The sequence below is a fragment of the Sorghum bicolor genome, chromosome 5, assembly GCF_000003195.3.
Source record: "Sorghum bicolor cultivar BTx623 chromosome 5, Sorghum_bicolor_NCBIv3, whole genome shotgun sequence".
In the NCBI taxonomy this organism is placed as follows: domain Eukaryota; kingdom Viridiplantae; phylum Streptophyta; class Magnoliopsida; order Poales; family Poaceae; genus Sorghum; species Sorghum bicolor.
The window spans coordinates 63553445-63625533 of NC_012874.2; the positions used below are offsets into that span (position 1 = coordinate 63553445).

General features: G+C 42.9%; 1 protein-coding gene and 1 long non-coding RNA gene across 2 annotated transcripts; one reads left to right on the plus strand and one right to left on the minus strand.

Moving 5' to 3' along the window:
- Nucleotides 36342-38399, plus strand: LOC110435276. Its single transcript, XR_002452911.1, has 3 exons — nucleotides 36342-36522; nucleotides 36617-36684; nucleotides 38222-38399. It is a non-coding gene; the product is annotated as an uncharacterized LOC110435276 (long non-coding RNA).
- On the minus strand, nucleotides 46067-48246 carry LOC8062644 (obtusifoliol 14-alpha demethylase). Its single transcript, XM_021462119.1, has 3 exons — nucleotides 47866-48246; nucleotides 47752-47826; nucleotides 46067-47080 (listed from the first exon to the last, which is right to left on the minus strand). The coding sequence occupies exons 1-3, from the start codon at nucleotides 48244-48246 to the stop codon at nucleotides 46067-46069; spliced, it is 1470 nt and encodes a 489-aa protein (XP_021317794.1).

Consider the following 72089-nt stretch of genomic DNA (forward strand, 5'->3'; position numbering starts at 1 on the left):
GAGGGGCAAGTTCCATCTTGATCATCTATGTCTCATAGCATATTCCCCGACAAACCCGAAGACCACCTTTATAACTACCCTGTAACGGAGTAGCGTTTAATAGTCCCTAAGTAGGTTGTTTCACATCTTAGAACATACGACAATCTCAGGTCTATGGACATAACATACATGATGTATAAAGAGATAATATGAACATCTCAAGTTGGGTCAGTCTAGCCCCATGTCATACATATGCCCACATTATTAGTTTGACATCTCTATGTCTATGACTTGTGAAACAAAGTCATCAACTAATACATGTGCTAATCTAATGTTCATGTGTATCCTCACACGAACTCTGATCATGAACAACTTTAGAATAACCATACAAGTAAAAGAGTTTCACAAACAATTCACATAATTGTTAATCAATACAAGTTTGTCTATATTGGATATTCACTGAACTCATAATATATGTCATGAATACAATCATAATCATCTCTATGATTACCTCTAGGGCATATTCCCAACACCCGACACGTAAGTGTGCCTCCGTAGGTACAATATATATCTAGACACCACATCTAGATAATATGCACTATCTAACTCACTCGAGTACTGAATTAGGCGCTTTACAGTCAAATAACAATAATCATCATGAATTATAGGTATATCAAAGATGCAACTAGAATGAACTAAGTGCTGAATAAATAGCAATATATTGAAATAGAGCAAAGTTATATCACTACAAGAGATCTGGGTTTCTGGGACGATTACCGGATGACAGAACACCTATCTGTCATAAACAGAGGCTGTTTATGACGACTGTTTAGTGGATGACAACTGTTTATGACCAAACTGTGTCTTCGTCATAAACAACGTCATAGCATCTAGCTGCATGTGATTTATGACGATAGATTGTGACAATAGTTAATTGTCGTCAAATATAAATCTATTATAATTATTATTAAAATATCTTGTTATCCCACATGGCCATTGGTGCACACTATCATATGTCCTAGGTAAATTATTTCCGTCCTAGTTAACTCCTAGTCCCACGTAGGATTGGAGGAAGAAAATTTCAAAAGAACACACCAAAATGTTGGTATTTGTGATGATAGATTGTAACAATAATTGATCATTATAAATATAAATCTATTATAATTATTTTAAAAATATTATCTTATCCTATTTAGTCGTTGGTGCACACTACCATATGCCATAGTTATAGCCCCATGTATGATTAGATGAAAAAATTCAAAAAAACACCCTAGCTATAGCCTCATGTAGGATTGAATAAAAAAATTCAAAAAACACCAAAATGTCGCCTACCATAGTAGGGTTGGAACCTGAGACCTATGACCATCAAGTCTTCAGCCAACTGCGCTAACCACTAGAGACCAGTCCTATTTGTTACTAGTAGTGAGTGTCCGACGTTTTTTTGTACTCTGGAGTTTTGATGCTGGGAAAAAGAGATCCAAAATTTGGCATCTCAGTCTGTTGACCACATTCGCACGCATCAGGGTTGCAGGTCCACTGCTGGCTGCAGATCCACGCCCTTCTCCAGGACTCTGCGCCGGCCAAAATCGCATCCCTTTCTCCACGATGGACGTCGTCGGCTGGAGATCCATACCCCCAACTTTCTTTTGAGTTTTGGCTTTAGTTTTGTTTATTCATCTAATAGGTTTTCAATATGTATTCTTTGTTTATTCATGACTTATGTAGCTGGGACCATCTAGGGTCTAGTCAAAATGTTTTTTCTAAAAAATCCAATGTTTGACTTGGTCAAACTAGATCAAACTAGCCAATAAAAGACCTCAAATGAAAAACTTTTGAATACAAAGGAGTTAGACCTCACCAAGGTCTACCTTTGATATATAGTATATTTTTGTATTTGGAAAAGTTCTAGTAAACTCTAGTCACATTTTTCAAAAATCCAAAGCGTGACTTGGTCAAACCTGGTCAAACAAGGCACTAAATGACCTCAAATGAAAATCTTTTGAATACAAGGTAGTTAGAGCTCATTAAGATACACGTTCCATACATAGGACTTGCATTTGAGAAAGTGTTTGTAAACTCTAGCCACAGTCTTGAATCACACATAGACTTTATGAAACTATATGCGGGACTTGTGGATTTAGAACTGCACTTTCGTAATGCTTAGTCAAATGAGAAAATGTCCAATGTATCAAATGTGGATCTTGATGAGTTGAATAAATTTGCTATTCATGACTTTTCGAGTTGGGGCCGTCTAGGGTCCCGAAAACGTGCGTATAGCCATAAAAAATTGAAATTTTAAAATTTGAGTGGTCCAAATCCTCTGAGATGAAAAGTTGACCATTACACCAAATGTGTATCTTGATGATCTAAACAAACTTTGCATTCATAACTTTTGTAGCTGGGACCATCTAGGGTCCGGTCAAAGTGTTTTTTCTAAAAAAATCCAATGTTTGACTTGGTCAAACTAGGTCAAACTAGCCAATAAAAGACCTCAAATGAAAATTTTTTTAATACAAAGGAGTTGGACCTCACCAAGGTCTACCTTAGATACATAGTACATTTTTGCATTTGGAAAAGTTCCAGTAAACTCTAGTCATATTTTTTGAAAACCCAAGGCGTGACTTGGTCAAACCTGGTCAAACAAGGTACTAAATGACCTCAAATGAAAATCTTTTGAATACAAGATAGCTGGAGCTCATCAAGATACACATTCCATATATAGGACATTTTTGCATTTGAGAAAGCGTTTGTAAACTCTAGCCACAGTCTTGAATCACACATAGATTTTATAAAACTATATGCGGGACCTGTGGATTTAGAACTGCACTTTCATAACGCTTTGTCAAATGCAAAAATGTCCTTTGTATCAATTGTAGATCTTGATGATTGGAACAAACTTGCTATTCATGACTTTTCGAGTTGGGCCGTCTAGGGTCCCGAAAACGTGCGTATAGCCGTGAAAAATTGACATGGCTTTAGACATTGCAGTGTACAACTGACCATGAGAAACGACCACGAGAGATATATGTATTTTAAGATAAAATATTAATTTTTCCTAGTAAACAATTTGACATTTAAATAAAAAGTATATAAAATTTCTTGAAATATAATATGTGACTAAGTGAGAGATACTTTTATTTATAAAGGATGTTTAGTCTTAATTTGTTAAAATTGCTTGAAATTTCTATGGAATGCGTAAGGTCTCAAAATATATTGTTATGTCGATTTCAAGAATTTTCTGACTAAATTTAGTTATTATTATAATTATTTGTTGAATTACCATATAATAAATGTGATAATATCTAAAATTGTTTCAAAAAATATACATACTTGCATGTCAACGTGATTTTAGTGTTTAATAATCCCATAAAAAATTCAAATGATTTTAACAAAAGGGGTAAATTCATGTAAAAACTGTGATTTGTATAAGGATCATATATTATATTTTGTATTTTAGAACTAATTAAATCTATTTCTACAAAAAAATTTAAAAACAAACAACCCAACAATATAATGAGAGGTCGGCCCAATTGCGTTTGGCCCATGATCTTATGGCCGTTGATTTGCAATCGGACGGCAAGCAATACTCTCACGCTGTATAAAAATAGCATCCCTCCTGTTGACGGTCCTTAATGCTCATATTTAAACATCAACTAATCATGGAAAAGGATCCAAATGCAACGAACACCCAGACTTAGGGTTTTATCTGACAGAATTCCACGAGTTTTGGTGTTTGTCTATTTCTGCAGGGGGTTATCAGGAAATATGGAAGAAAGGCCCACACGTCGGGTTTACATAGAGATATTAACGTGCCGCGCAATTTTCTACCATCTAGAAGACTCCAGAAGCCACAGAAAGGAAGCGGAGGCCGAACGGGGCCACGCACTAGGCGCCCGCCCAGTTGACCTGGGCGCCCGCCTAGTTGACCTGGGCGCCCGCCCCCTCCTAGAGTCCAAAGAGGACTCTCTTTAGGGATCAATCTCCACCGACCTAAAGGATCAAGGATAACCGTTCAATCAATGTCGGTTTGATCCAACGGCCCATATTCACTTGAAGGGACTATAAAACCAGACCCCCCTGGCCCCTGGAGATCATACCTCTTCTACAGAATCAACGTTAGGGTTTCAATTCTTCATCCAAGTAGAGAGGATCCCTCTAGTTCTTCTAGTTCTACCCCTAGTTCATCTAGATCTAGTTCTAGTTCATCTAGTTCTAGTTCTAGTTCCTCTAGTTCTAGTTCTAGTTAGTTCTAGTTGTAATCTAGAAAATAGGGAGAGAGAAGAGGAGAGCGGAGGAGGAGCCGGATCTGTCGGATCTTCCTCAACATTGTACTTTTGCAGCAACTGGTTCGTTCTTCATCGTTCTCCAGGTTCTTCAACTCATAATTCCTGAGTTCTTTAATTACTTTTATTTACATTCAAGTTATTTATTGGATTCCCGCTTGCATCAAGTGCTCTAATCTTTGAAACATTAGAGTAGTAATTAATAGATTAGACGTGGTGTTTAGTCTTGCAATTACCTGGAATTGCACCCAATCCTGCGGATTGTTGTGGTAGCCCTAGGGTAGTGACAGCCCTAACGGTCGACGTATTCCACCTCGTTCGGATCGGTGTTTGTAGGACCGTAGTCAGACCTTCCTAGCCCCCTTCTCATTTTTTTCTGTGGTTAGTGCTCCGATGTCCCGATATAAATAATCTTTGAAGTAATTCTTGATTCTTAGATCAACTAGAGAACTCTCAGGAAACTTCCTCTCTTCCCACCAAAAAAATAATTATATAGTTATCCTTGGGCGATCTTGGATCTTAATTAGTACACTCACGTTCTCTGTGGAAAATCAATACTCTAGAATACTCCCGGGTGAAGGCTACATCGGTATCCGTGCGCTTGCGGATTTTTCTGTTTGCGTTTAAAATACCCAACAAGCTTTGGCGCCGTTGCCGGAGAACAGTAGCTGTGCTAGTTTCGAACCAAGTCGTCCGTGTATCCTTTTTCTTTTCCTTTTTTTACCACACTCACCTTATCATTTTCACCATACCACATGGATTTCACTCTAAGCATTAATGAGCATGGAATTTATTTCATAGCCACTTCATTTACTCCATGCTCATATGCAACATCTTTCCAATCCATTGGTTTTTCCAACATCACCACATTCGAGATCTCCAACCCCCTCATCCTTTCTATTTATAAAAACTTTAAAAGGGTGGTTGTCGATGCATATGTCTATATTAAATATTGCAGATCTCGTTGAGTTGATCTTGATATAGGTCAGCGTTGGAGGGGAAGCCACTTCGCCGACATAAATTGATGGTTTCCCAAGGACAAGCTTAGTGTCCTAAAATAAGTACTGATCAGATCATAACATGAGCTTTAAATTATTTGCAACATTACCTTGTGTATTGAGCATATAAGGATAATTGTAAAAAATTCCTTCGGGTATTCTTGTCACTAACCTTTCCAGGATGGGAACAAGAAGATCAGATGAATGACAAGCACAAGGTATGTCCAACCAATCATCATACAACATTGAATTAAATTCATCCAAACTTGAATTTTGCAAAATTCAAGTTTGGGGGAGTACTTTACATAAAAACATCCTTTGCCATGTTGCTATGTTGGTTGTCCCTACCTTTGAGACATGCTCAATTTGTTAAATACTAATCACACTACTTCATCCCCACTTGAGTAGATCTCTTTAAATGCTCTCGTGCTACCTTTATTTGCTTTAGTATATGTCTAGGTTTGGAGTAGTTTCATTTATCTCTTAATTAAGCACGGTGCTTTGTTTAGGGCTGATGATCTTACTTCCAAGGGAGTTTAAATTAAGCATAATGCTTAGGTTAAAATGCCCTCCTAAATCAAATTAGACATGGTGTCTAGGTTGATTTTTTGAGCCGATAGTACGCTATAACAGATATGGGATATTTTGTTGGACTAATCCCTGCAGGAAAACTTTCAATATCGACCTGGGAAGTCCCGAGATAAACTCACATTGGAGACAGAGAGAGACACATGAAGGTTAACAATTTACACAAGGAAGACATAGCTCACAAGAGATGATCCATGGAGGGTGCCACAAACACGATGCACAACCACTAAGAAAGGAAAGCTTCCACAAGGTGATACTGTACCATCACTCTTCAAGTAAGGTAACATCTTAAGGTACTTGACTATCACTTCTATAAGCTTCTCCTTGGTTCTGGCGTTCACATGAATAAAAGAGACAAACATGTATGATTTACATCTCTAGATTAACCAACCCAGTCGATTCAATATGTTTAGTCCTTCCACCTTTGTGATGCTACACTCCTAATCATATGAACTAAAGTGTTGCACACTCAATCTTTGGAAGATATATATAAAAAAAGAGAAAACACATAAGTATAGATAGATTATCTTTCCATTAGGTTGAGCGATCTGATCTGACAAATGTTTTAAAATGCTACACTCATGATCTTATTATCCATCACCTTTGTCTTGCTCACTATGCTTAAGGTTAGAGAAGAACAAATACACTTTTGGCTCTGTTGGTGTTTTCCACCAACAGAGCCCATGCACTTGATCTCTGCCTTGTCTCTATGAGCAGGTACACTTCGAGCAAAATATGAAGGACTTTTACAACTCCTACACTCCACCAAGTGAAGAACCTAGATCTACGAGCACAAACACACTGGAGTAACCCCGTTGTAGAAGTAATTGCTGACCTTCTGCGGGTCAAGAGAGGCGATCCAGGACGCCCCGTCATCCTGATCTCCATCGGCATGGTGGACTTCCCAGAAGCACTCTACGACTTTGGCTCCAACGTCAACATTATGCCCAGGGTACTCTATGAAAAATTCTTTACACATCCTTTATTAGAAACAACCATGTGTTTGCAGCTTGCAGATCGTACGCTAAGTTTTCCAAAGGGAATATTGAAGAACCTCTGCGTCCGAGTTGGTACCTTGTACGCCCCAGCAGACTTCTTGGTAATAGAGACTGGTACTGATGAGAGGGCACCCATCATCCTAGGGAGGCCATTCCTAAACACCTCGGGAGCTGTCATCTACGCTAGTGCTGCCAAGATCAGTTTCTACATCAAGGGGAGGAAGGAGACGTTTTTCTTCAAGAACAAGACTACACAAGTCTCAGAGCAATCTCGACATGAACCAAGAAAGAGGATCAACAGGAGGAACAGGAACAAGCAAATGTGGACCAAGTCAGCTAAGATGGTCACTGCAGTTCAAGGAGGTCAAGACCGTCGACTTAAGTCACCGTTCCTAACCAAAAAAGATGACCCCGCTCCAGATGACAGATCAGACATTCTGAAAGGTTATTGACAAGGGAGAAGACAAGTACGATTCACCCATCATCCTTGGGAGACTGTTCCTCAACATCGTTAAAGCAATAATCTACATTGGAACCAGAGAAGTCCACATACACTTCCCCTCTGACGAGGTACGCCGCTATTTTACTGTACCTAACTATATAGTTGAAGACTTTAAGCAGGTCAGGACAAGAAGAAGACGACGCAACCGCAACCAGAGGAGGCAAATTATCAAGGACGGATGGGCGGACTATGAAGGAGAAGTGGTAAGGTCTGAAGACATACAACTTGAACAGAACTATCCTGAGGAGACCGTAGCACCGAGTCAGGTGTGGAGAGAGAAGATAGTTATACATGAAGAGGAGGCGCCGCCGGAACCACCGACTACGCCATCCAGCGAATCCCAGGACGAATGAGAAAACGGAGAGTCCCGTTCGGAGGACGTAAAAACACCGAACGCCTTGCCAAGAGGTAAACTTGGTTGTTATCTTTTTCCTTTCAATTATTTAAAATAGTTTGCTTAGTTAATCAGGTTCATATCATCTCGAAAAGAAAATAAAAATGTTAAAAATAGTAAGCCCCATGTGAGTATGCTCATGGCATAAAACCCATAAGTACATTCACTGTGGTGGCATAAAAATAAAATAAATATATTCCTGTCCTATAAAATAAAATTATAAAAATAAATCTATGATCCTACTAAAGAGTGTTACATTTATTGAGGAGGCTCAACATGATAAATGCTAGATATTTATGCTAACTCTTAACTAGTTCCACAAAGCTTTGTTGTCTATTTGAGCTCCACAGTGTTGGGTATTCTTAACATCATTACCAAAAGTAGACTAAGTTCTCTAAATCTAGTAACGGTGCCAAAAATGCCAAACCTATCCCTCACACCACTTAAGCCAAGTTGTCATCCCCAGCATGATATAAGAGACGCGGTATTGAAATATGCAATTGCTCTTCTAAATAAATAATGAATGGGATCTGCAAGCGCACAGATTAATACCGATGCAGCATTTTAACCGGGAAGTATTCCAGGTATCGTTATTTATATTTTTACCACTGGGAAGGGATTAGCAATCATCACTATTGATTACAGAATAGAATATGAGATTGAGCATCTATCATTGCTTGTATAATTGAGAACATTATATCTAACTCTTCATACAGGGATAAGTGTCACATAAAAGATATATGAGATAATGAATAGTGACAAAGATAATTAGTCTGATCTAGCCACATAATAAATATGATAAGCACCTCAATTAGATACTCTAGAAAGTCATTAGCATGGTATTAGAACGAACCACAAGAATATTCCCTAAGTTATTCTCAACTATATAGCCTAGCATTATCATAGTTAGTGCAAGCATACTTAGCAATCATTGCGAGACAAGACTACGCCCATGCATAGTGATATTAGCAAGGTAAATGAGAAACATAGCAATCACTCCCCTGTAATAATATTGCTCTACCAGCCCAATACACGAGAGGGGGACTATATAAGAATCAATGAAGCTGTCACTATCATGAACCACCCCATGATTTGGCATATTGGGTACAATCGCAGATAAATACGGTATAAGCACCACGCCTACACAATATCTATCATTTACCCATGGATCCGATGGATAAACGCTATACGATCCTAAGCATGTATATAGATCCAATCTAACTAAGCCAAGTACATAACTATGATAAACTAAGAACAATATAATCTTGAATATAAGCAAGTAGAGCAAAGTCATAAGCAATATATTGAAGTAGAACAAAGTCATATTCATAATATTGAAGAACAAAGATAATTAGAAAACAATTAGAAGCACAATTAGAGAATTACCAAGAATCCTCTTGACAGATCCGGAAACCAATCGAAGATTGACTCCTTCTAGTTCTAATCCTATGTAGCTATGCTAATCTAGATATCTAATTGATGTGGTGGCTCTAATCTTGATCAGAGGCTTCTTCTCCCTTGAGGAACAATGAATTAGGGTTGAGAGGCTCTCTCCTCCAGGGGCCAGGGGGTCTGGTTTTATAGTCCCTTCAAGTGAATATGGGCCGTTGGATCAAACCGACATAGATTGTATGGTTTAGATTCATCCTTTAGGTCGCTGGAGATCTCCCACGAAGCAGAGTCCTGATTGGACTCAGGAGGTGGGCGGGCGCCCAGGGGAACAGGGCGGGCGCCCTGCCTCTGGCCCCATTTCGCCTCCGCTTCGGTCTCGTGGCTTCTGGAGTCTTCTAGATGTAAGATAATTGCGCGGCACGTTAATATCTCTATGTAATCCCGACGTGTGGGCCTTTTTTCCGTATTTCCTGATAACCCCCTGCAGAAATAGACAAACACCAAAACTCGTGGAATTCTGTCAGATAAAACCCTAAGTCTAGATGTTGATTTCATTTGGATCCTTTTCTTTGTTTATTTGATAATTAAATTTGATACTTAAGGACCGTCAACAAACTCCCCCAAGCTTACCTCTTGCTCGTTCCTGAGCAAGGATAGACTCAGCTATGGATCATAAGTTGTTGCAATATCTTTAAAAATTGACGGTACACATGCTTTTTAAATAAGATCTCATCTCTGAGTTAGAGTAAACTGTCAAGACTTAAAACTTACTTACTTTACCTTCACCATGGGACTTGTAACCGTCACTTCTGTCTTGAGTAGTTAAAAGATAGAACAGTCTAGCCAAGTGCCATGCCTCTTATTCTTGATTAGGTATAGCTCTGGGGTTTTTGCCGATTTTCAAATAAAACTCAGAGATTCCTTGTATGACTCTCTCAAATCTCTCTTTTGTGGTATTTCTGGATCCTTACCAAGGCAGTGATGGTATATGCCTTCTCTCAAAGATATGTAGTATTTGTAGTATAAGGCATAGTGACATTGCCTTCTCTCTTACCCTACTCTAATAAGGCTTTAATATCTGGAGCTCATAGGTGGGAGATAAAGTATACATACTTACAAGGCATGTATTGTATAGTCAAACCATGGATCCAAAGAAACAAATCAATAAGTCAAATCAAGATGTGCATGTGTGGCGAATGAATGGTGTATGATGATGATGATGATAACAATGGTGAAAGTCTAATTCTACTTTTGCTCTTTGAGGGTATACATACCTTCCTTGCTTTTTTGAAATTTTATAAGGAGAATAAAATTCTCTTCTTTTTCTTTTCTCTCAGGTGGGTATCTTGTACCCCTAATTCTACTGTCGGACACTTGTCCATTTTTACCTCTCGTCTCACTTTTTCTTTTCTTTCGAGGTTCCGAGCACTTGCTCCTTTTTATTTCCTCATATATATATATATATATATATATATATATATATATATATATATATATTAGAGCACTCATCTCTTGAGATAATATAGCAAGTGGTGGTAACAAGATAACTGGAGCATTTATTTCACAAGGGAAAACAGAAATATTTTTGGCTATTCTCTCCCGGATTAGGAGTAGAATATTTTTGGGTGATTCTGGAGATGGAAATGGATGGATATATGTGGATGGTACTTCCGGAGTAGAAGTAGCATATATGAGTGAACGTGCAAGTGAAATCTTGATTTAACCACATGACAAGCTCCTAAGGGTCTACACAGCTTGACCACACTCAATGCTCATAAGCAGTAAATAGTAAATGTGTGGCTCAAAATCTAGCAAGCATGTATATATGGCTGTGGTAGGAATTTAAACTCTCATCATACAGGAACTCATCATGCAACATTTTAATGATTTTTCAAAGATAAAATTCTACAGAATTCTAGCATCTCTAGGAACAGATAAACAGCGGCTCAACCTTCCCATATCGTATCCGTTAACAACTTAGACTTCAGATCAAGTTTTCATCCCACAAGTTTAGGTCTAGAGCAAGCTTTAAATTATAACAGTTATGTCTAAACTTGAGAGAGAACTTAAAATGTGCAAATTAGGCAGAGCAACTGTTCATCATATCCATGCTTAAGTTTTATTTAGATACAGATTAGCATAGCTACTTTATTTATTTATTAAACACACTAAGCAAAAGATATATATAAGCATAAAATCTTTATCTGGTTTTCCATAGTTATGTATAATTAAATTCTAATATAATATAAGTATAAAGATAGATAGAAATACTTATCGAGATAAATGGGGGTGCTCTCCCCCAAGCTGAATTTTGACGTAATTTCTCTTGATGTAGCTAGCACGTAGCAGAGGTGTTTTTGAAAGTCAGCAGTATTCTGACAGCGATTAGAATGTCCTCCGTCTGCTAGTCTTCTTGATTCTTAAATCCTGTGGAGCTCAAATAGACAACAAAGCTTGTGGAACTGATTAAGTGTTAGCATAAATATCTAGCCTTTATCATGTTGAGACTCCTTAATAATTATTACTCCCTGTTTTTATATTTTCATTTTTATAAAGCAGAAAAGAAATATTTATTTTATTTTTATGCCACCACAGTGAATGTACTTATGGGTTTTATGCCACTCGCATACTCACATGGGGCTTACTGTTTTTCACATTTTTATTTTCTTTTTAGGATAGTATGAATATGATTAACTAAATAAACTATTTAAAATAATTGAAAGGGAAAGGATAACTACCAAGTTTACCTCTTGGCAAGGCGTTCAGTGTCTTTAAGTCCTCCGAACGGGACTCCGTTTTCTCAATTGTCGTGAGGTTCGTTGGGTGGCGTAGTCGGTACTTCCGGTAATGCCTCCTCTTCATGTATAGTTATCTTCATTTTCCATACCTGACTCGGTGCTTCAATTTCCTCAGGATAATTCTGTTTAAACTCTACGTCTTCTGACCTTATCACTTCTCCTTCGTAGTCTGCCCATCCGTCCTTGATGATCTGCCTCCTCTGGTTGCGGTTGCGTCGTTTTCTTACCTGCTTGGATTCTTCAATGATATAGTTAGGGTCAACAAAATAACGGCGTACCTTCTCTGAGGGGAAGTGCATATGGACTTCTCCGGTTCCAATGTAGATAATTGCTTTAACGGTACTGAGGAACGGTCTTCCAAGGATGATGGGTGGATCGTACTCGTCTTCTCCCATGTCAATAACTTGAAAGTCTGTGTAGACAAAGTGATCGTCTATTTTGACTGGGACATCAGTTACTGTTCCTTTAACTTCTCGAAATGTCTGATCTGCCATTTGGAGCTGAATGTATATTGGTCTTAAGGGCATGGTTCCGAACAAGAGCCGATAGGTGACTGCGGCCATTATGTTGACGCCCGATCCAGTGTCACAAGTCGTCTTGTAGAAGTTGTATCCATTTATGGAGCAGTAAATGCTTGGCATTCCTGGGTCGTCCTTCTTGGTCAAAAGCGGTGACTTAAGTTGGTGATCTTGGCCTCCATGAACTACAGTGACCATCTTAGCTGACTCGGTCCACACTTGCTTGTTCCTGTTCCTCCTGTTGGTCCTCTTCCTTGATTCACGTCTGGATTGATCTGGAATTTGTGTAGTCTTGTTCTTAAAGAAAAATGTCTCCTTCCTCCCTTTGACGTAGAAACTGATCTTGGCAGCACTAGCGTAGATGATAGCTCCCGTGGTGTTCAAGAATGGCCTCCCTAAGATGATGGGTGCTCTCTCAACATTTCCGGTCTCTACCACTACGAAGTCTGCTGGGGCATACAAGGTACCAACTCGGACGCAAAGGTTCCTCAATATTCCTTTTGGAAAAGTTATCGTCTGATCTGCAAACTGCAAACACATGGTTGTCTCTAATAAAGGATATGTAAAGAATTTCTCATAGAGTACCCTGGGTATAATGTTGACGCTAGAGCCAAAGTCACAGAGTGCTTCTGGAACGTCCACCATGCCGATGGAGATCGGGATGACGGGGCGTCCTGGATCGCCTCTCTTGACAGGCAGAAGGTCAGTAGAGAATTCAGTGACGGGGTTACTCCAATTACCTGCATCAAACATGTCTACAAGATTTGCAGATTCTAATCCTTCCGGTTGTGATGGTATACCGAGGTTAGTAGTAGGAACAGCAGCAGCTATTTGATTTAACTGAGATTCAATCATTTTATTAAAGCTAATTTGATTCTTGATGGCAGTAGAGAAATTATCCATTCTATTATTTATATTTTCTAACATTTTATCATTAGATGCCAATTTCTTAGATAGATTATCCATTAGCTTTCCTTGATTAGACACTAACTCTCTCAGAGGTGGAAAATTATTATTATTGTTGTAAGAACTGTTACCTTGATAATTACCTGAGTAGTTAGGCCTCTGTTGATTCCAACCTTGATTTTGTTGAGGACGGTTGTAATAGTTGTTGTTGTTGTTGATGTAGTTCACATCCTCAAGCATCTCAGGGCAGTGGTTGCCTGAGTGTCCAGTGTCTCCACACTCCTCAGAAGTCATGTGAGAGTCGTAGATGTGCATAACTTCTTTCTTGTCTCCAGCTCTATCGTCGAGCTTCTTCATGAGCAGGTCTAGCTTTGCAGACAGCATGTCTACCTCCTTCAGCTGATGCATACCTCCACCTCTCTTACGTGTCTGGGTCCTCTCTTCATTCCAGCTTTGGTTGGACACCATCTTTTCCACAAGAGCTGTGGCTTGTGGTATAGTAAGTGATAAGAATGCTCCTCCAGCTGCAGCATCCATGGTTTCTCGAGCACTGTTGCCGAGCCCGTGATAAAATGTCTGCATCAATAGCCGACTTTGCATTCCATGATGGGGACATTCTCGGATGTAGTCTTGAAAGCGCTCCCATGCTTCTGGAACAGATTCATCATTTTGTTGCTGAAAACTTATAATCTTCCCACGGAGAGCATTGGTCTTGCCCATGGGAAATAACTTAGCCAGGAAGTTTGTTGAGCAGAGTGCCCACGTAATATTCTTCTCCTTTGTAGCGTAGAACCACTGCTTCGCTCTTTCTAATAGTGAGAATGGGAAGAGGCGAAGTAGTATAGCATCTTTGGAAACTCCTAATATGGTGAATGTGTTGCAAATCTCCAGGAAGTGTTGTAAATGAGCACTAGCATCTTCGTGTGCCTTCCCACAGAACTGGTTGGATTGCACCATGTTGATAAGTCCGGGCTTGAGCTCAAAGTTGCCATCGATCTCTGCAGCAGGTCCAGTGCGGATGTTGTCCGTAGTGGGAGCTGAGAACTCGCGGATTGATTTGTTCGCCATGGCCTCGAACTCTGAAGACAAGTTCCGGTGATCTTCTTGATTGGATGAAGCTTCTTGCTGAAGTGTTGATGATCTCTTCTTGACCTTGGCTCTTGTCTTCTTGAATAACGCTTCGGGATTGTCAACAAAATTTCCTGGAAGATGTCTTCTATTCATACATTCCCCTGCATAAGATAAAATAGAAAAATATCGGGGTAAAACTGTATGAGAGAATAGATAAGCTCAATCATATTAGTGATGCGAATGATAACTCAAAATCTTTTATTCCATTCCTGATTAGTAATTGTTGATGCAAAACTGATCTGCAAACACAAAGGGCTAATACCCGATTCAAACGTTAAGGCGTGCCAGCCGATTTGACCTTACTATCGGCAAATGTGATAACTCGAATACTTTAGTCCTGACAACAGCGATGCGCCCGGATGTCACGGCTAAGAGGTACTCACGCGGAACTCGAGAACACGCCGAGCTTAAGTCGACGAATTCCTAAGAACTCGTAATAAAAAAGAAAAGGTATGACGAAGTCGTCGAAAAGTAGATGCTGGAATATGAGTAAAAACGTGTGTTTGATTGATTTTCTGGTTTTTATTACAAGGTCCTAGGGTTTATATTTATACCCTGCTCAAAGAGCTACAACTAGACACGATTAGAATTCGAATTCCAAACTACACGGAATCCGTATACAAAACGATGCAAATAATTAAGGAAATAATAAAACTATCCTTCGTGACAAACCGAAACTCCTCCATATGACAACTGGCAGCTTCCGGACTCCTCCCTCGCATCATCGGCAATCCCCTTGCCATAGTCATCGGCAGACCTTTTTATCCAGCTATCGGCACCATATTACTGCCCGTGGACTTAGTCACATTCAACCTCTCCCTCATCGGCAACCATCCTCATCAGCAACCCGCATCGTACCGCCACCATATCCTGCCATCCTAGACACGTGCCCAAAAATGGTGTCAACACATGCCCCCCAGTTTCGGAGTATAAAACTATTAATGCTCCGAAATTCTCTACAGTAATGATGCCTTCTCCGCAATTAATGCTCCTAGTCTGGTAACCGACAACCTCAATTTGGACAACTCTGATCCTAATCCTCCGCAGATTCCTCGAAATCCCCAACTTCCTAAACGGGCATCTTTCTTGGTCGTACATCGGCAACAATACCGTTACAAAGATCCGCCGATGCTCTGACCAGGACATTCGCAAAAACGGTTACCTCCCCTCTATCCGCCCATCGGCAAGATGACCGTTATAGAATATCGCCGATGGACCGACCAGGAGATCTCGCACAGTAAAATATCTTCAGATAATGACCGCTTCCTGTCAAATCACCTGCACAATCCCTGGATTACCGTGCGAACAGTCACCATATCCACCTGAGTACCCTCGGGCTTCTCGGATGCGGCAAAGAGATAAGTCGGATTTGCCCTTGCCCATCTTGTCCTATAAATAGTTCCTTCTTGGGTACTCCTCCCCCATCACACCATTCTACTATCCAACTTTGCTTTTCCAGCGGCGGCGCCATTTACAACCTTCAAGATCTCCGACAAGCACTCCTCTTCATCAACTCCGGTGCCCTCCAACGTCCTCTTCACGACAAGATGGCCATTGGCTTCGTCGTCCCTGAGGTCAGATTTCCATCTCATCTTCTGTGTATATTCCTATTCATCCGCGATTCATCTTACTGAATATTCCCCTTTTCCTTTTTCTTTGTATTTTTATTCCCCCAAAACACTAGGAGTTGTCCAACAAAATTGTCATCCCTACCGATCAACCACACCTTCAGTGCCTCGGCCCTCTAGGGAATCCAGATCCAACCGACCTTATCAATGCAGAAACCAACAGGATTCCCTTTAGAGCCGAAAACTTTTCTTTAGATCTGTGGAAAGACACCTTTCGCTCTTGGCCCAGCCCTACTGTAGGGTGGAAAGACTGGTTCTTGAGAGTCAGTAATTCGAATGAAGTCCAGTGGGGTGAAAGGAAGCTAGCCCAATGCATCAGGCTATCCATTGCCGATATGCACAAGAACGAGTCGCTGTTGATAGCTGCGTCTTATTTTTGGTCAGATACCCTTAATGCTTTCGTCTTCGGCCACGGTCCTGTTTCTCCCACTCTTGCCGATGTAGCTATGCTCACTGGTTTAGACGTTTCTTCTGCCGATAGCACCCATTTCTTCGATACCGCCCCTAGTGCCAAAGTGGAGACTCGCGCCATCGGCGGTTGGTCGGGGTATATTCAGAAGTACCGTGGGAAGGGGCTTGTCACCACAAAGGAACAAACCACCTTTCTGAATATGTGGCTGGACAAGTTCGTATTCTGTGGTCGATCGGCAGGACCGACTTCTGTCTATCTATCGGCAGCAGAGAGACTGGCTAACGGTGGCCAATTTCCTCTCGGCCGATACTTGCTTGGCGCCGCTTACCATCTTCTTCATCAGGTAGCCCAAAAACTCCTGCTTGGTCAGTCTATCGGCAACTTGGGAGGTCCCTGGTGGTTTATTAACATGTGGCTCAATCTGCACTTGCATAAGCGCCTTGATTTCAACTTATTCACACAGCATTTCCCAAGAGATATAGCCGAAAATCATGTGTTGGGCGAAGAGGAATCGGCAACACGTGCACCCCTGAATTTTGGCGAAGCTGCTATAGTTCTACCTGGTTTAGGGAGTAATCCGGACCAAATCGGCCGATTCTTCCAGACTCTGTATGAGGGATTGGCCAGAGATGAACGACCATGGTTGGCCTATGATGACCCAGACAGCATGCTCCCTCTAACCTTCAATCCATTTGATGAAGCTCTTGACAGGGATAATGAGGTGATGATGGCAATTGTGACTCCCAGAGCCATACCAGTGAATTTCTTCGGTAGCACAAAAACCTCTCCCCAAACCTATGAATTTTACAATCCATCGGCATTAGCTCGCCAGCTAGCTTTCGGCCAGTTGCCGGCTGCACTTCCTTATGCCGATGTGATAAAGCCCAGAGAACCCATCACCAACCTTCTCGAGTGGAATCGAGTAGCCCAGCTACCACCAAATGCCGACACAGATGTAGATCTGTCAGAATGGGTTCCAGCTGCCTTTATCACTCAGGCATACAAGCTATGGTGGGCAGAATGGAAAGAGAGTCTATTCTGCAGATCGGCCCTCTCATATCGCGGCATGATCGACCCCGAATACGAAGTCCCTGATGACACTGTAAGTATTTTAAACCGATGTCTCATTTTCCAATACTATTTCCATCGGTAACTTACCCCTGTATTCCTTTTGCAGGTTGACAACACCCCCCCATCGGTTAGCAGGAGTGGCAAGCCGATCGACTTGTTCCCATCAGGCCCGATCTCCTCAATCGGCCACAATGCTCCCACTCTGGCTTCCATCGTGCATCGGGGTGCGCGCCTCAAGAAAGTTACCACCAGGAAAACTCAGACATCACCAACGGTAGCTGCTTCCACTCTGGCGCAAGCTTTCAAGGCAATTTGTCAAACCCTTTTCATTTATGCTGACTATCTTTGTATCGGCTATCTGTGCTCATAAACTCCTTTTTGTCGTGGCAGCAAACTGGTGCATCGGCAAAAGCCAAACGCCAAGGTACCGATGCCCCCCAGTCTAGCCATTCAAAGAGGAAGGGCACCCAAGGTGCTAAGGCTGGAACAAAGCGCCAGAAAGTGGCAACTCCCCCTCCTCCTCCGGTGTCTCCAATCCCGGTGGAATCTTCCCCTTCTTCTCCAGAAGTCCAGACACAGCAAGCACCATCTCCCCAATCAACGCAGGAAGCGCCACAGATGGAAGAACCCCAGCAGGAAGAACCTCAAACAGAAGGTACATCAGCTGACGTGGGTGAACAAACAACTGGCCCGGCAGGTCCAGTTATATCATCGGCGGTTTCCCCGATTCAGACAACTGTTGTTCCTCCTCCGGGTAACATATTTCAACAATACTTCCGCCGATAAACTTATTCTCACTTAGTCTCATAACCCTTCCTGTCTTCTTTCAGTCGATATCGTTCCATCGGCAACATTTGCCGATCAACCTGTAGCTCTATCGGTATCTTTGAGTCAAAGGCAAGAAATTGCCTTGAAACAAGTAAGTCATCCAATTTTTCCACCAGTATCGTCTACCGAAGCTTTGACCATCAAAATAACTTATTTCATTCTCATTTTCAGGAACAAGATTCTCCCGATAGCTTATTCTCCTTCGCCATTGATATCTTCGAGGAAGAAGGTGAGGAAGCAAGCTCCTCTCGGGCAATTGGGACTGTATTGGCAGAAACCAGGTCTAAGCTGGAGGAGCTATCGGCCATACTTCATCAAGACACAACTCAACTGGTCAACGATTCTGACCCAGCCAAGGCCCTGTTCAAAACCCTTAGAGGCCAAATTCCTGCTGATGCTGAAGAAACCCTCTTCCATGCTGCACACCTAGAAAGCCGCCAGCTACAGTACCAGAGAGCCACTCGACGCCTTGCCGATAGAGCCGCTCAAATCCAGCTTTCTGAGGAGATGATGAAAGAAAAACTCTTAGCCGATGAGAAACATAAGAACATCGGCACCTTAAAGTCCTCAGGTGATGCACTGAAACAGAAAGTATCTGATCTATCGGCAAAAAGAGAAGCTCTACTGGCCGAACTCAAGCAAGTAGAGGATGCTCTGTCCCAAGCCCAGCAAGAAGAGAGTCAACTGCCGGAGACCATAAAGCACCTTGAACAAGAACGAAACGTCCACGGTCGCAAAGCGCTGCAGTTGAAGAGGAAGCTGAAGCCGATAGAAGGTTCTGCCGATGATGATATCAAAGAGATAGAGACAGCCAATCAGATCCGGCTGCGCGCCATATCGGCAGTCCAAGCGCTGCTGAACATCTGAAGCTTCCATCGGCAACACACCTTTGTTTTCCCGCTTTTAGCTTTTAGTCTAGCCGATAAGACTGTTATCGGCATCTTTTGAAACATTAAGTCTACCCCCAAACATTTAAATCCAGCCGATAGGAGTGTTATCGGCACTTAAACTTCTATGCATCGACCCATATGCTGGGGTAGTACTTCTTTAAATATTTGCCATTTAATGCTCTGGGAAATTCAACTCCTTCGAGAGTTTCTAGAATATAGGCATTACCAGGAGCCGAGTGTCTTATCCGATAAGGACCTTCCCAATTAGGAGACCACTTTCCAAACTTCGAGCTTTTGTTCCCAACTGGTAAAATTAATTTCCATACCAAATCCCCATCGGCAAACTCCTTAGCCTTTACTTTCTTATCATACCATCTAGCAACTCTCTTCTTATTTTCTTCTATACTCATTAAAGCCTTTAACCGATGCCCTGCTAAATCATCTAACTCATCGGTCATCAAAGTGGCATAATCATCGGCAGCCAATCGATCTTGAAAAGATAATCGCCTAGATCCAGCCTTAATCTCCCAAGGCAACACTGCATCATGTCCATACACCAATTGATAGGGTGACACCTTGGTTGATCCATGACAAGCCATCCGATAAGACCATAGTGCTTCATTTAACAAAGTATGCCACCGCCTAGGATTCTCTTCAATCTTTCGTTTAATAAGCTTGATAATTCCTTTGTTAGACGCTTCGGCCTGCCCATTGGCTTGAGCATAGTAAGGAGAAGAATTCAACACCTTAATTCCCATACCGATTGCGAATTCATCGAACTCCCCTGACGTGAACATGGTGCCCTGATCGGTAGTAATCGTTTGGGGAATCCCAAATCGGTAAATAATATGCTCCTTCACAAAATCAATCATATTGGCCGATGTGACTTTCTTCAAAGGAATAGCTTCGACCCACTTAGTGAAATAGTCAGTGGCAACTAGAATGAACTTATGCCCTTTGCTAGATGGTGGATAAATCTGGCCGATCAGATCGATGGCCCATCCCCGGAACGGCCAAGGTTTTATTATAGGATTCATAGCCGATGCGGGTGCTCTCTGGATATTACCGAACTTTTGACGACCTTGACATCCCTTGAAATATTTAAAACAATCTTCAAGTATGGTTGGCCAAAAATATCCATTCCTTCGAATCATCCACTTCATCTTAAAAGCTGACTGATGCGCTCCACACACTCCTTCATGGATTTCTCCCATCAAACTTCTGGCTTCATCTTCACCCAAGCATCGGAGAAGAATTCCGTCGACAGTTCGATAATACAATTCATTTTCAAGGAGCACATACTTGGTTGCTTGAAATCGAACCCGTCTTTCAACTTTTTTGGATGGATCTTTTAGATAATCAACAATTTCTTTCCTCCAATCACCGGCACCGACTACCGACGTCGCATTAATCATTGGCTGATACCCCGAGGCATGCTGAGCTAACCGATTAGCGTCTTCATTATACAATCGGGGAACATGCTCCAATCGGAAGTCCTTGAATTCCTTTAACAGTTGCATACTTCTCTCGAAACAGGTTATGAGAACTTCGCTTCGGCATTCATAGCTTCCGGCCAATTGATTTATAACCAACATAGAATCCCCGAATATTTCAACAGCATCAGCACGAACTTCTCTTAACAACTCCAATCCCTTGATCAGAGCTTGATACTCAGCCTGATTATTTGTTGATGCAGCAACAATCGGCAAGGAAAACTCATACTTCCTCCCCTTAGGAGAAACTAATACAATGCTGATTCCTGCCCCCCGGTCACAGGTAGATCCATCAAAGAAGAGCGTCCAGGGTGCAATTTCCAAGGTTTCCACTAGACCGCAATGCTGAGTCACAAAATCGGCCATAACCTGCCCTTTGACTGCCTTAGCCGATTCGTAACGCAAATCGAACTCCGACAGCGCTAAAATCCATTTACCGATCCTACCACTCATAATCGGCATAGATAGCATGTATCGGACCACGTCATCTTTGCAAACAACAGCACATTCGGCCGACAACAGGTAATGTCTCAGCTTGATACATGAAAAATATAGGCATAAGCACAGTTTCTCAATGGCCGAATACCTGGTTTCAGCATCAATCAACCTCCTACTCAAATAATAAATTACCCTCTCTTTCCATTCAAATTCTTGAACTAAAGCTGAACTGATAACCGATCCATCGGTAGATAAATACAATTTGAAGGGCTTCCCTTGTTGAGGCGGAACTAAAACTGGAGGATTTACTAGATTCTTCTTGATTTCATCCAGAGCCAACTGCTGTTCTTCTCCCCAAACAAACTCTTGATCGGCTTTCAATTTAAGAAGAGGACTGAAGGCACGAATCCTCCCAGATAAATTCGATATAAATCTTCTGATGAAATTCACCTTGCCGATCAAGGATTGGAGCTCGGTTTTATTGGTAGGGGCCACTATTTTATTGATGGCATCAATAGATCTTCGACTAATTTCAATACCCCTCTGATGTACCATGAAACCAAGAAACTGCCCTGCCGATACGCCAAATGCACACTTGTTGGGATTCATCTTCAATCCATGCTTCCTTGTGCACTCCAACACTTTTCGTAAATCGGCAAGATGCTTTGAGAAATCTCCAGACTTAACCACCACATCATCAATATAAATCTCTACGAGCTTGCCGATGAACTCATGAAATATAAAATTCATAGCCCTTTGATAAGTAGCACCAGCATTCTTTAACCCAAAAGTCATGACTATCCATTCAAATAGTCCAACATGACCAGGACACCTGAATGCGGTTTTTGGAATATCCTCCTCTGCCATGAATATTTGATTGTAACCTGCATTACCATCCATGAAGCTGATGACCCGATGGCCAGCCGCAGCATCAACCAGTAGATCGGCGACAGGCATTGGGTATCCATCCATCGGCGTAGCTTTATTGAGATTCCTGAAATCAATGCACACCCGAAGCTTCCCATTCTTCTTGTAAACCGGAACAACATTGGAAATCCATTCGGCATACCGACACTGCCGAATAAACTTAGCTTCAATAAGTTTAGTGATTTCGGCCTTAATATCAGGTAGAATGTTAGGATTACATCGGCGGGCTGGTTGCTGATGTGGCCGAAATCCAGACTTGATGGGCAACCGATGTTCAACAATTGATCGGTCTAAACCAGGCATCTCTGTATAATCCCAAGCAAAGCAATCTTTATATTCCTTTAACAAACTAGTCAATTGTCTCCTACACTCAGGATCTAATTTAGCACTAATAAAAGTAGGCCTAGGCTTATCACCACTACCTATATCTACTTCTACTAAATCATCGGCCGATGTGAATCCCTGGCCTAATTTTCCATCATCGGCGAATCTATCCATTAAAAATCATCGTCAGAACCGACTGCTTGGATCGGTGGAATCTCATAATCGGCAACTTTGAGAAAATCTTTCTCCCAAGCTTCTCCTGAAATGCACCTGGTCCTTTCGTAAGTATCCGCTTCTGCCGATGCGATAACATAAGAAGAATCTCCTGGGACGATCTCAATCTTGTCACCTACCCACTGAACCAAGCACTGATGCATTGTAGATGGGACACAACAATTGGCATGAATCCAATCTCTCCCCAATAATAAATTGTAGGCACCTTTTCCGCTGATCACGAAAAAAGTTGTCGGCAAGGTTTTGCTGCCAATGGTCAACTCTGCACATATCGCCCCCTTGACTGGAGACACGTTTCCTTCAAAGTCTTTGAGCATCATATCGGTCTTGGTCAAATCTTGATCCCCTTTCCCAAGCTTCCGATATACTGCATACGGCATAATATTAATAGCAGCTCCACCATCAACTAGGATCTTGGTCATTGGCTGCCCATCAACCCTTCCTTTGAGGAACAAAGCTTTAAGATGCTGCCTCTCGTCATCGGCAGGTTTCTCAAAGATAGCCGTCATCGGATCCAGAGCCAACTGAGCTATCTGATCAGAAAATTCCAACTCATCGTCACTGGCTGGTGCAAGAAACTCCATCGGCAACATGAAGACCATGTTGACGCCTGCCGATGGACCTTCCCTCTTAGTGTCCGACGGCTGCCGACTTCCAGAGTTCTCTCCCTTGTTTAGCTCCTCTTGCCTTTCTCGTTGTAATCTCCTTTTCTGCGTCTTGGTTAATCCTCGAGGGCACCATGGAGGAAGTGGCCTTTGCCTTGCCGTCGGGCGTCGGTTCTCCCTTGACTCCATGCGATGCGTGTTAGCATCCCTGCAAAATATGAATTCATCGGGAACCCGCGCATCAGCCATTCCTTCGAGCTCCTCTTGGTTCCTGGGAAAATACTGGACACGGTCACTGAGTCTGTTGTGCCCACTGAATCTGCCCCCCAGCCGGTCATGAACTGACACCCTTCCTCTGATCGGCCCATTAGCTCGCCGTTCATCATCATGATAACGCCGATCGTTCCTATCGTACCGATCATAACCGTTGCATTCAGGGCAGTCTCTGACAGTAGGAAGCTTGATATTTTCCTCCCAACAATGGATGAAGAATGGGCAATTCCAATGATCCCTGTGCCGATTCCACTCCTGTCGGCGTCTTTCTTCTTCCTGTTGATAATCTTCCTGCTGGCGCCGATACCGATCTTCCCGTTGTTGCCATTTTTCTCGAGGCCTCCTATGAGTTATGACGATACCAGATCGAGGAAGCCTTCCTGAACTAGTTCCTTCCTGGACCAAGCCCTTACTTCTTGCATCGGCAGTAGTAACTTGATGCTGAGGATCTACCGATGCACTTTTCTCAGCTGTCTCCGACGTTAAGACCTTAGCCTTCCCCTTAGCATCCAACATGTTTGTCGGGAATGGATGTTGGTCTATCTTCATCGGCTTCTGGGCTTTGGAACTGTCAAACTTGATTCTCCCGGACTCTATAGCCGATTGCAGCTGCTGTCTGAATACTTTGCACTCGTTGGTGTCATGTGAAGTTGCATTATGCCACTTGCAATATCTCATCCTCTTCAACTCTTCTGCCGATGGGATCACATGGTTAGGTGACAGTTTGATTTGACCTTCCTGAAGTAGAAAGTCAAATATCCTATCGGCCTTGGCGGTATCAAAGGCAAACTTCTCTGGTTCCTTCTGCCCAAAAGGACAAGACATCGGCTTCTTGTTTTTTACCCACTCTGCCAAACTGATTACTGGTTCCTCATCGGAATCTGAGCTTGTTGCTTCACCAACAAATGACACCTTCTTATTCCATGCCCTCTTAGGCTCGAAAGGCTTGATGTCTTGATCAGATATCCGCTGCACCAAATGACTTAAACTTTCGAACTCCTGAGAAGCATACTTATCCCTAATATGTGGCAACAAACCCTGGAAAGCCAAATCGGCTAGCTGCCGATCATCCAGAACCAGGCTATAGCATTTATTCTTGACCTCTCGTATCCTCTGCACAAATCCCTCAACCGACTCATCATTACGTTGCCTCAACTTGACCAAGTCGGTGATCTTCTTCTCATGAACCCCCGAGAAGAAGTATTTGTGGAATTGCTTCTCTAGATCGGCCCAAGTAATTACTGAGTTGGGAGGTAATGATATGAACCAAGTAAAGGCCGATCCAGACAATGATGATGAAAATAGACGAACCCTCAATTCGTCCCTGTTACCAGCCTCTCCACATTGAATAATGAACCTGTTGACATGCTCCATGGTTGACGTGTCGTCCTGTCCGGAAAACTTTGTAAAATCCGGTACCTTGTACCGATGTGGAAGCGGGATCAAATCATATGCTGGAGGATACGGTGTCCGATAAGAATAAGTGTTGACTTTGGGTTTTATCCCAAATTGTTCCCTCATTACTTGAGCAATCTTATCGGCCCAATACGCATCGGCATCTTGCCGATGAGGCGGCTGCGGATCTGGCACTTGGTGGCGAACCTCCACGTGTCTGTTCGGGACGTGACCTGCATGGAACATTGTATTGGTCACCTGTCCTGCAATCTGCGGACCACCAGACTGCTGTCCACCGATTGGCTGTCCTCCGATTTGCTGTCCAAAATTTATTGGCTGGTTGGGAATCCCCTGACCTTGGAACCCGGGATAGACCTGCCCTTGCTGGAATCCTGTAGTCTGATAACCCTGCTGGGGCGATTGTGGAAAGGCTTGCTGTTCAAGCCATCCATTATTAGCGTTCATCGGCATAGGTGCTGCCGATGATTGGTAATTGGGTACCGTCGTTGAATTGACATACCCCGACTGGGCCATAGGCCTCTGTTGCATGAGCATTGACTCTACCGATGCGTTGGGCATCTGAAACATTGAATCTTGAGGATTCCCAGTGTGAGGCCTTGCAGTAGTAGTTGTGGTATACCGAGGACTCTGGTTCACCGGCGCATTGGGAGGTGCCGATGTCATAGGAGTTTTGCCCCTCATGTCAGTTATTTGTGATGTTCCCGGCGTCAACTCTGGAGGCATACCATAACCCCACCAGTTGGGAGGAAGAGTCAACCCTGACATTGCCGATGCCAACATATCTGTTGTCAGTTTATGCTGCCCAACTGAAATTTGTGGGTTGGTTGCCATCGGCATAGATAGTGCACCAGTAGTCCCCAATGTACTTGGAGGGACGGCAGACTGTGCACTTGCATTCGTCAAGGCAGCCGATGGAGCCGTGACCTCTGGTGCCATTGGCTGATGATGGGAGGGCCCCACATAATCTGGCGGGATTTGTCCTTCCTTGAAAGTTCTTGCCACGGCGTTGAAAACCGTATTAGACAGTACACCAGCTTGGTTAATCAACGCTCGATTGATGGCATTGTCAACCATATCTTGAAGCTTGCCAGGATTGGCGTCAAAGGTGACCTTCCGTGGTGCCGGCAGTGCATCTTTCTGGACCACTTCGCCGCTCCTGTTTATGCTGAAAGACTTCAGGCATTGCTGCTTGAACTCTTCCATGGCTTGGGCAATAGCTTGCTTTTGCTCATCCTTGAGGTTGGCCTCCGTCACGGGGATGACGTTCTCTTGATCGAGGTCAGAGATCGACATGTTGATCTTGATCTTGAATCTGTCCCACTGGGCGTGCCAAAAGATGTGTTGATGCAAAACTGATCTGCAAACACAAAGGGCTAATACCCGATTCAAACGTTAAGGCGTGCCAGCCGATTTGACCTTACTATCGGCAAAGGTGATAACTCGAATACTTTAGTCCTGACAACAGCGATGCGCCCGGATGTCACGGCTAAGAGGTACTCACGCGGAACTCGAGAACACGCCGAGCTTAAGTCGACGAATTCCTAAGAACTCGTAATAAAAAAGAAAAGGTATGACGAAGTCGTCGAAAAGTAGATGCTGGAATATGAGTAAAAACGTGTGTTTGATTGATTTTCTGGTTTTTATTACAAGGTCCTAGGGTTTATATTTATACCCTGCTCAAAGAGCTACAACCAGACACGATTAGAATTCGAATTCCAAACTACACGGAATCCGTATACAAAACGATGCAAATAATTAAGGAAATAATAAAACTATCCTTCGTGACAAACCGAAACTCCTCCATATGACAACTGGCAGCTTCCGGACTCCTCCCTCGCATCATCGGCAATCCCCTTGCCATAGTCATCGGCAGACCTTTTTATCCAGCTATCGGCACCATATTACTGCCCGTGGACTTAGTCACATTCAACCTCTCCCTCATCGGCAACCATCCTCATCAGCAACCCGCATCGTACCGCCACCATATCCTGCCATCCTAGACACGTGCCCAAAAATGGTGTCAACAGTAATCAACCTTCCCCGGCAACGGCGCCAAAAATGCTTGTTGGGTATTCTTAACATCATTACCAAAAGTAGACTAAGTTCTCTAAATCTAGTAACGGTGCCAAAAATGCCAAACCTATCCCTCACACCACTTAAGCCAAGTTGTCATCCCCAGCATGATATAAGAGACGCGGTATTGAAATATGCAATTCTCTTCTAAATAAATAATAAATGGGATCTGCAAGCGCACAGATTAATACCGATGCAGCATTTTAACCGAGAAGTATTCCAGGTATCGTTATTTATATTTTTACCACTGGGAAGGGATTAGCAATCATCACAATTGATTACAGAATAGAATATGAGATTGAGCATCTATCATTGCATGTATAATTGAGAACATTATATCTAACTCTTCATACAGGGATAAGTGTCACATAAAAGATATATGAGATAATGAATAGTAATAAAGATAATTAGTCTGATCTAGCCACATAATAAATATGATAAGCACCTCAATTAGATACTCTAGAAAGTCATTAGCATGGTATTAGAACGAACCACAAGAATATTCCCTAAGTTATTCTCAACTATATAGCCTAGCATTATCATAGTTAGTGCAAGCATACTTAGCAATCATTGCGAGACAAGACTACGCCCATGCATCGTGATATTAGCAAGGTAAATGAGAAACATAGCAATCACTCCCCTGTAATAATATTGCTCTGCCAGCCCAATACACGAGAGGGGGACTATATAAGAATCAATGAAGCTGTCACTATCACGAACCACCCCACGATCGGGCATATTGGGTACAATCGCAGATAAATACGATATAAGCACCACACCTACACAATATCTATCATTTACCCATGAATCCGATGGATAAACACTATACGATCCTAAGCATGTATATAGATCCAATCTAACTAAGCCAAGTACATAACTATGATAAACTAAGAACAATATAATCTTGAATATAAGCAAGTAGAGCAAAGACATAAGCAATATATTGAAGTAGAACAAAGTCATATTCATAATATTGAAGAACAAAGATAATTAGAAAATAATTAGAAGCACAATTAGAGAATTATTAAGAATCCTCTTGACAGATCCGGAAACCAATCGAAGATTGACTCCTTCTAGTTCTAATCCTATGTAGCTATGCTAATCTAGATATCTAATTGATGTGGTGGCTCTAATCTTCATCAGAGGCTTCTTCTCCCTTGAGGAACAATGAATTAGGGTTGAGAGGCTCTCTCCTCCAGGGGCCAGGGGGTCTGGTTTTATAGTCCCTTCAAGTGAATATGGGCCGTTGGATCAAACCGACATAGATTGTATGGTTTAGATTCATCCTTTAGGTCATTGGAGATCTCCCACAAAGCAGAGTCCTGATTGGACTCAGGAGGTGGGCGGGCGCCCAGGGGAACAGGGCGGGCGCCCTGCCTCTGGCCCCGTTTCGCCTCCGCTTCGGTCTCGTGGCTTCTGGAGTCTTCTAGATGTAAGATAATTGCACAACACGTTAATATCTCTATGTAATCCCGATGTGTGGGCCTTTCTTCCGTATTTCCTGATAACCCCATGCAGAAATAGACAAACACCAAAACTCGTGGAATTCTGTGAGATAAAACCCTAAGTCTAGATGTTGATTTCATTTGGATCCTTTTCTTTGTTTATTTGATAATTAAATTTGATACTTAAGGACCGTCAACACACAGAATTCAAGGATCAAAGAAGACTAGCAGACGGAGGACATCCTAATCGCTGTCAGGGTGCTGCCGACATTCAAATACAACTCCGCCACCTGCTCGCTACATCAGAAGAAATTACATCAAAATCTAGCTTGGGGGAGAGCACCCCCATTTATCCAGCTAAGTGTTCTACTCACGTTTATATTTTACTCAAATAATAAAAAGATGCATAATCATAAAACCTCAAATAAAGATTTTGTGCTTATATATATCTTTGCTTAATTTGCTAAATAAATAAATAAATAAAATTTGCTATGAACCCTCGTGATAAGCTCTCATATGGAAATGATGAATAATTGCTATACCATGACTAGTTCTCAAAATTGAAATCTCTCTCAAGTTTAGGCATGACTGTTATTAATTAAGATTTGCTCTAAACCTGAGCTTGTGGGAAGAGTACTTGATCTAAAGTCTAAGTCGTTAACGGATACGATATGGGAAGGTTGAGCTGTTGTTTATCTGTTCCTAGAGATGCTAGAATTCTGGTGAATTTTATCTTTGAAAATCTTTAAAATGTTGCATGATGAGTTCCTGTATGATGAGAGTTTAAATTCCTACCACAGCCATATATACATGCTTGCTAGACTTTGAGCCACACATTTACTTTACTACTTATGAGCATTGAGTGTGGTCAAGCTGTGTAGACCCTTAGGAGCTTGTCATGTGGTTAAAATTAAGATTCACTTGCACGTTCACTCACACATGCTGCTTCTACTCCGGAAGTACGCATCCACATATATCCACCCATTTCCATCTCCAAAACCACCCAAAAATATTCTACTCCTAATCCGGGAGAGAATAGCCAAAAATATTTATGTTTTTCCCTGTGAAATAAATGCTCAAGTTATCTTGGTTACTACCACTTGCTATATTATTTCAAGAGATGAGTGCTCATAAAAAAAGAGAAAAAAAAAGATATGAGGAAATAAAAAGGGACAAGTGCCCGGAACCTCGAAAGAAAAGAAAAAGTGAGACGAGAGGTAAAAATGGACAAGTGTCCGACAGTAGAATTAGGGGTACAAGATACCCACCTGAGGGGAAAGAAAAAGAAAATACAGAGCATCTCATTCTCATCAAAGTTTCAAAAGAGCAAGAAAGGTATGTATTCCCTCAAAAGAGCAAAGGTAAATTTCACCATTGTTATCACCATCATTACCATACACCATTCATTCGCCACACATGCACATCTTGATTTGACTTATTGACTTGTTCTTCTGGATCCATGGTTTGACTATGCAATAAATGTCTTGTAAGTATGTATTAACTATCTCCCACCTATGAGCTCCAGATATTAAAAACCTTATTAGAGTAGGGTGAGAGAGAAGGCAATGCCACTATACCTCATACCAAAAATACCACATACTTTGAGAGAAGGCATACACCATTACTGCCTTGGTAAGGACCCAAATATACCACAAATGAGAGACTAGAGAGAGTCATACAAGGAATCTCTGAGTTTTATTTGAAAATATGCAAAAACTCCAGAGCTATAGTTAATCGAAGAACAAGAGACATGGCGCTTGACTAGACCGTTCTATCTTTTAACCGCTCAAGACACAGGTGATGGTTGCAAGCCCCATGGTGGAAGGAAAAATGAGTAAGTTTAAATCTTAATAGTTTACCCTAACCCAGAGATGAGATCTTGTTTGAACGCATGTATATCTTTAAGGCATGAAACCACTGCAGAAACTCTTGAGTCCATCTTTGCTCAGGGACGAGCAATGGTTAAGCTTGGGGGAGCTTGTTGACGGTCCTTAATGCTCATATTTAACCATCAACTAATCATGGAAAATGATCCAAATGCAACCAACACCCAGACTTAGGGTTTTATCTGACAGAATTCCATGAGTTTTGGTGTTTGTCTATTTCTGCAGGGGGTTATCAGGAAATAAGGAAGAAAGGCCCACACGTCGGGTTTATATAGAGATATTAACATTCTGCGCAATTTTCTACCATCTAGAAGACTCCAGAAGCAACGAGCAGGAAGCGGAGGCCGAACGGGGCCAGGCACTGGGCGCCCGCCCAGTTGACCTGGGCGCCCGCCCCCTCCTAGAGTCCAAACAGGACTCTCTTTCGGGATCAATCTCCACCGACCTAAAGGATCAAGGATAACCGTTCAATCAATGTCGGTTTGATCCAATGGCCCATATTCACTTGAAGGGACTATAAAACCAGACCCCCATAGCCCCTGGAGATCATACCTCTTCTACAGAATCAAAGTTAGGGTTTCAATTCTTCATCCAAGTAGAGAGGATCCCTCTAGTTCTTCTAGTTCTACCTCTAGTTCATCTAGATCTAGTTCTAGTTCTTCTAGTTCTAGTTCCTCTAGTTCTAGTTCTAGTTCTAGTTAGTTCTAGTTGTAATCTAGAAAATAGAGAGAGAGAAGAGGAGAGCGGAGGAGGAGCCGGATCTGTCGGATCTTCCTCAACATTGTACTTTTGCAGCAACTGGTTCGTTCTTCATCGTTCTCCAGGTTCTTCAACTCATAATTCATGAGTTCTTTAATTACTTTTATTTACATTCAAGTTATTTATTGGATTCCCGCTTCCATCAAGTGCTCTAATCTTTGAAACATTAGAGTAGTAATTAATAGAATAGACGTGGTGTTTAGTCTTACAATTACCTGGAATTGCACCCAATCCTGCGGATTGTTGTGGTAGCCCTAGGGTAGTGACAGCCCTAACGGTCGACGTATTCCACCTCGTTCGGATCGGTGTTTGTAGGACCGTAGTCAGACCTTCCTAGCCCCCTTCTCATCTCTTTCTGTGGTTAGTGCTCTGATGTCCCGATATAAATAATCTTTGAAGTAATTCTTGATTCTTAGATCAACTAGGGAACTCTCAGGAAACTTCCTCTCTTCCCACCAAAAAAATAATTATATAGTTATCCTTGGGCGATCTTGGATCTTAATTAGTACACTCACGTTCTCTGTGGAAAATCGTTACTCTGGAATACTCCCGGGTGAAGGCTACATCGGTATCCATGCGCTTGCGGATTTTTCTGTTTTCGTTTAAAATACCCAACACCTCCGTCCTCCCAGGAGAAACCCTAGAGGCCGCCCCTCCCTCCTCACCAGACTCCGTCCCTCTCCTGACCTTCTCTCGAGTGGCATGGCCTAGGTCGACAGGGGTGGCGCTGCGGCCTTGGCCATCTGAGGTGTTGACGCACGGCTCCAGTGTCCTAGGTAGGCATGGTGGTGAGGACTCGGTAGTGATGCTGCCGTCTGCCAACAGTTGAGGATGTGAGCTCAGATATGACCACGCCTCCAAGTCCAAGGTAGTGTACTACATCACGCATCTGCATTTCCAAGCATTCGTTCTACTGCTGACCCCTCTGTGGTTATAGGGGAAGATGGTGTGGAAGGGGAACATGGTGGAGTAGGGTCGTCTGTCCTTGATCCAGCCAAGGGTGTTGCGGAGAGGGCCGCCTGTCCTCGATCCGACCAAGGCCGGTAGATCCAACGACGTCTTCTGTTGGACTGCCACTACTTCACCATGGTGGCTGGCTGTGCAAAGGATGGTTGGTTGGTTGAAAGTGTCGATCTGATTCCGCGTCTACTGGTTCCTCCGACGGGCTTTGCTGGTCGGGCGTCGCAATCTGATGTGCCTTTTGTAGATGCGGCCAGGATTTCCCTGTTGAGGTATTGCTTTTTTTTTCTTTAATTTTTATTAGCAGCATGTTGTTTTGAACAATATCCATGTGTTCTGAGTAAGTTGTCTTTTTCCAATAGAGGATATATTGAGTTTTTCATAACAGCATGTGTTTACTAGGAATATTTTTCATAGCTAGCAGCCTGTATATAGCAATTTTTATTATCAATAGAGAGGGTGTTCAATTACATCCATGTTGCTGTCAGCTTGTTTTACTGAATATTGCTAGTCTCATTCTTCGGTTTGAGACAACCTGATGAAGTTTTAGGTGCTAGCCATTGCCAGATGCCACTGCCGGCACAAAGTAGCGATAATTATATCTACCCCACTCCTAAAGCAAAAAAAATAGTATTTTTGTAGTTTCTTTTGGAGAGCAAAATTCATACGCACCTTGTTTTCTCTTTCTGAGGAAGTGAGGAACAAGTGTCCTGATCAAATTCATCAGCATAGATTTATGTAGTTCTTAATCTTAATGTGATGTACTTCAAGAATTAGAATAGAATATAGAACATCTATCTCTGTTACCAATTATTCAAAGTACCTGCATGCATTTCTTTTGTTTTGGCTGAATCAAATTAATCTATAGTAGCAAGCTTTCAGATTTTCTTTTTGGTTAGTTCGGTAGCTGCAAGAGAGCAGCTGAGAAGCCACCTTTCTTAATTCCTATTGTTATAGTGAATGTACTATATTCTGAATGCATTTGCTCGCTTAGTTATTCAGTATTCCAAGTTTATCCAAATTAATTAAATGAGTATTCCAATGAGTGTCTATATGGGCTGTGGTGGGCTGGTGGCAGTGGCATCTCAAATGAATACTAGATTTGCAGTATGCAAAATGAATTTCAGTTGCTAGCTGCTAGCCTTAGATTGCATAGGTCGTTGCAATCATTTTCCAACTTTGTAATCCCTTGCTTAAATTTATATTCAATGCCATGTAGCTTGTATCTAGAAAATGGGTTATGGTATATGCAAGTATCTTTTTACTTTGGTACATGCTATATAAAGTTTGCCACATTTGGCAGAGAGAAATAAAGATATACAGAAACTTCTGTACTGCTTGCTGCTGATGTGACCAAAGACGGGCATAGATAAGGTGTGCTTAATATTGTTTTTTCGTCTGTTCCAAATATCTTTCTTCTCTTGCAGTCTTTTTCTAATGGATGTATGTTTTCTAACTTGGATGTAGGCAAGGAATAAGAGATCTAAGTTTGGCTTGACCTGACTTTCAAATTTATTACTTATTTGCATCTTGTGGCAGCCGGGCCTGTTTTGGTGTTTCACTTAAAAGAAACTCTCAATTGTTTGGTAGTTATGGAAAGATGGACCAAAAATAGATGGACAAAAAAATTAGATTGAAATTTTGCCTCTTTATTATTAGGTGTAGATATAGATTTGCATCTTATGGCTGCCTGGCCTGGTTTGGTGTTTGTTGTTTACCACAGTTGGTGACTTTGTAATATGAGCATATTGTTATGTATTTGACTTGATTTATATGGGCTCGACATTATAATATAATAATTATATATGATTGGTTATGTGGTTTATAATGTGTGACTAAATTTTAACTGTGCAAGCCCACAATATGGGTTAGAATTGTAATGTTGGGTTGTAATAAAAAAAGAAATGTCAATTTGTAGTTGGACCGAAAATATTTGTGCGATTTGGGCTGATCGTAAATGAAAATAAAAAAGCCCATGCTATATGGGCCTAGTGTGGATTGCCACGTCACTTGCCACATCATTTAACACGTCACATGGGCCATGTCACTATATATTTTATGTTCAATACTTATGACGATTTTGTCGTGTCACTATATCTATGACAAGAGAACTATTGTCATTGTATCAATGACGATGTCATCTAGTGGTCAGAAAAGCTATTTAGTGACCCACCTTCTGTGACGACAACTAGTTTGTCACTATAGACAGACAGTGACAGGAAACTGGCTCTGATCGTCATATTCTGATTATCACAGAAGCCTAGGATTCTTGTAGTGTATTGAGATACAAGATATAATACTAATCTCCCAGTTGTCACACCCTAAAATTCTTATTTTAGGATGTGACTTAGATAACATTAAATAACATTAAATGGTTTTATCATTTTCCTAAAAGATTCCCAACTTTAGTTAAGTTGTTGATATTCTAGTAGTGGAAATGTGAGTTTCTCAAATTTTTCCAATACAACTTAGTGGTTTGTTGCATTCATGCCTTTACATTATGTATATGTGTTGAAAATGAATTTACTTGTTTTCCAGATGCGCCTAATGTTTGATCCCAACTTCATCTCTCTATACACCATATCAATAATTAAAACTCCAATCAGGTCTTCCACCGGCAACCTACAAAATTCTAGCATGACCCATTCCCATTTTCTCTCCTATTTTTTTTTGTTCTTGAGATCTTGGTTGTTTTGGAGTCCACAAATTATTCAGACCAATCTTTCATCATCTCTAATATATCCCATCATGGGAACCCAAACTTCTCCCTTCATTAACTAAATGGATCAAGATGAGTCTCTTCTCTTACTTCATGCCCAAACCAGCCCAACACCCCTCTCTTCTTGTAGCATTAACACTGATGGCCTCTCTTCCCTGTACCATGCAAAGATAATAACACTTTAAACCATTTTCTCACCTCCTTTACTTTCCCCCTTCATCAATCTCTCTTATCTGTTTCTCCCTAAGTGCATGAGTAAGAGGACAAAAATTGTTGGGCATCCACGGCGCGCAGCCATGCACCCTTAATTTCACAGCAGCTCATGATGCATTCCTTAATTTCCCTTGGACACAACACATTATATTTCCCTAAACAACAACGTTTACTTTACTAGTTTTGCTTTCTCATCAATTGCATGCAAGGAGCAGCAATATTGTGTCATTATGATGCTGCCCCTTCCCTCTCCTGGTGCCTTTCTTCCCATTCCATCATGCAAAAGACAACCACATTTGTTCCCATTTAATCTCCTCTAATTCCCATTGTTTCTCACATCATCAATTGCATGAATGCACGCACATAACTGCAGCAATACCACCTCCTTCCAGTCTCTCTCACGCAGAAGGCTCCCTCTCCTTCCTCTCCTATAAATAGAACATCCCTTGCTCTCTACAATGCCTTTTGCATTCCTGCTGTTCTCCTCTCCCTTTTGGGCGCCCCTCCCTCTTACACATGAAGGGGAAGACAGGAACCATAGATATGGCTGCCCCCTTCCAATGCCCTTCCACTCATGCAGAAAATGCAGCAAATGTTACTCCTTTAACTCCCTTTACAAGCCACTAGTTATTCTCCTTCACCACTCCCTAATCTCAAGAGTGAAAGCTGATGAAACAGAGCCCATCTCTCCTCTTTTTCCCACGCACAACCAGCAGCCTCCTCTCCTTCAATTCCTTTTTGATAGCACCCATTTTAACTCCACCTTATTTCCCTTAAAGTGCATGCACCCATGCAGCAATTGGCAACCATAACTTCTCCTCCTTTCACTTCCTCACGATTAACCAGCAGCTGGGCGCCTTCTCCTCTCCTCACTCCCTCATGCAAGCACCAGAGAAGAAACATCTCATCTTCTTCTCTTCCTTCCCCATGGCTGCCATCTCTTCCATATGTTTTCCTCTCCTTTCTCCACAACAACAGTAGCCGTGTCCCCTCTACTTCTCTTCTCACCCTCATGCATACACTAGAGAAGGAGAACCTACATCTCCTCCCCATCCTCTACCATGGACGTCCCTTCTCTCCCCTCCAAAATCCTCTCCATTCTCTCCATCAAAGAGCAGTGCTCTCACTGCTGCAATTTGTTTTGCCTCTGCACCATTCATTTTGAAGCCTAAACATGTTGATTACGTTGTCGTCATCCTCTTCTATACAGAGCTCATGGGTTGCAACCAAGGTGAGGTCGCCCCCACCTTTTCTCTTTCAGTATGCTAACCATTCTCCATCCCTAATCCTCCTCTCTGATCAATTTTGTCTACCATGGATGTATCATATGGCGGAATCATTTTGACCGTCCTGGGTGAATGCTTGCTGCCGACATCAAAATCGAAGATCAACCCATCACCCACACTTGATCTTGCAGCAACGTCACCCTCATCATCTTAAGGTCATGTTTTGCTGATGCACCCCTAAATGGATGCCACTTTGATGTTCCTCCCCATCTCACAAGCCTGCAGTAGTTACCCCTATGCTTATCGCAGGTTATCTTGTCGCTGATCGTCAGCGTCAATTCTCCATCGAGGTCGTTGCCTGCTGCATATATCCCCATGTGAGAACCCACACTTTCCTCTCTGAAATATATGTTGATCTCCACTGCAATTTTTATGTCATAAATCATGATTCCATCAATTATATGATGTTATATTTCTAAGTGTGTTGCTGTCCCGTACAAAGAGCAGCTGCACGGTCGGTTGACATACATGTTCCCAGCAATGTATAATCTCGTTCACAAATTTCTTTGAACGACATGTGTTTCATATCCTTGAGAACATCTCATCAAAAAATGATGGCCTTAGAGCTCAATACGAAAGAGTTATAAATGTTCTTGTGCATGATGTCTCTGCTGCCCCGCAGCAGAGTTCCTACTGGTTGGCATGTGTGTACCAGATGTTCCATCGCTCCAGTGACCGTGTTCTTCAACCAAATGTGTTTCATATCCTTGCACACACACCTGAGAAATTTAATGACAATAGGATTCAAGATAAAAGAGATATTATTTTTCTTGTGCTCACTATCCCTCCTGCCCTGCAGCCCACGATGCAATCAGTTGGCACATGTGTTCCCAAAAATCCGTTACTCCATTTGACAAATCCTTTACCCACATGTGTATCATGAAATTGCACATGTTTCCGCAAGTTAGTGTGGCCATAGGTGCCACGATGGCCGAGATATTGATGCCTCAATATTTGTCTTCCCTGCTATCCAGAAAACAGCTATGTCACTTGCTTTGTATTCTTGTTTCCTGAATAACCAATGGTCGAAACATCATGTTATTTTGTAGTAACATACTTTGTATATATTCCCCAACAACCCCACAAAACATATCATCATTCAGGCTTTGTTATAACCATGCAAACACTTATCATAACCACCGCTGTCCGCCCGCGTTCATGTTATGGATGCATCGGTGCTTTAGTGCGTTTCTCGCTAAACCGCTGCGTGAACCACCAAATCCTTTATCCAACATATCTATCATATCCTTGCACATGACTCTGAAAACTTTGGTGGTCAACTATGTTATGATGGTAGAGATATTAATTCCATAATGGTGGCTACCCCTGCTGCAAAAACAGCAGTAACCTGGTTTTACAATAATGTTTTCCATTCATCTAAGTGTTCCCATATAACATCTACATGTCCCTAGAAGAACTCATACATCCTTATGAAGTAATATTCAGTAACTTTGATAACTTTCTATATGTGTTTCCCTCACATCATCCTCGGCAACTTCTAGCTATAGACGTCCACTACCACCTTTTTCATGTCATGTTCTATAACCGGAAATCAATCTTCTTGACAATATCATGCCAATATCATCATCCTATCATGCTTCTCCAAATCATATCCTATGTTTAGAACATAATACATATCTTACCCTTTCAATTCTAAAGAATGTGTTTCTGTTCTGAACTTCACCATTGTTCATCCATATCCTATCCTCTTCCATCTATACATTTGATCGTTTGAATATTTAAACCATAGCTTTTGTTTTTAGTTGGTTTTGTGCTCAGTGATCATAGTTATAAGCCCTACGTGTTTAAAACCTTTATGTCTTGTTGTTGTAATGATTGGTGTACTGTTTCTAGGTTTATGTATGATGCTTGTGCTGGTTGCTATCGATGTTATAGTGGAGCTACATGAGGAGCAGATCTTTGTAAAGTGGAACCACCAACAAGTGTTTGAAAGGCAAGTGTAACAAAGGCTTCCTTGTACCTATGAACATTGTTTAATTCATACATATGCATGTGTCTAAATTGAAATGCCTATAAGGACATTACCTAGATAATTCTTGTACCACATATCCTTGTTTCCTATGGGTTGGTATGCATGTTGGATAGTTGCTGCTGCGCAAAACCAAAGCTAATAATTTAACTTGATTAATGATATATGCAATGTGATAAAATGGTGCTTTTTAGCAACATGGACCAAGGGCTGGAGCATGGTTTTTGAGTGCTCTAGATTCCTCTCTCTAAGGACTTAATCCTGAAGCGGCCACCCAAGAGGTATCGTACAACCCCGAGTGTCACATGGCTCTGATCTTAATCAAGTAACTAGTACGTCTCTAGCTTGTTAGTGGTTACCGAAAGGCGCAAGAGGGGGGTGCCTCGTGGTGTATAGTTTTGCTCCTACCTTGTTGTGTACAGTGCCGCGACCACATGTGCCTCTTGGAGGAGGTCTCTATGCACACTTGCTGCTGAAACCTCGCGGCTACTAACTAGTTAGGGTGTCTAGTGAAAGGTTATGTAGTGAAACCCTGCCGCACTTCCTTGGGAGGTGATATGGGGTCGACAGGCCCCTGACACATGGGAATCACGGCTCAGTGGGTAAAGTTGTACAAATTCTGTAGAATTCTTTGAACTGATATATCAACCGTGCTCACGGACAGGAGCGGCCTGGATCCTTCTTGATTAGTGGTTACTTGGATGTTTTGGGAATGATGTTAATATTGACAAATATTACTTCAACATGGGCTGGTTTATCACTAAAGTAGTGACTCAGGTTTAATAAACTATGACCAACTAAAAGTTTTAATCGTAGTCAAACAGTGTCAAGCCTTTGAGCCTTCATGAACCCCCTTGTTCTACTTGCTGTGTATGGTGCGCTCCCACTTGCTTTATAATCAACAAAAATCTCGGATGGGTACCAGATGGTGATTCAAAGGTGGAGTTCCCTGAGATGTTTCAAGTGCTCTAGGTGAGTGTACCCCCATTCAACCATCCCTATGGAGTATGGAGACCCAAAGTGAAGATTAAGATTAGTTTTCGCTATGGTTTGTAATAAATGTAAGCCATGTTATAACTATGTTCTGATATATATAATGAAGCACTGTTCTTGATATTCTCTATATTTGTCGTTGTATGTGTCGTGTGGACATCCTGGGCACACATATAGTTAGCGCCTGGTCTCCTTTGGAAAACTGGGTGCAACACTAGATGAACGAATCTAGAATCCTGAGAGTAGCGTCCAGCTCTACTTGAACCGTGCTAGACGTCTAAACTATAAACTTGAAGAACTAGAGCTCTAGTTCTAATCTCTGGAAACCCTAAACTTGTATCTACTCTTGACAAATGAATAGGAGGAATTGTGGCTCTATTCTGGAGGGGTTCTACCTCTTTATTTATAGTCTGGTGGGGTCGACGTGCGCTGCAGGATCAAACTGACCTAACACACGGTCGAGATGCATCCTAGGAGGCGGCGAAGGAAGCTTACAGATGCTCGGGCCGAGAAATCCTAGGGGCGCAGACCGGCACCAGGTGGGGCCGGCCGGCCCCACTATTGACGGTCGATAACATCAACTTTTATTAGAACTTTAGACCCAAAGGAAAACATGAAAACACACTAGTCTAGGGTTTAAACTGACAATTTCCACGAGTTTTGAATATTCTGTATTTTCCAGGGTTTATTTCAGAAAAGCTGAAAAGAGGGATTCAAGCGCAAAATAAACATGAAACTTATCCGCTACGAGAGACATCACGGGAAGACTCAGGAACCTTCTAGAAGACACCCGAAGCAACGGGGGGTGGGGGGGTACGATTCCACCAGGTGGGGCTAGCCGGCCCCACCATAGGGCCGGGCGGTGCCCTGCTGCTAGGGTTTTCCTCCCCCTTCTGGAATGTTCCTCCACCGCCTCTCCTGATGCATCGTAGCCCTTGGTTAAGTCGGTTTGATCCTACGGCGCACGCACATCCCACCGGACTATAAATACATGGGTAGACCCCCCTAGAGGAGGAACTCATTCATCAAGGCCTCAAGCCATCAAGCATCAAGAGCCTTCTAGTTCATCAAGAGCCTTCTAGTTCATAGTTCTAGTTAGCTAGATTAGAAGTAGAGGAGATCTAGTTATTCATCGGGATCTGGAGCCCTGGCGTCAGTCTGGAGCGCAAGAGTTTGGTAATAGATCTAGTTCTTACTTTATTCAATTGTATATTAGGGATACTTTACTCCTAATAGATTCATATGTTCTTAATTGTAATAGTTATTGTCTACTTTGATTATATGTCTAGGATAGTTAGTTTGATCTTATTAAATTCATGTAATTGCTCGTGTAGTTTACCTAATCAATCATTGGGTAGATGGTAGACAATATTTAGACGTGGTGTCTAGATATCTTGTTTCTCTGCGAGTGCACCCTGACGTGCCGGGACGTGTGGTAGTCCACGCAGGTGACAGCTGCGTTTTTTCCTCTGTAGTCCACCCTCCATACGTAGGTCTAGCATGGGCACAGTCGCGAAGGAGGTGACCCTTGTGTCTTAATATGCTCATTAGTTGATGCCTCTTTACATGTGATTATGATATAGAGTTGACTTAATAATGATTTCTAGATGTAATTGCACTAATTAGAGTTATTCATTGATGTAGTTATAGAATTACCTTAGATCTAATTCCCTAGTTTATCCAATGGCTAACTATGATTATGACTAATAGATGCTCTGATGATTATTCATAATTATGATACTTTATGATTATGCTATCACCCATATTTATGCATATTTATCTTGTGACCTCTGCTTGTTATGAGTAGATTAGACAACATTGGTATTATCATTTATTCATCCTATATAGTTTCTTATTAATATAATAGATTATAGTTTATTACATAGCCTTTCCTAGTGGTATAAATATAAATCGACAACCTGGATGAACTCCCTAGGTAAAATGCTACAACAGTATGATTATCTATCCGCTTGCAGAACCCATTTAGTTTACAAACATGTTATATTCATATCTTTTATATCTGCCTAGTCACATTAGTACATGTGAATCTATAATAATTTCCTAGCAATATAATTAGGGATGACAACCTACTTGATGTTTAGGAATGTTAGTAATTAAGAAGTGGCTAGTTGCTAAATGACATGTTACTTATATACCGAGCATTTCTGGCATTGTTGCTAGAGGTAGGGTTTATCTCTGTTTTTAGTAATGACGGTAGTGAACGTCAACACCCACCCTGTGGCTCCCCGTGCCCCGCTTTCTCTCGTGTGTTCCAGAAGGTTTTCCCCCAATCTGATGGCGGTTGATTTGCTTTGCGGTCAAGTTTCGTGATTTTTATGCATTTTAATCCCTCTTTCTAGCCTTTTATGGATGAATACCTAGAAAACAGACAATTCACCAAAACTCATGGAAACGGTAAGTAATAACCCCTATGTTTCTATTATTGATATCTTTTTAGCATTAGTTGACGGTATAAAATTGGTACTTAAGAACCGTCAACATGTATAATGAAGTATCTCCATTAATTTTCTCATAAATTACCATTGGCATATTGATAACATTTGCTTTGAAGTCACAAACAACTTCTTGGAATATGTGAGGTCCAATGTCTATAGGGATGACTGTTAACGGTAGTTATTATTCATCATGAACCATCAAATTTGTGTATATAAATGATCACCAATAGAAACTTAGGGGTTGTAACTAACAATTTCCACAAATTTTGTCGAATTATATTTTTCTGCAGGGTTATTCCAGAATATAAAAGGAGGATTAAAACATCAAATAAAACAAAACTTAACCATGGTAAAATATGGATTAGAAAACTCTACAAAGATCAAGAAGACATCATGCAAAAACGAGCCCCAAAAGGATTCTTGGGAGGATCGATCGGTCTCCCCCTTGTGCTAGCCAGCCTCTCCCTAAGTGGTTGGCCAAGGGAAGGAGATTATCATCATACCCTGGCTATTATGCAGTACACGTCACTAGTCTGAGCCTAGTGTAATTATACTGTGCCCCCGGGCATGGTCTATAAATACCCACGGTGCTCGTTTAAGGAAAATGTTTAATCTGTTCCAAACAAATTATTGGGTATTTAATCCACATTTTTCTCATTGCCTTGCATACCTTTACCCTCGCTCATCCCTACGTGATAGCTTGGCCACTTCCCTGTGGGAAAACCATGGCCTCTCCCCCCGTGCCCCTTAGCGGGTTTGAGAGTGTAACACCCGATTTTAAAAACAAAATCAGATATGCACCATATGTGAGTTTTAGAAGACGAACCTCACATATAGCTACAAATAAGAGGTACTATCAAAGGACAACGCATAAATTATATAACGTACATAATAAATTAGAAACAACCTTAGGCAGCAAACCACGGAAGATAACTCCAAACTTCGGGTATTAACTTCACTCTACAGGATCCAACTGACTGGTTGATCACAAGCCCAATACTTCTCCTGAGGTGTGGGGGAGATAGCAAGAGTGAGTCCATGACGCGAACTTCGCAAGTATAGCAACTAGATAGTATAGATCCCACGGTCTCATGATCAATGTGACATAAATAATATATAGCATTAAACAATAAACATGAGCATATTTATACAACAAGATTCATCACCCTTAATGTAAGAATCGCCAAAGCCGCTCGTGACCGTGAGCACGGCTAGTATACCAGTTTATTAAACACTCTGCAGAGGTCGTACATCTTTACCCATGAGTCATGATTTACCCTTTCACTCGAGGTAGCTAACCTCTTAACCCCCTTCCAAGGGAGGCCGGCAGGGATCACTATGAAGTCTTTCAAAGGTTCGTCTAACAAGTTAGGCCCACTTGGTTTTTGGTAGTCAGTCCGTGTGATTCTACCCCACAAGGAATCCACGGTCTGCTATCCCCCATTTGCGCCACGCGGGTAACCTCTAACAAGCTAGAAAAGTTACTCATACTTGACTAAAGCTAAAGCCATCATAGCCCTCATGGTTGCACTTTCATCCCGGTTATCACATACGAATAAATCTTCAGGTTGCTAAAAAGTCATTATTATCATTTGTTGCTTTATATTAATCTAGGCACAAGATCATGGTCATAGAATTAAAACTCAAATGCTACACTTGCCTTTATCCAATTGCTCCTCCTAGTCCTGCTGATCTTACTTGCTTCCAAGGCTCTCATCTTGATCACCGAAGTAATGCCCACTGTCTAATCTCGATCATCGATCATCAACACACAAACAATCAGAGACAGACATACACGAAACAAACAAGATTACAATTAGAACAGTACACCAGCAGTAAATAAATGTAAATAAAAGTTTTCCAAAATTATCTACACGCTGCTACGATCACGTCAACGCAAAATTCACGCAAAAAGGAGTTACTACGCGAATTCTACGCATTAAACGGGACTGCAAAGGCTATCTACGGACTTGTAATTATCTAGGAAACCTAACAGTGGTGAACCTAGACAACAATGGTACCAACGAGAAGCTTATGAAATTATGAAACTAACGCAACTTGAACGGATCAAATCGGAGCTAAAATGGAGAAAATATAAATTTTCTAAGATTTTCTTTAGAAAAGTAATTAATTAAATAGGATCACCAAATTAAAATGTTTCAAACTGATAAAACAGTTAGACTAACATTTAGATCTCACAAATGCGAACCTAACATAAGTTGAACGGGTCAAATCAGAGTTAAAACAAATATTTTAAGGCCAAAACAAACTCAGTGATATTTTTGTAAATATAGAAAACGTATTTTGAAAAAAATCGGCAGACTTTACGTTTTCAAAATTAGAAAGTGTATTCCTTCATATGCACTTTGGACCACGGGTTACAATACGCAGAATAACAGGGGCTCTTTAGCAAAATATGCGACAAAGGGGTATGGAGCGCTCCTGGCCATCGGATTCAAGATCGACGGCCGGGATTAGACGGGAGGGAGAGAGGGCGGCGCCGGCGGCCGGAACAGGGAAAGAGCGGCGGTGCACCATTGCTGGAGCGAGCAAGGTCACCGGAGATGGGTGTTAGCGCGCTGCGGTGCACTATTTTCCAAATCACGAGTACCGGGAGAAAGAGCAGGGCAAGACGAGTTCGTTCCCGCCCTTTTTGCGGCCAGGGACACCACCAACACAGGGGGTTCTCGGTGGCGCCATGCCGGCGGCCTCGGAGCTCGTGGCTAGGACACGAGGAGGCACCAAATCGCGCGGAACTTGATCGAGAAGAACGTGGGGAAGGAATGGACCTCACCAGTGCGAACATAGGAGGCGGAGATGACTCGAATCAGTGGGACGACGTGCGGTGGTCGCGGCGGTTTTCGGCGAGCTCTCTATGCGTTCAAGGACGAGGGCAGAGATGGGGAGAGAGCAAATGGGGAAGAGGAAGGGGGCTCGGGCGCGCGTGTGACTCAAAAGGGTGAGCCGAGGGGGGGACGGGGAAGTGGAGAGCGGGGAGCGGGCGCGGCGTCGGGCGGTTCCTGAGCGCGAGCGACGGGGGAAGACGGTTGGCGAGGAAGGAGGTGACAAGGTGGCCCCACCTGTCAGTGGAAAGGAGAGAGGGAGGGAAGAGGGTGGCCGGCTCGGCCTCGGCCCAGGAAGAGAAGGGGAGGCGCGGGGAAGGGTTGGGCGAAAAGGCCGAAAGGAGAAGAGGGGGAAAGGAAGAAGGTTTTTGCCATTTTATTTTTCAAATAAATTTTCCAATTGCATTTTTCCAAATGAATTTTTGAGCAAATTGACATTTTGTTTTTAAAACAATCACCACAATAAAATGCACTAGCATGCATGCATCAAAATGTTTTCTAAACTTATATTAAATTTTAATTTCCCAAAAATTATTATTTTTCCTATATTTTGATTCTCACAAAATTGACTCAATAAATCGAATTTCGACTATTTTAAAGAAGGTAATTTTTAGGGTGTTCCAGAGATGCTAGGAAATACCCCACATCGTATGAACACCTCCAACAAAACAATTAAGATTAAAATCTTACACTTGAAAAACAGTATTCCCTTGAAGATATACTTGTTCACCACACTTGAAGAGATTTGTTCAAGTGTGTGAGCTTGTGGAAGAAGTAGGGGAGTGGATAGGGTCATTTTATAGACACTCATTAATAGAGGTGGACATTATAAGGTAGCCGCCTCTATTAATCATTAACAGAGACCAAGGCTTTATGAAGCCTGCTTCTATTAATCATGATACAGTGGAGGTGGTTGCATTAGAAAGCCTGCTTCCATAAATGCATTAATATAATAGATATGGACACTTAAGTTGACCATCTTTGTTAATGTATTAAGAGAGGTGGGCCTTCTAAGTTAACCATAATTGTTATGGAGCATTAACAGAGGCAGAGCCTCTCCTTTGATGCTCCTCTCCATTAGCAAAGACGGCACCAATTTGTTCCAGCCTTTACTAATCTATTTTGCTAGCCACTCAATCGCACCTCATCAACAGTCCTTATTTCTCCAACCATAATAAAATTTCTCTTTTATTATTATTATGCTAAGCAGCTAGATCTCCAAAATTGCTAGTCAGGGCAATGTTCAATGAAATCTTTCATATGGCAGAAAAAGAACATACACCATTTCCAATTTCATTGTACATTTGTATGAGACTTTGGCAATGCCTTGCTCAATGGTACAACAACTGTTCGCATACAGATATATGTTTATTACACATACCAGCACATAAAAATACAGTCCATAAATAAATAACCCTCAGTTTTCCAACACGTTCCTAGGTACCATCCGTCTTTTGTAACTCACCTCCACTTTCCCTCTAGGTTCTGGGGCAATCATTAGCCAATCAGTCTCGGGGAATGATGACACCAACTTGAGCTCAAAGTTCCTCAGCAAATAGCTCCATATCACCTTCACTTGCATATAGGCATAAGCTTCACCAGGGCATGCATGTCTTCCACCACCGAACGAGTTGTAAGTGAACTTGCCACCAACTCTATCTTCCTCCCTTCCATGACTAAACCGGTGTGGGTCATACACATCAGGGTCCTTGTAAATATGAGGAATGTTATGGTTTATCAGTAGAGGGCTTGCAATGGTATGTCCTCTTGGAATTTCATACTCGTAGCCTTCTCTGGTCTGCACGGTGAAGTTCTTGTGCACCTTGCGAAGAGATATTGGTATTGGAGGGTGCATCCGCAGTGCCTCCTTGATGCAATTGTGTAGGAAGCTCATCTCTAGAAGGGTATTGTAGTGTATGTTGTCACCATGTTTCTTGACGATGTCCTGCTGCTCTTCAAGGGCAGCATCCAAGCACTCTGTGTGCCTTAGAAGGCGAGCACCTATCCATGTGCTGGCTGTCGTGCTTGTGTGCTTTGCAGCAAAGAGGATGGAAATTATGAGCCCAGTAACCTCAGTTTCAGTCGTGGGGCGGCCATCCTTGTATTTGGCATCCATCAGGTTTTGCAAAACATCCTCCTCAACTCGGTTGGAGCTCTTACGCGATCGAACAATCTCAGTGAAAATGCTTGCGATCCTAGCATGCGCCCTGTCGCGGCGTTGAGCCGTCGGTGTTGGGGCATATGGAAACAACAAGCTGGTCAGCTGCAAGCCATTATCTGTAAGTTCATCGAATGCAGAGAAAACCTCGTCGAACATCTTCTCCCGAACCTCTTTCCCAAGTAGGCAACGGGCTGAGATCAAGATGAGTAACTGGACCAGCTCTTGCTTTAGATCAACCGTACCTTGCTGTCCCCATTTCGCAAAGTATTCCTGTGTACCAAATGAATGATCATCACAAACATAGCAACAAACATGTACTCTTCCTGACAACAAAAACTTGTTTTCCTAGATGATAATACAATGACACGGTATTAATATTTAATTATTGTGCCCACTACAGGTTTATTCTTAAAATAAAATCCTATCCTATAGGTTACCTGTTATGTTATAACATTACTTCTCAAAGCAAATAATATTTTCTTTCAGAAAAAAGGGAAGTGTTTCAGCACGAGTACACTCCAGATTAATTCATATATGTCATAATTTTCCAGTTAACAATAATGGAACTATGGAAGTCTGACTTTCATGCTTCCCAATAATACTGGATTTGCTTTCCTTACAGATAATGCAAAGAAACACAATAGGATATCCACTTACATGAAAAAAACTCCAAAATCAGTTCAAATCATGTCAAACTTATTTTGATGGTTTTGACAACAAAACTCTCGGTTATTTCATTATTTGTTCTTTCTCGGTTGCTCTTACTAAAAATTGGATACTTTTTGGATAATGTGTATATAACTATATCTTTATAATTGCATTATTAGTTTTCTCACAAAACATCAAATTTGTGTGTGTGTGTAAGAGAGAGAGAGGGAGAGGGAGAGGGAGAGAGAGAGAGAGAGAGAGAGAGAGAGAGAGAGGAATGTTATATCACTTACTTCCACTTCCTGAAGCATGGGAGCAACATGGCACCTCACCTTAGATGGTCTTAGTGCATCAACATAGAAGCGAATCTGCTCAGTTCGGGTGGCGCTATCAACAGCATTGGTGACACCTTTGCCAAACATAGGGACAGTGAACTCAAGGATTTTACCATGACTGATCTCAGACTGCAATCCCTGGTAAAAATGAGCCGAGACCTCGGGCCCAACAAGGAACGTTATTTTCATCCCGAAGAAACTTATAGTGAACACACTTCCAAACTTTGTGTATTGCTCCTCAAGCGTGGCTCTCAAACCCTTGGAACGAAGCATACGCAGAAGTAGAATGGCTGAGGTGATGCCAGTAATAACCGCAGGGGAGCGAGGCAGGGCATTATTGCATGATGGTGCCAGATCACCTGTTTTTCTTCCCCATGCAACCTTGGTGATTACAGCAGCGATGAAAACAAGTGCAATGGAGAATGCCACTGCATCACTGTTTACCATGTCCATGCTGCAGTTGTATATATTGATTGACCTGTAGAAACAACAAGCGGCCTGTAATAAGAATACGAAAAGTATTGCTGGAAGATTATTCCACAGACAGGGAGGGGGGGGGGGGGGCAGGCTTCTTACATGTAGCAAAATAAAAACAACTGCATGGATTTTAGTACATTTACAATGCAAGTGTGGTAGCCACTTACCTGACACGCTAATGCATGATAACGTGCTACACACGTTCCTTGTAAAGGAAAGGACACGCGCTGGTTCGATATGGAAAAGCCACGCTAATGCATGATAACTACTGCTAATTAACTGCCAGCTGATAAACGATTAATAGAGGATGAGAGGTTCTTAAACTAAGATAGGAGGCTGGTTCTTAAAATGATCTGCCCATTGCAAGACGATCTTCAAAAGAATGAAAAGTTGTAGTACAATTTTTATATTAAAGCGTTGAATTTACAAGGCCCAACATACTGATCCTGGAAACAGGAGTGACTTTTCAAAGCTCAAGATGCTCTCGACTACCAAACGAGCAAGCAACTCCACTAATGAGGAACTCCTGGTTTCAAAACCTGGTCAATCACACAGTCCCCATGACTTTCTTTAAAAAAAATCATTTCTGCAACTTCCTTTATTTGAATAGTAAGAAAATTATAGCCACAACTTATCTGCATATATAACATTTTACGTAGTAATCTATCAACACAGCTTTTCATTATGACTATTAAATTTCATCAGAGTTTCATGGGCATTAATTATATTAATATGACACCATATCAATGAAGAGAGATGATAAGAGTTTTGTGAGGGTAGAGAGTTTCATAGGAACGAAACTCTTCTACACTGTTTCCAAAATCTAAATAAGTTAAAATATGTGATATGAAATCTCTATTGAAACTGGCCTTAGGGTTGCATTGGGTTTGTAGTTAGAATATATTGTAATGATCTAAGGCCTCGTTTAGTTCACCCTAAAAACTAAAAAGTTTTCAAGATTCCCCATCACATCGAATCTTGCAGCACATACATGAATCATTAAATATAGATAAAAGCAAAAACTAATTACACAGTTTACCTGTAAATCACGAGACGAATCTTTTAATCCTAGTTAGTTCATGATTGGATAATATTTGCCACACACAAACGAAAGTGCTACAGTAGCGAAATCCAAAAACTTTTCGCATCTAGACCTAACATTTGCTTTCAAAAACAATATCTTTATGAGACTTAGTCCCTCTGTCCACGAAAGAATCAATTCCTAGAATCTATGCCAGTTAAATTTTTTTAAGTTTAACTAACTTTATAGAAAAGAGTAACATCTATGACATAAAATGTGCATCATATGAAAATATATTCTATGATGAATCTAATTATACTAATTTGATATCATAAATATTAGCATTTTTTTTTAGAAATTTGGTCAAAATTTAAAAAGTTTGACTTAGAACAACTCTAGAAATTGACTCTTTCATGGACGGAGGGAGTAACGACTAAAGTGTGATCCTGAAGGTCATACCAAGTCAAACAGTATTATATTTTAACTAGAGGGTATAGCTTTTAATCAAAAAATAAATAAATAAATAAAGGGCATATCCGGCACTGTGTAGTAGGGGGGTTAAGCTCATCCTATCATCGTGAAACCCAAATGGCCCCTTTATTGCTCTGCCACAATTATTGACCTCCAAGAAAGTGAGTCAAACAACAGGTTTATGATTCCGTTTGGTTCCGGCCACAATTCACCATAACTAACCTTAGTCAAGTGTAGTAAGCCAAAAAACAATATGGTTAGAAAGTTTGGAGCCATACTTTGCTATGATTAAGCAAATGTCGTTACAATTTTTTTACTACTTTATAATATGTGGAGCCTAAAAGAATTTTTTTTAAGTTCAGTTATCAACTAAACACTTGCAAACCTGGTTAAATGTGTCTAAGATGAAGTGTGGCTAGCAACCAAATATTCCCTGTGTGTGATGAAACAGGATGAGATATGCGAGGCAATGGATATAATACACCTTCGGGGCCATTTTGATTCACAGACTTGAATCTGGTTAACAGAGTTGTCTGACCACGATTCAACCTCATGTTGAAATGGAATTGGTTCACAATTCGATTCTAATGTTTAGATGGTGATGAGCAAGCAAACTTAGAATCAATTCCCTTGTTTGGTCCAAGGCTCCTTTCTCTCTAGGTATGCAAAACGGGTAACCTGTAAAAATTTAGCTTATTTGCATGTTTGCGCCCCTATTTCTCTCCATTCTGCACAAGCAGATGGAGGTCATTTCTCTCCCTGTCGAACTTCTTCTTTCATTTTGTTAATAGAACTCCAAGTTTCAGTCCTGGTGTCTCTTTGGTTTCTGCAGATCGGAGAGCTAGCACCAGAACATGGAGAAGAAAAGAAGCATAAGCACCACCGATTGGAATCAGAGAGGTCACTCGACTTAGAATCAGAGCAACCTGCGGGGGTCTCGTAGTCGGCTGGTTTCATATTACTGTAAGTCCTACTGAACAACGATATTGAAGTTTTACCGTCCCATTTTCTGGTTTGACGGTCCAATGGAATTAATCAAAGAAATGACAATTTTATCTAATGAATGAAGAGGAGAGATGCGTACCTTCAGATTGATTCAGCACAAACTTAAGCAGTTTTTTCCCTCCAAAGTCCAAAGTCCAACCTCCCTCTCCCACTGAACTGAGCTTGTGCAGAGGACTACCGTTTGTCACGTATTTAAAGTCGCAGCGGGACTAACTGGATCCAATATTTAAACAATAACGTCAGGATCCAAACAACGTCATTTTAAATACACAAGGGACGGCAAGGTGGGAAAGGAGAACCAGGGGATCATGCAAGAGTTTATGTTAGTCTGATTTATTTAGATGTGTTATCTGGCCAGCGTACCAGAAAGATGTGGAAGGAAGAAACTATTCCAGCCTATATTTATGGAAAATGAAGCTAAGTAGAAATCCTAAAAATCATTTGCTCAACATGGTTCCCGTAAGAGTTAAGGATTGGTTTGGTTTAGCTCTATTGAAGGGTGTTTTCCATAAACATCCAAAATCAGTTGTTGAGTATAATTTTTTGGTACTCTTGAAGACACTAGTGTAACACCCCACGTCCAAACACTGCTTATATGGCCCAGCGCGACACGTGGAATGGGCTTGCATATGCGTAGCACCTCTCTTACATCTCTACAACTTTCGTCCACGTATCGTCTAAAAGGGTTAACCTAGAGGTATTACGTTTGGAACAACAAGGATAATAAATTGGCCCTCCCTCTATTGAATGATTTAGCTCTAGCAATAACTATACTACTACAGAAAGCTAATCAACGCCAGCCCCAAAACCCTCCATTACCGATGGTAAACAACAAGGATTATATGTTGGCCCTCACCTACAATTGGATGATTTACTCCGGCAATGCCTACACTACTACAGAAAGCTAATCATCGTCGGCCCTAGAACCCCCATTACTGATGGTTTTGGCTCTCGTTGTTGTAAGCCGGCGGTGATCGACAGCCTTTATTTCCACCAGTTGCACACCGACGGTCACCATTGTTGATTTGATGTACCATACAATGGTGGTGACATCTTACCACCGTCGGCCTCGTGTACCATCCGACAGTTATAATATGTCTGTTGACGTCGGCCCGATATACCTTTTGACGGTGATGATGCATCCATCGACGCCGGTTCAGCGTACTATCCAACGGTGATGATGCATTCATCGCATCCCTACAGATCTAGATTTTACACCTTCTAGGGAGCCCCATCATAGGCTAAACAATGCGATGAGAGGGTTCTTGAGAAAGAGGTTTTTGAAACTTTTGCTGCCGGGACCATTTATCCTGTGCCATAGTGAGTGGGTAAGTCCTATTTAAGTTGGACCCCAAAAGGGTGGAATGACTGTTGTTAAAAATGAAAAGAATCAATTAACCCCCCCCCCAAAGAACTGTCACGCTACCCTTCATTGATGAATATCAAGATAGCGACGGTAACGGATGGGTCTCTTACCCTTGTGCGACGCTCGGATAGGTGATTGCGGCAACAGAGACGCGGCAACGATGAAGATCAAGATGGTTTCGACGGCTGTTGCAGGTTAGTTAGAGGGTGGTTGCACTTGCGATTAGGGTCGAGGAGGGGGTGTAGGCGCTAGGGCTATATAGGAGCCCCTTGGTCTGCATGCTGGCCACACCACAAGGAGAATAGGGGTGAAGGTGGAATCCGAGTCAGAGTCTAGGTTTGAGACGGAAGGAAGACGATGACCTTGACCGGTGGGTCTAGGGCGTTAGCGGCACGGAGTGTGGAACCTGCTGATCAGTGAAATGGTGGGAGATAGGGGGCCGCGATGGAGAGGTTGGCCTCCGGCCCAAGAGAAAAGAGAAGGGAAGGGCCTCGGTTCTAGTTGGGCCGCGCAAGAGAGAGAAGGGTTGCGGGCCAAAATTTAGGGAAGGAGTGAGAGATAAAATAAAATTCTTTTCTTTTTATTTTTAGAAGTTCCAAATCAATTAGCAAATGATTTTGAATTTAGATTCGAACCACTCATCACAAAATTAATACATAGCAGCATACAAGCACAATCATGCAACTACACCTTATAGTTGATTTTAAATTATCTAAGACTATTATTTTTTAAGTTTAAAAGCTCACAAAATGTATATTTAAATAAAATTTTCCTATTAAAAACATGCAATTTTTAGGTCATGCACATTTTTTAGGTTGTTACACTCAGACCTTCTCATAGCATATCCATCAATTACATAGACTTAGATCATGCATATGCTATACCAATGAGTTTCAAGTTCAAAGTAAATCGTTATGTAAAAAAATCTTATCCAAAACTCAGGAGATTTCAAGGTTAAATACTAGGTACTTGAAAGGAATTATAGCATAATAACTATTCATCACTTCTATGTTTAGAGATCATGTAGAGTTCCTATTTATTCAGCTCTTAAACAAAAATTAAAGCAAAGTAGACACACTATTTTTATTTTTTTTCATTTTTAAATCACACATTGTTACTATAAATAAACATATATACTTATTTTGTTTAGTTATTCATTTTTTTCTTGATAGAGAAACTTGAAAATAATAAAAGAAAAGGAAAAGAAATACTTAGTTCAATATAATGGGGTGCCTCTCCCCCAAGAGCTTGGTTGTTATCATAGTTCTCGATACAGCTGTCCCTTCATCAATGGTCGTGGGTCTGTTATCAAATTTCGAACTTCCACTTGTAGAATTTGGGGGATTGACTCCCCTACACTTTATCAGAAGTGTGCCCTGCTCTTAAATAGAAGGTAGAGATCAAGTGTATGGGCTCTGTTGGTGGGAATACACCAATATAACCAAAGCCTTATTTATTTTTCTCTAGCCTTAGGCACATTGACTCATGATAAGGTTGATGTTATGCACATTGTTCATTCTTACAACATGTATGATAAGATCAAAAGGATGAGCATGGATCTAACATTTGGATTGTGACAAAAAGAGTGGAATTTCTTAACCTATATATGGAAGGATTGTTCATATTTATATAATGTATCAAACTTTATACGATTATGACTATCATCTTCCAAAGATATGCAATATTTTAGCCCATTTGGTTAAAACTATGAGATCAAGAATTCTTGATCTCATAGTTTTAACCAAATGGGCTAAAATATTGCATATCTTTGGAAGATGATCAGTCATAATCGTATAAAGTTGTCGAATATGGTGCTATGAACAACTTAAGGAACAAGACATGTTGACGAGACAGGTTGGATCAAGCAAAGTTGTAACTCAAATATGCTTGTTGGAAGGTCAAATCCGCAACTATTGTCATATCTATTCCACAACTCAAGAGAATAGGGGTAATCCTACTAAATCTAGTGGTACACTAAATTAGCAGACATCAAGATCAATTTCAAAATCATTACAACAACTGTTTTCTTGGCAATAGCACCAAAAAGCTTGTTGGTATTTTAAACGCTTACAGATAAATCCGCAAACATATGGATACTATAGTAGCTTTCACCCGGGAGTATTCCAAAGTATCATATTTATTCATAGGGAAGCAATGGTTAAAGAAGTTGATAGTCCACCATCATGTATCTACTAACTAGTATAACGACTAGACTAAAGTGGGGGTGAGTGATAAATGATAAGAGTTATTGTGGCCTGGCTGGCTTGAGTCGACCGTGAATAACCATGGCGGACAAAAACAACGCCTGTCTTGGAGCCCTTACGTACAACGTTGCGCAAAATGAAATGTGTAGTAGTGATAAGCCATACTTTTTCTCTGCCAGCCAATAGTGTTTTTCTCTTATAATAAATCAGCAAATAGTATTTTCAGTCATGGCTTTTTAGACCAGAATTTCATAGTAAAATAAATGAGTAGTCTAGGTAAGCTTAGAGGACAACAATTGAGTTCAAGCTTCCTAAATACTTTTCTATTACATTGGTTCTCTATTCTAGTTTTGACTAGAGGGTATAACTAGTTCATGGGTAAATATAGAGATCACACACACTAACACTTTGGAGTAGTAGTACCTTTCCAGCTCTTGAGGGGTTGAGAAAGTGTAGATGGAGTAAGGCTGCCAAATTCTCTACGAACACCAATCCTAACTGTCACCCTTGGGGCTACCACAACTAACCATAGGATTGGACACAATCTCAGGTAACTTATAATCTAGACACCATGTTTAAATTACCGATTACTACTCTAGTCACACACTATAACTAGAGTACTAATGCAACAACTATACTATCCATACACATGGAAGGCACAAAAGTAGATATACTACACAAAACATTAACCGTGACCTTTTGAAAACATGCTTCAAGGTGGGCAAGAATTTTAATCGCCTTAGTTAATGCCTAGGATTAACCGAGGTAGTTGCTTTTTATTAACCGAGGAGGTTACAAACAACTATGTTAGTTAATCGATTTATGAAGGTGGACAACCTAAAATGCATGCCTCAGTTATTATAGATTAACCAAGATAGTTTATTATAACATAACTGACTTGATAAATCATTAACCAAGGCGGTAATCCTAATATAGCCACCTCGATAAATCAAGCCTAGCCTCCATCCGCCCACAAACATCTCCAATATATAAATGATTCGGAAAGCCCTAACTCCCTCACTCCCTTTCCTAGTCCCAGTGGCTTCTAGCTCGACGCTCTCCTTCACTTCCTTCACTCTCGTGTCCTAATGCTCTCCTCACCATCTCGTCCTAACGACTCTCCTCTTCTCATCCCGGAGCCCGACCACTCTCCTCCCGCCCATGGCACTTGGTGGCTTGGCCTCTCCCTACAACGTGCCCCTCCTCTCCTCCCTCAATAGCCTCGAGACAACGAACCCCTCCTCCCTCTCTCGTGTGGTGTTGGCAAGCAATGGTGGTGGCACGGCAGCATGGGAGTGGTAGATCCAGTGGCATCCAATCATTGGCTACACCCCTCCCCTCCTACCCTCCTAGATCTAGCATGGCACCTCTCTCTCCACTCTCTCTTGGATCCGGTGGCCGTGGGAGAGGAGGATCCTAGATCTAGTGGCATGGGCGTGGCTGAGGCGGAGGCCGTGGGTATAGCTACAGATGCGGGAGATGCAAGTGGCACGTGTGTGGCAACGTTCCTCCTCCGGCCTCACTTCCTTGTGATGGCACTACTCCTTGACATCTGCGTCAACTCTGAGGGGAGGGGGAGCCTAGATCTGGCACCATGGTGGTGGGGGAGGCTAGATATGGCACCAGGTGACTAGATCCAGTGGCAAGGATGCTCTAACTAGCTAGCAGCAGCGGTGGCTACAGCCCATGGACGAGCTCAATGGGCCCATGTATGGCTTGGCGGGTCATCCGCATGTTTTCCTTTATTTATTTTTTTATTTGATTTACCGACATGGACATCAAAACACCTTGGAAAATACCTCATTTATTGTGCCATTAGTATAAGGCATTTTGTAGGCCAGCCTCAAAAAATCTACTTTGTCCTCCTCAGTTAATGTTTTATGTAGTAGTGATTAAAGCATAAGTCTTGCAAAGGAAAGATACAATTATATACCTGATCTTTGAAGATTTCTCTAGAACCACAACATGGCTTAACTCTCCCTAACTATCATCTAGATCTAGTCTACTTGTACATCTTGAAAGCTTCGTAGAGATTTCACTCTTGTGGTGTTTTGTTCTGAATGAGAGATATGAAGTAAGGTTTCCTAGATGCCTCAATGAGGGGGTAGGGGCTGCTATATATGGGGGAGATGGAGTAGGGGCAAGGAATTGCCATGTCATGGATCAACATCATCTCCCTTGATCACCATTGGATGAACCGACTTTACACCACCTTAAAATCAAGGGTCTGGATCTTAGGAAGGTGTACGAAGCGGTGCAGGGTCAACAGGATGTGGGTTAGGTCGGACAGAATAGGGGTTGGGCTACTCAGCCCACTTCTATGGCCTTTTGGCCCAAGCTTTGGCATGGTGTCCTCTAGAACCTTCTAGACTTATCTCTTATAGTTTTCATGGGTTGAATCACTTGTTGTTGTCAGTTTGCTTGTTTGGAGTGTATGACAGTGGTCCCATGAGCTATTTCCTGAATAAATCCTCCTGCAGTCAAGAAATCACCAAAGCTCATGGAATTCATTAGTTTAAACCCCCTATACCTATGTTTGGTGATTGAATTAAATATAAATGTAGGTTATGTTGATGGTTTATAATTGGTGTTAGTGATCATCTACAACGGTCGCTTGATGGTGTCGTCTCGAATATTGTTTAGCCAATTATTAAACCATGAAGTGAGGATCTAATGTGGATGCGGCCTTCATGGCAAGGCCATAGTTGATCAGCCCAATATCTGATCAATGTTATACATGTCGATGCTAAGAGCATGGAACTTCCAAGGAGATGCAGCTGATTGGATCATCCGAATGCAGGAGGTCCACACTACTACAGAAATATTTAACCGTGGCGGGCAAAACAGGTTAACCGTGGTGGGCAAGGCAACCGCCACGGATCAAAGGCCACGGTTAATTGTTGCCTTAACCGTGGCGGTTGCCCAACCACCACGGTTAATATGTTAACCGAGGTGGCCACTGTTATGTAACCGCTTTGGTTAATAACATTAATGGAGGCGGCTGTTTTAAAGCAACCGCTTCTATTATGTAACCGCTTTGGTTAATAACATTAACGGAGGTGGCTGTTTTAAAGCAACCACTTGCGTTAATAATTGGATCTAGATCTAGATGTAGCAAAACCACCTATATAATGCAAAAGAGAGAGAATGAGAGTTACAAAGTAAGAAATCCACCTCTTGCAGTGCCCCCCTTCACCAAATAAAAGGGCAAAACGTTTTCCCCTCTAAGATATCAAATATTAGGATTTTGAGGTCAAAACCCTAATAAATGGAGAAGGAGCCACAGGGAAGAATAAGAAGGGGCCGGGCTGCTGCTTTTATATGCACAGCCTTAACCGTGGCGGGCAATTTAAAGCAACCGCCATGGTTAATCACTTATTAACCGTGGCGGTGGCAGTGAAAGCAACCGCCACGGTTAATGTATTAACCGTGACACTTACCTTAAGCCGCCTGCCATGGTTAAAAGATTAATCGAGACGGTCTCTCTAAAGCAACCGCCATGGTTAACACATTAACCGTGACGGTTTGCTTAGGCCAATCGCCACGATTAATGAAGGATTAACCGTGGCGGTTTCCTTACAGTGACCGCCATGGTTAAAGTATTATCCGTGACAGTTGCCCGGCTGGAAGCCCAGCCTAGGTTAACCGAGGCGGGCTGCCAGCCGGCCGCCTCCATGGCCCAAACCAAAATGTCTCCCAAAAAGTTTTTTGTAGTAGTGCCAACTAAGTCATAGGAGTCATCCTTGGCAGTGAGTGGCATGGATCATCAAGGTTCCTAGAGTTCCTACCATCTTGAGGGTCGTCGCCCTCGTCATCGGAGTCGTAAACTTTCTTGGTGTTACTGTCACCTCCACTACCTCTATGGCCTCCACTGCCTTGGCCATGCTTGCCACCATTATAGTTATATATAGTCGCCCCCATCTACCACCACTAATTGGTTGTTAGGAAGGGCTCTAGTAGTGCTCGAGAGGCTAGCATGCATACCTGTTGGCTCAAGGTGGTTGCTGAGCCCCTTAGTATCAAGGTGCTTGGCTGCACATAGTAGACGCATGGCCGGGTGCTAGGATGTAATCGGTTGTGGCTGCCATTAGCTCTTGAATTCTTTGGGTTGTCGAGTGTCCTTCCTCAATCAATGATTGTGGTATGGCTGCTGCTTTATGCATTGCCTTAGCTAGGTTATGCTCGGCTTTAGAGAATGGTGTGGTTGCTAGTAGGATATGATTGTGAACCTGATGGTCATGGGCTGCGTTTTGTTCCTAGAGTTAACACCATAGTTTTTGGTTCTCCTCTATCAACATATCATTGTGGTCGAGTAGGTGCTCCCAAGCCTCCTGGATAGTCTCATAAGGCACCGCGTAGTCAAAGTTGAAGTGATTGTGAGGAGAGTGTTTGGGGGTTTGCTACCTGCTTCCCCATGACCATCCAATGCGCTGAGGTATGTTGGTATTTCTTAATGCATAAAGAAATAATCCGCAAGTGCATAGATTTACCATTGTAGCATTTCACCTAGAAGTATTCAGGGTCTTGTATTTTCCACAAGGAATGGCAGTATTCTTTTAGCTAGTTCATCGAAGGACAACACAAGGGTAGAATTGGTAAGGGTTGAGATGGATTCGTATGGTTATAGGGCTATTAATAGATAAACTCTACTCACTCAGTTTGGGCACAGGAGAACACTAGGTCTGCCAAGCATTGCTAACCTGTAGCTTTACATCATACCCGGACATGGGGGGATTACGAGGGACGGATAGGGCTGCCACCACCTGCCGCATACCCCTCAATCCACTAATACAAAAAAGATTTTACATGGTAGTTTTCAAAGGGAATCAAAGGTGGGAGGACAATTAAACCGTCTCTCTTAATGCCTAGGGTTAACCGAGGCGGTTGTTTTTTATTAACCGAGGTAGTCATAAAAAATCAGCTCACCAAATCGATTTAACAAGGAGGTTGTCTTAAAATAACCACCTCCAAAAAAGAATTATTTTCTGAGATGGTCACATTATAACAACCATCTCCATAAATGTATTTTTGGAGGAGGGCACCATATAAGGCACACCTCCAAATAATACCGAGGCCCAAACAAACCAAGAATACCCATACCAAGGTTCCATATATATAGTTGAGTTAGGGTTTGGGGGCTTCACATCCCCCATACACTCTCTCTCTTCTCTGACCCGGTGCCTCTATCTTCTAACTCTCTTCTCTGAGTTATGGTTTGGGCGTCATCAGCCTCTCTCTCCTCTACTATTTTTGTCGGCGAGGCCTCGCGGTGGCTTGGCGCCCACGTGCTCCCTATCGTGTTGCCCGTGTGTGCCTAGGGGCAGGCCACATCCTCCCGGCAATGGCGTGTTGGTTGGGTGTGGGATTATTGTGGCTGGTGGCTAGATTCAGTGGCGTGGTGGTTGGATCCGGCCTCCCTATGGTGGATCCGACTTGATCGGGCTGCGGTGCGAGTGTGGGGCCTCCTCCGAGCACCTCCACTGGTGCTCCCCTCATCTGAGATCCTCCACCAATGCTCCCCTCCTCTGACCTCCTCCACCGGTGCTCCACTTCCCTGAGCTGCTCCACCAGCATGGTGGACCAGCGGTGCCCCTCCTCCCTATGCCCATCTCACCTCTAGCTACAGATCTGCAGCGGCAGTCCTACTTCAGTTGTAGATCCGGTGGTGGTGAGCCACCCCTGAGCTTCTCCATCGATGACATCATGTGAGGCAGGTGGCAGCACCCCTTCCTCCACCTCTTCTCCATGTGTGGCGGCCGCGCTCGGGCAACATTATGGGCACTCTGAGGGTAGCAGTGGATGTGCTTGACTTTGGGCCCTAGATGGGCTCATGGGTGGGCCTCAGAAAAGCACTGATTTACTATGACCATAGTCGTGAGGTGGACCAGAAAACCACCCTAGAAAAGTAGTTTTTCTTGCCTCCATAAAATTGTTGTAGTGATCGTAAAGTATGAGGCAAACAAAGGTAGCCTCCATCCACATATATATATATACATGCCAAATGTGGATGGGAGCATTATGCTAGAGTTTATTCGATTCATAAGTCTTAACTAAATTCTCATATAATTTACACGTGTTACTTGAGCTACCACTCTAAAGGCTAATATACCCTCTATATAACACATGTCTCCTTTAAAACAATGCAAATGATGTATGGTTTATTGAGTAAATTTCAACAAGAATCTTGATCATATCATACTCACATACTCATATCCGTTATCAATAGCTACAATTGTTGCAATTGTTTTGTAGTATACTTATATACAAAATGTGATGCAGGGATCAGTTGAGAGGTGTTTCGCCACTCAAATCGTAATTAACAATGACAGATTGTGATATGGGGTGATAGTTCAAAGTTACCTAAAGAATGCAATAAGTATAAAGTTTGAGTATGTAAGAGCATGTTGAAGAGCGTCAAAGAGGAGAGGCCAAAAATTATAGTTATGGGTGGTTGCAAAAAGTATTCTTTGCAAAAAATGTATTTGCTCCCAATAACCAATTTTTGGGTGGTAAGAAAAAATATTTGGCACCCAAAGAAGAACAAGCTCAAATTTGATGAGACATGACACTGGTTTTGAATAATGGCTAAAAAATATGGTAATTTTAATTTAAGCTATTGTAGGCAAGGTGTTTTTCCATAAAAATCCAAAATCAATTGTTGGCTATGGTATTTTCGGTACTCTTGAAGATGCTCGATCCATAAGAAAACTGGACAAAAGAAAGTGTTCGGGTGATACCAAAATCCAGTTAAAGTCATTGGTAAGAAATGGTGCTCCTAAACAATTGATGGTGCCCTCTTTTGTCCCTACAAAGTCCAAAGTACAACCTCCCTCTAAACTAAACTTTTGCACATGACCGCTGGCATGTATCATGTATTTGATGTCATAGTGAGACTAATTGGATCGAAACACCATCACTTCAAATACACATGGGATGCCACGTGTGGGAAAGGAGAACTAGGGGACCATGTGTGGAAAACCAAAATTTTCCATTTTGTGAATTTGTTAAAATGTGAAACGGACTACATCATTGCGTTCCTCACATCAAGATGATCAAAAAACATATATAGAATATCTAATTCAGAGTCCAAATGAAGGAGTTATGCCCTCGAGAAGATGCTCTATTGTTAAGAGTTCTAGCGAGTCGAGAGTTCTCGCTTGAGTCAGAAGTTCTGGCAGACCTAATAAGACCTGTTCGGATCTAGCCTTCTGATCCGAATTGTTCGAAACTCATGGAAAACATGGAAAATAAGACTTGGAGAGCTTTCCTACTGGGATAAGACCACCCCCATATATATATATGAGAGGATCATGGCCGATTAGGTTCTCACCTATCCAATTGACAGAAAAACACAACAAATCAATCTACTACCTCTATTTTATGTTCTCTTCCTCTCTACTTCTCCTCATTCTTCATTGTCACTGCATGGATGGTGGATCGATGATGATGAAGCTCTAGAGTGGCCAAGCTGGCTAGAACAATCCATAGCCGTTGTATGCCCTAACGGGGTCCCTCCTAGGCGTGTAGGGTTTTGGGTCTCAAGAGACCTTGACGGTGTGTCTTGCGTATCATGATCCCGGCGAGGCTCCTCCGATGATGTGTATTGTGTATCACGCTCATCGCTAGAGGCACAAGGTTTAGGTGTGGACATCCTGTAAGCGTCGGCCCATCTAAAAAATCAGCTAGGCCCTACATTGAGCAATCTAGCTCCTTATTGAGTGTGTGACCCAGCTTAGCGTCAACACACTTTTTGGTGACTTCACTCAGAAGATTGGTTCGGCTATCTCATATAGGTGATTTTTCTAACCTGGCCTATTCATTGGTTCTAATCTATCTTTCTTGTGTTTATCATCACTGTTGCATCTGGCCCAAAAGGCTGATAGCATCTGGTCTTGATCCCCTTTTCATCAAGATGTGAAACAATGGTCGCAATGGTGAGTTCACCGATCCAATGGTTAGGGGAGCATCGTCAAGTCTACAACCATAGCTAAGGTAAAGGCACATGTGTCTACTGAAGATTGTCCTCTTTCTCATGCTATGCATAAGATTATGTACAAATTTGATGAATTAGAGGAAAGGATATTGGTGCTCCTAATGTTACTTTACCTCATGCTGCATATATTAGTGAATCGGCCTCGACTTTTAGTCAACCTCAATATGAGAGGCTGTTTCACTATGATCTTGATCAACATGGCACGTTTGATTTTGATAGCCAATCTGAATTGGCCTCTTCGGCACCTGAAACTGATAAGGACAATTCTAGAGGGTTAGTGCTAAACTTGCTGCTGAGAAGCCATTTATTTTGATCAACATGGCAGGGTGATTTTAAAGTGTCAATCCAAATTGGCCTCTTTGGCGTTAGAAACTGATAGGGCCAATTTAGGAGAAGCTAGCACTATACCTCCTAGCATGTTGTTGTCTTATTGCTATTTTCATCAAAATTGGAAGCTTGTTTTTAGGAAGGAACCCGTATTGGTCCCTTTGGCGCTTGAAACTGATAAGACCAATTCAAGAGGGGCTAACATTGTTCTTCCTACTGCTACATACACACCCAATTGGGTTTGCACTTCTCAAACCGATGATAGGATAGCAGCAACACATGTTTCATTGCCTCATATTACGGTGTTATTCGACTCTCCAAAGTTGTCAAGCATGGCTCTAGTGCCTGAGGTTTCATGTGAGACCTCCCAAACCAATTCACAAAAATTTATTAATATGTTTTGGAAATCAAAAGTGACTGAATTGGACATGCAAGCTATGCATGATAGAGATGCACATCATTCACCTTGCTATAAAACACTTTCCATGGCTAAAACTTTGGAAATAAATAATCCAGCCATCATGATATGACTAGAGGAAGCCAATTCCACTTTTGGAAAGAATGTGATACTCAGCAAGCCTAGAGAATCTATGAAGGGAAAGAAAGTCCTAGATCACGAGGTGATGCTAGAAAGGTCCAATGGTAATTGGGAGAATATCAGGATCACTATCAAACCCCAAACTCCCATGGACAAGCAAAAATTAGCCACTAACACCATTGTTCAGAAAGGGTTAGGTAGCCCAACTTTAAAAGTCGACCAAATTGATTTTAATGTTGATGGACAGAAAAAATTGGCAAGATTGATTTCTCAAATTGGCCAAGCTAGTTGCAAACAAAATTGTAGCACACATATGAATATGGATTATTGATTCCTTACCCATTAATATGTCAAAATCCTCACAGATGGAGGACGTGTGCTAGTGTAACTCACAATGAGTAGTGGTGTTTCCCTCATAGTCGACTGAGCTACGACCAATCGAACTTCAACAAGGAAGAACCGATTAAGCCAGTTTTGCATAGACATGCTAATCAAGTACAACCAAAGGGTCAAGCATTAGCAAAGAAAGCTTATATGTTGAGAGACAAGAAAGTACTCATTAATCCCACAAGAAAGGCCGATGAGCAAATAGTCAACAAAATCAGCTCTATAGGTGCTCCAATCAAAGAAAGTGAAGGATCGATTATCATTGATGATTTGGACCAATCTAATGTGGAGAAGATATCATGGGTGCTGATGTTAATAATCATGAAGCTCGGATTAGCACATCGGGTCTTTAGAACTTCCAACGAACAAGGTGCCATGCAGATTCATTAAGAATGCAAAAGCATAAACTCTAGCATGCTCGCTGCAAAAGGTTCAAGGAATAAGGGTAAACAAAGATGGGAAAGCAAATCTTCAACAAGGATCCAATTTTCCCACAATCAAGCAAGAAAGAGCCAGCTGCCTGCTCAATGTCTGTTGAGCTGACTCCTAAGTCGGCTAAGCTGATTCCCCACTCAGCTAAGGCGACTCCTAATTTGACTAAGCCAACTCCTGAGTCAAATGAGCTAACTCCCGCTATACATATTGCCTTGGCAAACCCTAAATCGGCTAAGCCAACTTTCTTAGGCCCGGGTGCCTCTAGGGTATCTCTAGTTGATTCAACTCCCGCTTTTATGGACCTAGTCCCTGCTAGTGTTGAGAAGCTTTCCGGTGGTCAAGCTACTTTTCGTAAGCCAACAGATCACGTGAATCCCCTCAAGCCACTACATGTGAAGAGCTTCATTAATGGCAAACCAGTCAATAACATGTTGGTGGGTAGTGGAGCCAGAGTGAATCTAATGCCATATTCGCTTTATAAGAAGCCTGGCAGATCTGATGAGGAGTTAACTAAAACAAAGAGGATAGTTGAAGGTATTGGAACAGGAAAACCTATTCCAGCCAAGGGATTTTCTTTGATGAAGCTCACTATTGGGAGCAAAACACTAGCCACTATCTTCTTCATTGTTGTAGAGGTGCAAGGAAGCTACAGTTTGATTCTTGGGTGTGAATGGATTCATATCAATCTATGTGTGCCTTCTAGCTTGCATCGATTCCTCATTCAATGGGTGGATGATGAAGTTGAGATCATCCATGCAGACACATCGCCTTATACTATAGCCAATGCCCCTTTGCTTGGGGGCATGATGATATTATTTGTTTGTCAGGGAGAGATCTTACTAGTTTTTGAGTCAATAAAGGAAGCTTTGTTCTCATTTCTATAGAGCCAATTAAGGATTGGCTCCACATCATCATGTAGTATTAATTCTGTTTGGACGGGAGATTATGTCGACCAACCCATGTGATGAGTAGGTTGGCATTGGGTTTGCATTAGACCACGGTATGTATGTTTGCCAAGGAGGTGTATTAGTGTTGTGTTGACTCAATAAGACAAAGCTCGAGTTAACAAAGCATACAACAAAAAGGTCAAGATCAAATCCTCCCAAAGTGGGAGTGTTAGTGTGGAAAATCATACTTCCTATTGGGTCAAAGAGCAATCAGTTTGACAAGTGGTCACCAAATTGGGAAGGTCCTTATAAAGTAATTAGAGTCATACATGGTTATTCTGATGCTAGGGACCTTGCAAGGTGAACGTCTCAAAGTAGCATTCAACGGGGGTACTTGAAAAGTATTTTCCAAGTGTTTGGCAAGAAGCCTAAGTTATCTCCAAACAATGGTCAATACATGTATCACCCTTAGAACAAAAAATGGCCGATGTATAGATCATCCTTAGTCGCTAAGCAACCGATGAGATGGGTATCGTTGCTATTTAGTTTTGTTTGATTATGCATCATTCACCTGATAACAAGGGGCATATGTTGACAACCAAAATTTTCTGTTTTGTGAAGTTGTCAAAATGTGAAACAGACTTCACCATTGCTTTCCACTCATCAAGACGATTAAAAAACAGATATGGAACATGTAATTTAGGGTCCAGATGAAGAAGTTATGCCCCTTAGAAGATGATTTATTATCGGGAGTTCTGCCCCAAGATGGAAATTCTAGCACGAGTCGGGAGTTCCGACCCGAACCAGAACTTCCAGCAAACCTAATAAAAAGACCTATTTGGATCTGGCCTTCTGGATTCCGATCTGAACTATTTCAAACTCATGGGAAACTTGGAGAGGTTTCTTACTGGGATAAGACCACCCCCTTTATATATATGAGAGGATCATGGCCGATTAAGTTCTTGTCTATCCAATCAACACAACACAACACATCAATCAACTACCTCTCTTTTATCTTCTCTTCCCCTCTACTTCTTGTTCTTTGTCTGCGCTGCATGGACGGTGGATTGACGACGGCGAAGCTCTAGAGTGGCCAAACCAGTTAGAGCAGCCTATAGCCTTTGCACGCCCTGACGGGGTCTCTCCCAGGCGTGTGGGGTTACATGTCTTAAGAGACCTTGCTGGTGTGTCTTGCGTATCGTGCTCCCGGGGAGGCTCCTCCGATGATGTGTCTTGCGTATTGCACTCATCACTGGAGGCACAAGATTCAGGTGTGGTCATCCCATAGGTGCCAGCCAATATAAAAATCGACTAGGCCCTAATTGAGTGATCTATAGATGCCTCAAGGTGGCTAGCAGCCAACTGTGGCAAGATGGGGGCAACTATAGCCGACCATCATTGGCCATGACTGGCAAGCACCCCTGTTAGGCACCACCGAGGCATGGTAGATGCAACGGCCGACTAGGACTAGTCGTTCGCTTAGCCATAGAGAAGAAGGCAGACCAAGCGTGTGTGAAAGGATCAAGATGCCCAAGAGGGGGGTGAATTGGGCTTCTCTAAAAATTTAAGCAACCTATAAGCTCCAATTCAACCCTTTGTGCCTAGTGTGACTTAGAGAGCTACCGAATAAAAGTTTTGCAACCTAGTTCCAATCCTATTCTAGCATGGCAATTCTAAGAATGTAAAAGCTCAAAGTAAATGCTAGAAAGTAAAGGAGTAGTGGAAGAAAATGCTCGGTGATGTTTTGCCGAGGTATCGGAGAGTCGCCACTCTCCACTAGTCCTCGTTGGAGCACCCGCGCAAGGGTCTTGCTCCCCCTTGGTCCGCGCAAGGACCAAGTGCTCTCTACGGGCTGATTCTTCGACACTCCGTCGCGGTGAATCGCCCAAAACCGCTCACAAGCTTGACACGAGCCACCCACAAGAACTCCGGGTGATCTTCGTGCCTCCAATCACCACCGAACCGTCTAGGTGATGGCGATCACCAAGAGTAACAAGCAAAGAACTCTCACTTGACCCAAACAAGGCACTAGAGAGTGGTGGATGCACACTTGACTCTTGGAACTCACTAGAGGAGGATTCTCTCAAGAATTCACTCAAATCTCAATCCTCTCTAGGCTCTTTGCAACTCTCTTGCTCCACAACAAGTTTCTCTGAGGTTCAAATGGGCAAGAGAGATCTCATGGACGAGGTGGAGGAGTATAAATACTATCCACGAAGTCCAAAGGTCGGCCAACCGTTTTCCACTAAAAACGGGGTCACCGGACGCACATTATGTTGCACCGGACGCACTGCACCGAGCGTCCGGTGCTTCATAACAGCTACCTGCTCTTATCTCTGACAGGTCACCGGACGCTAACTCTCAGCGTCCGGTGCATCGTCCGGTGCTCGGGGAAACTTTACATGCTCCCTGCGCATGGGACCGGACGCTACCCGGTGCGTCCGGTGCTCAGGGGAACTTTGCAAGCTCCCTGGGTAAGGGACCGGACGCTACCCGGTGCGTCCGGTGCTAGCGTCCGGTGCCTAACCCTAAGCACGGCACTGTTCTAACGGCTAAGGACCTCACCGGACGAACTCACAGAGCGTCCGGTGCAGCGTCCGGTGCCCCTTTGGGCACCCAAACCTCGTCGAAACGCGATCGCTCCAAAACGAAGTTGAATCCTCTCGATCTAAGGACTAACTCTGAGCTGCCTAGTGCTAGGTTTACCAAGTGTGCACCACACATAAACCTAAAGCCTTGCCTAAGTCAAGCTACTAGATCAAAGCCCCTCTTAATAGTACGGTCAAAGGAAAACAAAGTTCTAAACTACTCTAAGTGCCCTTCTTCACCATATGGCACTTAGACCTAGTCTAGTCTTGATGATGTCCATCCATCCTTTGAAAACCGAAACGATTTCCACTATTAAGTAGGCATGTATGTCCCTGTCCATCGGGTACCTATATACCATGACCTTACCTATGACTTTGCCTCTGCAAAACACATGTTAGTCATAGTAATCAATAATGTCATTAATCACCGAAATCACTAGGGGCCTAGATGCTCTTTCAATCTCCCCCTTTTTGGTGATTGATGACAACCTCGAGTATGAAAAGAGTTGAGGTTTTCAAAGTGACTTGGTTTCAATAAGCATATTACAATAAGAATAAAAGGATTAGTAATGCTTATATCAACCAAGTCCAATACCCTGCATCCAAATATGTGAGTGGTATACGACAGGATATAAACACTAGGCTCATAAGTACATCGGAGTAGAAACGCGGAAGCAAAAGGTAATATGAGCCAAAACACATGACATTAAGATATCCCATAAAGCACAAATCATGTCTCACAACCATAGTATCTCACACAAGTGCAATGCATAAAAGTAAACGTGATGCATGATAAAGTAGCACACATAAAGAGTATCTCAAAAGAATAAACTCCCTCTCTAGACTCCCTCTCTAGCTTCCCCTAAGAATAAGCTCCCTCTCTAGCTCCCCCTAACTCCCTAACTCTCTCATACGCACTCTCTCCCCCTTTGGCATCAAGTGCCAAAAACCTAAGAAGACGGTGGAGGAGGCGGAGCAGTAGAGTCCCTCGGTGCGGCCACGAAGCGAGCTGCATCATCTGAAGTGTCGGCCGTCGAGGCAGAGGAAGTGGAGTGACCCTCTGAAGCTGCAGGTGCTGGAGAAGCGGTCCGGGTCTGCTCTGGCGCTGTCACAGGCTGTGCTGGCTGCTCAAGTCCGGCTGACGAAGCTGGCACGGACTCGGTCGCTGTAGCTGTCGTCTCTGGAACGGTAGTAGACACTCCAAGCTGCTCGGACGACGCTACGGACGACGACAGAAGCTCTGTAGTGGTAACTGGCGCCGTAAAGACTGCAGGAGCCTGCAGAGGAGGAGGCGTAGGGTCACCAGTCAGAGCACTGTAGGTGAAGCTGAGGTGCGGATCTGTCTGCGAGTCCCACACAAGCTGTGACGCTGAAGCTGACTGAGGGGTGAAGCCTGAGCAGAGAGGGGTAAACTGCGGTACCTGCTCAAAGCCTGAAGAGATAGCACCCTGAGAGACCTGGTGCTGTGGCGTCGAAAACGGCTGACTCTGAGCTGGTAGCTGGAGCGGCTGCTGTGACGGGCTCTGAGTCTGGGGCGCAGGAGTTGGGGGCCTGACGGACAACGTGCCTGGGAGCGGTATCTGCGGTAGCTGAATCCCGGAGGCGGCCATGAGAGCGGCCATCATCGCTGTCTGCTGGGCCTGGAAAGCAAGCTGCTGCTCCTGAAAGGTGAGAAGCTGACGCTGGAGCTCATCCTACCTGGCCTGCATGGCTGCATTGATGGCAGCCTGATCCCTGTCGCGCCTCGCCTGCTCCTCAGCTGCACGGCGCTGATCTGCCCTCATCCCCTCTAGTATAGCAAGCAGGGCGGGGTCTGAAGCACTCGAAGAACCGCCTGCCTCGTGGTCGTGTGCTCTAGGAGGGAGATCTGTCACTGGCGGCTGATAGTCGTCATCTGAGCTGTCTGAGGCGAAGTCAAACTCTCCCTCAGCCTCTGCATCGGCGAAAGCCCCAATGGCTATGTCCTGCTGCTCCTCTGTCTCTGCAACAGCTGCTGTACTGCGGGTGCCCCTAGGAGAAGACGGGGGCACCGGTCCACGTGGAGCACGAGGAGGAGGGGCACCGCGAAGGTCGTGGTGCGCTCTCAACATCTGCCGGGGGTCGTAGTGGGGGAAGACGGTGTCCGACTCTGTCAACTCCCTCTGCAAGTGAGCTGGCAGGGGCAGTGGCCTAGCACGAAGTATAAGCAGGGTGATCCAATGTGCGTAGGGCAACTGACGCCGGCCCCTGAAGCTCTCTGAGATGGTGTCCTCTATCTCTGAGACAATCAGATCCCACAAGTCAAACTCTGTCTGGGAGATGAGGTGAGCGACTAACCACTGCTGGATGCGAGTGAAACCGTCTCTGTAGCCTGTCCTGGGGAGAAGGGTCTTCCTCAACACAAAGTCAAGGATCCTGGCTGGGCGTGTCAAGTCTCCCACTGTCCTGCTGGAGCCCTCCCCAAAAGGTGCACGGAAGCATGGAGCCACGAAGTCAACCGGTGGTATCTCGCCACCATGAGGACGACGAGGGGGATCCACGTTCCCGTAGCACAGCTGGTGAATCCTGGTGGGAGAGGCTCGCAGTCCAAGCACCTGTCTAGCCAACTGTGCGGTCACTCTGTAGTCGGTCCCTGCCAGTGCGTAGTGGATATAGCTGTGATCTGGAGAAATCCACACTGACGCATAGAACTCTCTGACCCACTGCTCACAATAAGTACCGGGGAGCGCTAGCAGCTCTGGGAGTCCGTGGAGGTAAGTGAAATACTGACGAATATCTGCCCCGACCACGTTCCCGAGTATCTCTAGGTCAATCACCCTGTGCTCCCTGAACTGAGACTGAGAGCGAACCAATGCCTCGTGAATGTCCTCCTGGACGACGGTGTAGAAGCGGGCACCGGCTCTAGGATCCCTGGCAGCTGGAAACCAAGACGGAAACGGAACGAACCGCAGCTGCTGGATCTCTCTGGCTCACACAAGGGTGAGATCCCGGTGGATCCTGACTGGCCTCTGGCGGGAAGCTGGAGTGCCTCTAGCCGGAGTGGCACGAGCTGTGGAGTTGGACTGATCCTGCGTACCAGTCCGGGGAGTAGCCTGAGTACGAGCACGAGTCGACCTCCACAGTGGCTGCCCCTGCTCCTGTCCCTCTGCTGGACCCTCTGCCTGGGTCTCTGTCTCTGTGTCCGGACCCTCCTGAGCCGGATCCCGAACCACAAGCCTAACCCTCTGACCTCCAATCGTCACGGTGCCTGGAGGGGATCCATGGAAAGCCTCTGCCTCAAGCACTGCACGCCTCTGACGTGGCGTAAGATCATCCCCAATCCTCAAAGCACCTGCTCGACCACCTCTCTTTGCGGCCTCTGCTGCTGCTGCCACTGCCTCTGCGACCTCTGCATCTCTGTCACTGGCCTTGCGCTTCTTGGTGGCCAGCTTCTTTCCTTTGCCTTTCTCTGCTGCTGAGAAGCGATGGGGAGGATCACCTCCACCATCACCACCTGAGGCACCTCCAGTGCCGGCTGTTGGACCGCTAACATTCTTGGTACGAGCCATAGCAAGTCAAGCGTCCGACGAACAACTGACTAGCAAGGGGAACAATGCACTGCAGAGAAATTGACAAGATAAGATCTATATAAGCAATCATATCGACTAGAGATGAGACGATCCTATAGATTCCAAGAACAGATAAGATATGGACGCGAATGACTTACGATTCACGGACGAGACGGTTCCGAAAGAGATTTGTCGATCGAAGACCGCCGGAGACCACGAATCCTCTCCTTAAGGTGCTACAAGGATTAGATGAACAAAATCGAGATCAAAACAACTTTCTTATCCAAAGATACATGAACTCGATCACCTTGGGGGCACTGATCAAAAAGACTTACTCCAAACCCTAGCACTTCGCAGAGAAGAGAGCTCTCGCGAGGAGAGGGAAGTGGAGATGGCCTCGAAGCAGATCTGACGCGAGGAGAGGCTGAGGGCGCCGCGAATCAGCCGAGGATCAACGGCGGCGGCTGTTTCTACGGAGTTAGGGCACGGGCGGCTCGGGCGATGTCGGCGGATGAAGGAAAGATCGGCCGCTCGAACCCCCTGGGCGCGGGCTTTATGCGCCCGCCGCGGGGTCACCGGACGCTCTTTATGTGGCACCGGACGCGTCCGGTGACCACCGGACTCATGCGCAGAGAGGTTTGCAAATTGACATTGCACCGGACGATGGGCACCGGACGCTGGCTTTAGCGTCCGGTGCTTCAGGTCACGCAAGGTGAGCACCGGACACACAGCACCGGACGCTGAAGGAACACTGTTCCAGCGTCCGGTGAGTGCAGTCTGGCACACTTACGCACCGGACGCTCAGAAGCAGCGTCCGGTGCATCGTCCGGTGCTCCTCTGAGCACTTTTTCAACGAAGCACTACGCCCGACTTTTACCCAACCAAGTTCCATTTCCAAAAACACACAAATAAACACAAAATGGAACTGGTATGAGTGACATCTCTCAAAGCCTCAAATTTTCACAAATATTTAGCCATAGGCTTAGTAGTTTTTATGAAGGTAGTTCGAGAAAATCACCAAGGAGCATCGTATGGCCATAAAGCTAGGGGTTTGAATCATAATGAGCTTT

Coding starts and splice junctions, on each gene's coding strand:
- LOC8062644 (XM_021462119.1), bottom strand. CDS start 48,246: ATGGACATGGTAAACAGTGATGCAGTGGCATTCTCCATTGCACTTGTT. Junction 47,827..47,865: donor TCCCTATGTTTGGCAAAGGT/GTCACCAATGCT, acceptor CGAACTGAGCAG/ATTCGCTTCTATGTTGATGC. Junction 47,081..47,751: donor CCATGCTTCAGGAAGTGGAA/GTAAGTGATATA, acceptor TTTGGTACACAG/GAATACTTTGCGAAATGGGG.